Below are 71,859 nucleotides of genomic sequence, written 5' to 3' on the forward strand. Positions count from 1 at the left end.
AACGGGTGCAGTTATATGCATAAACTAGTTTGTGCAGAGACTCTTTCCAATTTGACTTTTGTGTCTCAGTCAGTGTCTTTAACATTTGCAACAAAGTTCTGTTCATACGTTCCACTTGACCATTACCCATCGGGTGATAGGGTGTTGTTCTGGACCCTGCCATGCCACTGAGTTTCTTTAAGTGATGGAACAACTGATTTTCGAACTCTCCCCCTTGGTCATGATGGATGCGGACGGGGAACCCAAACTTCAGGGCAAAGTCATTGAAGATGAGATTTGCAGCAGTTTTTCCTGACTTTGACGTGGTGGAGTAGGCTTGCGTGAAACGTGTAAAATGATCAACAATAACGAGGATGTACTCGTATCCGCCTTTGCATCTGTCAAGATGGAGGAAGTCTATGCATACCAGTTCAAATGGCTGTGTTGTCACAATGTTTGTCAGAGGAGCTCTTATTTCATGGCTTGGCTTTTTCTGTTTGACACAGCTACAAGTTTGAGTCACATAGTGCTCAATGTCAGATTGCATATATGGCCAGAAGAAGCGGTCACGTACTAGTGATACAGTGCGGTCAGTACCTTGGTGTCCCATGTTGTTATGTAACTCTTTCATCACTTTACCTTTGTACTGCTCTGGTAGAACTAACTGCTTGCGGGCTGTAGTGATTCTGTACAGAATGCCATCACTGTCTACTGTCAATTTGTCCCATTCTCGGAATAGGCATTTTGTCTTTGAACTGGATTCTTTTTGCTCCTTAACTGGCGGTTTGGAACCAGACCGTTTGAAATCGAGCACAGGACGGATGACCGGATCAGATTCTTGTGCTCCTCTTATCTCATCTTTTGGAATCGAGCTGATTGATGCAGCGTTTGTCTCACCTTCAACTGATACTGACATAGATGCAGCCAGAAGTGACCAAGTTGCAACAGACTCTTTCTGTACCTCTACTGCTTGTATCGTGGCGGCAATAGTGTCTGGTGGAAGCTCTTCAGAACATTCTCTCATCAGTGACTCTACATCCAGTGGCATCCTTGACAAAGCATCTGCATCACTGTTCTCTCTACCTGGCCTGTACTTTATTGTGAAGTGGAAGTCAGCCAATTCTGCGACCCACCTGGAAGTAGTTGCGTTCAGTTTTGCAGTAGACAGAATGTAGCTGAGCGGGTTATTATCACTGTACACAGTGAATGTCGGAGCATAGTATAAATAATCACGGAACTTATCAGTGATTGCCCATTTTAGAGCTAGGAATTCTAGCTTGCCAGAGTGGTAGTGATAGTTCTTTTCAGCTGCTGTTAAGGTTCGAGAGCCATAAGCAATGACCCTAAGCTTCCCATCTTGCTTTTGATAAAGAACTGCTCCCAAGCCTTGGTGTGATGCATCAGTATGTACAACAAATGGCTGAGTGAAGTCAGGGAAACCTAAGACTGGTGGGTGGAGCAAACAGTCAATCAGCTGTTCAAGTGCCTGTTGGTGCTGGTCAGTCCACAGGATTGGCTTGTTTGAGGGCACCACATGACTTACTTTCTTTGGTTTTGTTTTCCGTGGGTGGTCAGAAACTTTCTCTGAATCTGCTTTCAGGAGGTCATACAGACAGCTGGCCTTCCTAGAAAAGTCTTTGATGTACTGTCTGTAGTAAGTGAGTAAACCAAGCATTTTTCTGAGCTGGCCCACCGTCTCTGGTCTGATTTCTTTCAATGTTCTTACTGCTTCAAAATCAGCTGGGTCAACTTTACTGCCCTCCGCAGACACTATCCTTCCCAAATAACGGACCTGGGGTTTACAGAGGTCACACTTACTTGGCTTGAGTTTGATGCCATACTCTCTGAGGCGCTGTAAAACTTTACGTACATCATTCACATGGCTGTCGAAAGTTTTACTGAAAACTAGTGTGTCGTCAAGATAAGGAATGCAGATATTATCCCGGAGCCCTTCCAGACATTCCTCCATACAACGCTGAAAAGCTGCAGGAGCGTTCATGAGACCGAATGGCATGCGTATCCACTCATAGAGTCCCCACGGGGTCACAAATGCTGTCAGTGGTCTGCTTTCCTCAGAGATAAACCCCTGGTGATATGCTTTTCCCTGATCTAAGAGGGAGAACCAGGAATTACCACCTAAGCTGTCTAGGATGTCTTGGACCCGAGGGATTGGCTGGCGGTCGGGATGCGTCTTTCGGTTCAGCTCTCTGTAATCTATACACAACCGGAGGGTCCCGTCCTTTTTCCTGACGCACACAACCGGCGAAGAGTATGAAGAGTTTGACTTCCTAACCCAGCCTTGAGCTATGAGGTCATGAAGGTAACCTTTCATCTCCTGATACAGTGGCCTGGGCACTGACATGTATGTGCGATTGACTGGTTCCGAGTCCTTTACAGAAATAGTCATTTCCAATCGTTCAATGCAGCCAATGTCATTGTCTGATCTGGAGAAGGAGTGACACTCTTCTCTAAGCATTTGCCTAACTACCTCTCTCTGCTCTTCGGCTAAGTGACTTAACTCTACTGGTGGATCCCACTGTCCACTAAAATTACATGGGGCTTGAACGCTGGTATGATTCACTGTGGCTGAGGTGACAGCTTTTTCAAAGACTTGGGCAGGTAACACAGTCATTATGGTTTGTACTGTACCAATTATTGTGCGTCCAAGCAGGACAATGTCGTGGTCAGTGGCGTTAGAGACATCAAGCATAATGACTGGACAAGCACTTTTCCTGACTCTGACTAATGTGTCAAAAAACTCAAGTCCATCTGGCCACTGAGGGTTCAGGTCTGGCTGAAAAAGCATTGTCGTGTCCTCTTTGAAAGGCTGGGAAGCTACACGGCACTCAATCTGAATACTACTGTGTTTTGGTACAGCAGCCTTCTTTTCCTTTATTTTCACCCCATATTCATCTGTCTGTTCTGCACTAACAGCCTGTATGAAAGCGCTCACTTTGTTTCTTTTGAGGCTTGGAAAAGCTTTTCTCACTGTACTGTACCGTTTTGTCTTTTCGGTCATTGCCAGGATGTGCTCGATAACATTGAAACCTATGATGGGATGAGATAGGTGACAGCCTTTCATCACCAGCACTGGGATGATCAGTTCATTTGTTTGGTCAGTTTCAGAGGCTAGCCGAAAAGTTGTCTCAATCCATCCCAGGTACGGCATTTCAGTCCCATTTGCTGCAGTCAATCTTAGCTCATCAGGTGAGTCCAGGATTTCTGAAACATCCCTCAGCCTTGCGTTTGGGAGGGATTCCTCTTTCCATCGTTCATCAATGACTGAAACCTGAGAGCCTGTGTCCCATAGAGCTTGGAGGTGTTGGTGATTCAGGTGACACTCAACAAGGCACTGTCTACCGACTAGGGAGGTGACCTTATGGGGGTGGCAAACCTGTGCTAGAGATGATAAAGAGTGGGCATTTTCCTCTGTGCAGGAAAGCTTTTCAGCAGTAGAGTCAATTTCCAGGTGAGTGCATGTTTTCTTATGTTTGGTCCAATGTTGGTTTTGACATGTTTTGGAACAATACAGTGTCTCTTTACATGATGAATATTGTTTCAGGTTCTCCATTGAATCTTCTCTGGCACAATTTGCACATTTCTGGGACTTTTCGATAGCTGTGGTTAACACTCGTCCCTCAGCGGTAACCCTTTCCCGTTTAAAGGGGCCTCTCTTGATGGTCTGACTCCCCGGATTTTACATCCAGCTTGAAAATGTTCTCCACTCCCACATCGGAAGCAGTGTGTGCAGCGTTCACCTGTTCTGGCCTGCTGGCAGACAAAACACCTCCTTGTAGCTTGAGCAGAACGGTTTGTATACCAGTTAGGTGCATATTGATGCTGTGCAGGGTCAGATGGTGCTTGGGGCTGATGGTAGTTGCTGTAATACTGCTGCTGGGGCAGGGGTGGCTGGGGTTCCCTATCGGGCCTCCTAACTGGAGGTGGGGCATAAACATAAGGCTGTGACTGAAACATAGGCTGCTGTAATGTCTCCTTAATCTGAGCTATCTCTGCACTGAGACCTTTTAGAGAAGCTACACCCGTCTTAAGTTCAGCTAACTCTGTTAATAGTTCTGCAGGTATCTTCGCTTTGACTTCCTTCACATAACACTTTGCAGATGGCGTATCTTCTGACTGGACTACACTGACAGTTGTTGAAGGCTGTGTGACATTAAACCGCTTTTTGTTTCGTCTTTCTATTTCATTAGCAACAGCAATGTTAAGCTTCTCTAACAAGACCTCATCTGACGTTTCACTATCTAGCAGGAGGGGCTGCATGTCTATCCTGATACTGTCACTCTGGAGACCTGTAAGGACGGTGTGTAAACACATGCGCTGGACCAGCGCCGGGTCATACTTAAGTCCTGATTCTGACTCCTGGGACGCAAACAGTACTTTCTGCCTCAGATCGAAGACGCGCATCAGGAAGCTTTGAGGGGTCTCCTTGCAATGCTGTGATTCAGAAGTTAGCTGTTTGTAAAGCTCTGTTGCGCTTTTCTCTTGAAAGTGGGAACGCAGGATGCATCGAAGTGTGGGAAGAGTTAGCTGGGGTTTACCTTCCAAGTAGCTGCGGAGCTGTGAGCCTGGAGAAATAGCCCTGATTACTGCATCTACAATCTCTACCTCAGGATAACCTCTGTTAAGTCCATTCTCAATCTGATGGGCAAGGCTGGAAAAAATCAGTTTCTCTTTCTGGCCCGGTTCACCTATCTGCCCAGAAATTTTAAACTCTTTGCGCCAGTATTGACTGGGCGTGTGCTGCATGCTCACCTGACGATGGACAGGGGTTTGGGGCTGGTGCAGAGAATCACTGATCATTGCATTGACTGCAGTAATCTGCTCGGTTTTCACTCCTTGTTGTAAGGTTACAGCTCTCGGTTCCTCTGTTCTGTGATGTGTTCCTGTTGTTTCTATATCATGTTCCGTTTGCTCTGTTTTGTTATCCATCCCACTGTTCATCTCCGCCATTTTGTCTTGGAGTAGCAACAATTCCGACATGCCGTCATCTTCTAACTCTGCCAATTCCTCTCTTTCAATGAACATCATAATAAGAGTCATCAATGATATGCGGGATTTGTCTTGGACATTTCTTCTCTGTTCGCCTGATATGCCAAGAAAATCACATATCTCTAGTAAGTTGTCCTTGGTCAGGGTGTGCAATTTCCCTACTAACTCTCCCTGTACCTCTTCCAAGGTGGTTGTCATGGTGACAGGACAGGAGGAACTTTTACCGTGCAGGACTTGGAACTGAACCAGATGGTCTTTACTGTCTCTGATGATCTCTTAATGGCCTCAGTTGACATGTACTTCACCACCAGGATCCAGGACCCTTCGAACAGCAACACTTTCCTCCCTGCCTGGGTTGTTATGGGGGGATTTAGCTGGCTCTGAATTCAGCGACCAGTATGTGGCCACCGGACATCTGAACAGCAATCCCAGCGGGGCCTCCAAAATGTTACACCCCTGAAAAAGGGGAGAAATAATCACGAGAGTGATAGAGTCAGGTTTCCTCACTGAAAACTTTAGTGTTATCATTTCAACAATAATACATTTTACAGATCTACAGAAAATAGTAGCTTTATAGGGCTTATTCAAGTCACAACAGCATACTCTGTAATTCACTGGAACATAAACTCATTTTTCCAATATAACAGCTGTCAATCAAGCACAAAGTAGTTTTAGCTCAATAAACATTACTACATTTACCAAAAATATCGATAAAGTGCTTGAAACACATTATACAAATAACACAGCAAAATAGATATTATATAGGTATCTGTTAATTCACAATTGACATTAAATGGCGGCTGCTCTCATTACGAAGCTATTTTTATCTGTAACCGAGCGAGGGCTCCGCTCACACACGCACATTTTAAACTCGGCAAACTTAACTCTCTCACTTACTCAAATTGTTACTAAAACACACCTTCAACACTCTTAACATGTTAAATCATCATTACATTTACTCAACTCAGTTTTATAATCAACAACGCACCTGAAAAAGGGGAGAAATAATCACGAGAGTGATAGAGTCAGGTTTCCTCACTGAAAACTTTAGTGTTATGAGGAAAAGACCGCGATTTCCCCGGAAACTTGGGTGGAAGACAAAAGCAATTGATCACGCCGCATAGATTAAGATCACTTTGGTGATCACAGATTAACACTTTTTACCCATAAATTAGGCACTGCAAAATTAATTAATCAATCTAACGTTTACATATTCCTCTATTAATTTTTACCCTTTGTACACGTCAGATCTGAACTTTTTAACACAATTACATGAATTGAAATTATATGAATTGTTTCAATCCCTATTACTAGTAGGCTACTGGATGCATTGTCTTTTTAATCTTAGATACTTTAAGATCCTCACATCCTATTAATTGACTAAAACCCTTTTTGCCCATTACATTACAGCAAGTGTTTCTATAAACTGTCACACCATCAGGTGCTACCGAGCTCTTCAAATACCAAATATTGGTCGACCATCTTAAATTAGAGGAAGCCTCCCTTATCGCTGACTCTTACCTGAACTCTACCACTCCATACTCTGACACAATGACAGCCCTAAATGAGAGGTTTGGTCAGCCGCATCAGTTAGCACTCAAAAGAATAGCACAGGTCATGGATGCTCCTGACATCAAGTGAGGGGATCATGAGGCATTTCAAAGGTTCGCCCTGCAGATCAGAGCACGTGTTGGGATGCTGGAAACCCTTGGCGTAGAGGGAGAAGTGGAATTAAAATGTGGCTCCCACGTCGCCAGACTGCTGGGTAAACTACCTCCAGAGTTGTGTGCAGACTTCCGCAGACACCTATATTATCAGTCTGATTCAGTGTATACATTACCTGAATTCTCTAAGTGGCTCCAGTACGAAGCATGGTGTCAGGGCCATACTGAACCACCCAACAAGCGAAATCATGAGAGCTGGGCAAAGTCAGCCCGCTTCACCAGACCAGCCACTATTCTCCATGGTGCCAAAGCTGCCTCGCAGATGAAGGGACCAGAATCAGGACCTAAAGAAATCACCTCAGGCAAGAAAAGAGGTAAAGTGCAACCATATTGTCCATATTGTGAAAGCTCTGAACATTTCTTAAGTCAGTGCGCTACTTTCCAGACTTTCACTCCTGAGCTGATCCGTAAGTGGATTATTGAGAACAAGAGGTGCATAAAATGTGGTCGTTCTCATGCTGTTACAGACTGCACTCTCAAGAAACCCTGCAGCATTTGCCAAAACAAAAATCACTTGGGTTATGTGTCAGAAAATAAAGGAATATTTTATCCCAAAATATGAGGAACTGGAAGGTCGTCTCATGATCATTATTCCGGAGATTTCCGGAGAGCCATAGTCAGAACATTTCTCCTTCCCATCGACAAAGACCCGTGCACCAACAAAGTAGCAGATTTTCCTTCACTACGTGCCTTACTCCCCAACGGCCACATCTTCAGCCTGGCCTCCTTGACAGGTTGAGTGAGATCTTCAACAAGCCGAAGCTTGTTATCACAGCATCTCTGTAGGATCTCTGGGAGAATCTGACGACGATTGCTCTCGGTCGAGAGCTGGCTGGTGTTAGTTTCCCAATGCGATGGGCGATGTCGAACGCTGGTGTCAATTTGTCATCTGGCAGAATACTCCGGCAAAGCTCTGTAACCTTTCCCTTCACGTTTTCTGCAGTGTTTTCGGCATATCACGATTATATTGACCAAAGTTATCACGATTATCAATATTATCACGGTTTTGTTAAAATGATTTGGAGATGTTCAAAAAGAACTGATACACACACTGAAAACATTTTAACAAGTTTTATATTTGAAAATCAACAAACAACAAATACAATTAGCATCTGTTAATCATACAAATTAACATTAACATTAACATGGAGCCCTGCAGTGAGAGGTATACGTTTTCCTAGAAATGGCATCATGTTCTTTGCAATGAAATATGAAATAGCTGCAGTGAGGTCTCGTGCATTTTTTGATGTGGGTGCATAAGCAGTCTTCCTTAAATGCTTGTTCACGTGTCTGTGTCACAAGTGTAGATGAGGAGGGAGTCGAGGGACCAGAAGCATCACTGGGTTTGCCTGCTGCACGCCCACTCTGTAAACAAAGGAATTGCAAATGTTGTATCATTAATAATGATATTCACTACACTAATGCATGTGTGTATGACCTATTATTATTATTAATAATGTCAATAATATTAATAAAAATAAATCACTCTCTCTCTCTCTCTCTCTCTCTCTCTCTCTCTCTCTCTCTCTCTCTCTCTTACACACACACACACACACACACACCATTTAAATGAACAAAATATGTTGGTTGGGTCAGGGTGACTAAACAGCAACGATCAATAGCAACGCAAACACAGCGCACATGTCTCAAGTCACCGCGGGCGCGATCTCTGGTTTCATTCTGTGTATGTCTTGCGTCTCGGTTTTGGATTATTGAAAATTAAATCAGAGTAATTTAGTATTAATACTATAATATTGTTATAGTGATCATATTGTCTTGACGATTGTTTTTTACACTGTAACTTACACAATGAGTTTATAAACCGGTAAGATTTAAAAACATTAATCACAATTAAATATTTCATGTCCCTGAAATTATTTCTGTGGTAAAAATAAATTTAAAAAATCGGTGTAATAAGTTTACTATGAATGAATACAATAGCCTACATTATCCCTTAAATATCACCCGTAATAATCTGAACATGTCCGTTCGTCTCGGCTCAAAGCCATGTAAAACTTTTCTTCTCAGAAGCTTTGCGTTAATTACAAGTTAGATAATGAAATATTTAATCTCTAATCAATATTTTGTGTCCAATTATTTACCCAAGTTAGTTTTGGTATTGAGGTAAAAGTTAACTTGCCTTGCATTCGCTATATAACAGTGGGTGGTTGTCACTCGGATGACTCAGCAGATTGTACGTGTTTCCTTCCCCCTTTTGCAGCGACTTTCCTCTTTTGCGAGTCAGTTCACTAGTGTAATAGCGTACGCTTCTGTGTTGTACGTCACACGCATCACACAATTGACCAGCGTCGGCCAATAGTGAGCCTACGTGTGACGTAACACTACGCTATTACACTAAGTTAACTGACTAGAGGCCCACAGAGAAGGAAAAGAATAGTTGAAATAAAGTTGTTAATTTTGTTTCTTTTTGCGCACAAAAAGTATTCTCGTTGCTTTATAAACTTAAGATTGAGCCACTGTAGTCACTTGGACTATTTTAACGATATCTTTAATAACTTTTCGGGGCTGGCAAGTTCAATCCCTGAAGAATATGGAGGAGTGATCCAGCTCTCAGATTTCATCAAAAATATCTTAATTCGTGTTCCAAAGATGAACGAAGGTCTTACGGGGTTGAACAACATGAGGGAGAGTAATTACTGACAGAATTTTCATTTTTGGGTGAACTATCCCTTTAAGTTTTAGTTTTTTCAATAACAATGCATAAACAATATTCTCTCAAAAATACAAACATGTACATACATGTTGCTCACATATTATGGTAGCCCTGTTTGTGCTTAATAGAGTGTAATTACACCTTTGCCATTAATATGTTTATAAGCAACTGAAAAAAGCACAAATATCAGGGCATGTCAAAACATCTCAAGGACCCCAAAAACACCTCAGACCCCAGAGGGTTAACTGAGGTTAATAAATGCTGTAGTGCAGTTCATTCTTAGCTCATGTTAACTACTGAACCTTATTGTAAAGTGTTACCAGAATATCTTCACAAACCTGGTATTACTTTTATATTGTGAACAGAGAATTTCTCTTTTTGAACACAATAGTTTATGGCTGAATGGAGTTTGTAGGTCTTTTTTTGTCTTTCCAGATCTTGTTCCTCCACCTCAAGCTGTGAATCTTCTGTTATAAAGCACTTAAACTTCTGTGTTTCTCTGGTTCTCTGGCCTCAACCACAGCATGAACCCTTTCAGCTTTCGGGTCAATCCCATTTTCAGAAAGCAACATTCCCATGAACTTTAGCTTGTTCACAGTGTATTATGTTGAGTGTCAATGCACAGTACAAGCCTCCGCTAGACTGCATGTCGTCTCTGATCATGTGTCTCTTGGTTTGGAGCAAGTATAATAATATCATCAGAGATATTCTCCACTCCCTCAATACCTGCGAGTGCTGATGCGACTTCATGTTGATTTTGCTCGCAGGCCGACGACACTCTCTCTTGTATCGATATGTACCGTTATGAACAGCAGATGTTGTGATTCCTCTGGACTGTGCTGTAAGATCCAGTTGTCTCTCGTGGTTTTTGTGTGAGCGTCTCACTATTGTGGTGTTCACTCTGAACAAAGTGAGCATTTAGAACATCATAATCCATAGCTGTTGAATATGAATCAAGATATCAGAGGACACTTTCATACACACAGTTATAGCAGGCGATCTGTTCCTGCTCCATAAAACCATTAGAGAAACTCTGAGATCAGTCTGAGAGGAGAAACAATCCAGACATTTGATAAGAAATGAAGAACAAACGTCCTGAAGAGAGTTACAGGAGAGAGCAGAGACAAACACTCTCAGGATCTCATGACAAGATCAAACTGTTGCTTTAAGATGTTTTAACATGTTATTGGTCAATTTATTTCTGTTGAAAGACTCGCCATTGACGTACAGGAAGTTCAGGCCTGAGCTCAAACTGTCAAATTTCTGTGTGAATTTCTCAGCTAGACAGTCACACCCATTAACACTTAAAGATGTGCAGTTATTTTTCATGATTGTAGAGTTTCACTTCACTTTACTACAGAGCAGCTCCACATCAGCGCGTCTGTCATTTTATCACTGAAACTGTTTTGAAGAGTTTATCTTTTCATATTTGTGGACTGAAACCGCTGAAGATGTTTCTCCCTGTTTTGCTCTGCTTGTGTTTGTGGCGTCTGGATGGTGAGTTTAAATGTGTTTTTATGACTTCAGTTTTTTCTGTTCTGGTAACATGTGGTTAAAAAATATTCACTATTATTCTCATATAGAAGTAATTAATCAGTTTACATTATTTTTTTATTTTTTTATTAAAAGTTTAAATCCAGGTGTGTACTCTTATATTTATATTAGGGATTGATTAAATAAATTAAATAAATGTGAAGCCCAAAGGCATTAGTTTAAATGTGCCAATCTTGTTAATTAGTCTCTCTTTTTTTATTTACTTTAATTCTGTTGAACTATTTCTCCTTTCATTCAGCAGATTTAGGGTTTGTGCTAGCCGCGGCTCGTCTGTATTCATCCAAACATACCTTTATACACAATGAATTAATAATAAATTATAAATGTGTTCAGCATTCTGCCACACATTTTTTTTCTCAGTTTTTCTCGACTATTTAACCTTTCATGCATGAATTAAGATAACCTCAGGCATGATTTTTTTCCTATGTGTTTTTATTGCTCTTATGGCATGAAAAACAAGATTAAATTTTACGCATAATTTACGTCAATTTACCGTATTAGCCGATAATTCTGATTATGTTCAAGATGGACACATTTCTAACATAGCTCTCCTCTTAGAAAACCTATCAGGTGTTTTCAATCTCATCTGAAATGAGCAGTGTTGGGTAACGCATTACAAGTAACATGCATAACACAATCAGATTACTTTTTTGATGTTATGAATTAAGTAATGTGTTACAAGTAACATTCATTATGTAATCAGATTTTTTAATGTTACGAGTAAAGTAATGTATTACAAGTAACATGCATTACATAATCAGATTATTTTTTTGATCTAACGATTGAAGTAATGCATTACAAGCACCATGCATTGTGTAAACACATTACTTTTTGATCTAACAAGTAACGTGCATTACGTAATCAGATTACTTTTTGATGTTAGGAGTAAAGTAATCAATTAAAAGTCACATATATTATGTAATCACAATACTTTTTTGATGTTTAATGTTCAATGTCAAATGACATTCTAATAACACAAATACATTTATTTACAGTAAAAAAACAACAACAGTCACACTAATAGTATGAATTGTTGCTGCAATATAGCCATTGATGCATGCAGTCCACAGATGATTAATATTCTAAAATCAATATTTGGAAAATTTTACTTTGATATGACTCATTAGATATTGCCTGATGCTACAACAACATTTTTAAAAACAATGCCTTGCCACTTGGTGGCAATGTATTGGATGATGCACCAGGGTCCTCTGTGGTTGATGTGCAACTATGCCATCAAAACCCATGCAATTGCAAGACAATGCTTTTTTAATAGCTGTCCACTAGTGAACTCTATGCATGAAAGGGTTAAAGTCGTAAAGTGAGCAGTATATATTAAAATGAAGCGCATGGATTCGACAGGCATGTATTCATGATACTAAGCAGGGCAGCCGGTCTCGGATAGACCAACGCTACTTTTGCATCATCGAAGGGTAACACCCCTTTTTTGGGGGAAAACAAACGGATTCCTCTGAGAACAGAACTCGCTCTAGATCTGCAAAGTTTCTTGATAGCAAAAATGGCACAATATACACACTCTCTTTGCTGGACTATTCAGACATCTACCACTATCTCGTGGAATCAGCAAGTAAGTAGTCTATTTTGCCATTAACACACTCACAGTATGACAAACTAGACGATGAGTCCATGAGGGATGTTCCATTGTGGCGGTTTGTATTTTGGTGAAGAATTAAAAAAAAAATTATCTGACGTATATTTTCTTCATCTTCCGAGAATTAAACACCAGTAATACACTATTATCTCAGACCATGCCTCTGTTCATTCAAGATAGCTTGTGAAATGATTAAAGATGTTAACCAAACCTAAAGTGATGGGAAAAGATGAGATGCCAGGAAAGATTAGGCTATAATAGTTTTTGCGTTTACTTGCATAACTTTTGTGTTGATATACGCTATATATTTCCTCCCAGCTCTTTATTTCATTCTCCAGAGTTTCTCTGGGGAAATTTTTCGTAGAAACTTTATGACCGAATAAAACTTTCTCGGGCGATTCAAAAGTTTTGCAAGTGAATGCAGAATAAAGATATAATTTGTTAGGATCATATAGACCAACGCTACATATTTTGCCGTACACTGTAAACCTTTTTACAACATTCAAAGTCCTAGCACTTTCTAGACACAAGCAGAAACCAGCCAAGTCCACTTTAATCCAGTTAATAGCCAAGGTAGCGTGCCTAGTGAGAGCAGCTTCGTCTTTCTAACTAGTATAGCTAACTTTGTCGACAACAAAACTATGTCAATAGTTTAAATCAAGTTAAATATGATCCAAGTGACATGGCCTCATCGTCTAATAGTTTGTCGTACTGTGAGTGTGTTAATGACAAAAAAATAGGCTACTTAGTTGGTGAGTCCACGAGATAGTGGTAGATGTCTGAATAGTCCATATTTGGTCACTGCGTGGGGTCACCATTTCAAAGGGACACCTATGTAACCCCGTATCCAGTAGCTTCTTTAAATACCGCTCACGGTCCTCGGCCGGCAAAGAGAGTGTGAATGTTGTGCCATTTTTGCTATCAAGAAACTTTGGAGATCTAGAGCGAGTTCTGTTCTCAGAGGAATCCGAATGTTTTCCCCCAAAAAGGGGCGTTACCCTTCGATGACGCAAAAGTAGCTTTGCTCTATAATCCTCAGCTCAACAGCGCCACTCAGTTTTCCAATGTAAATATGTGGTGGAAAATGGAACTGCAACGCGCTCTAATTGAGAGCCATTAGTGCAGATTTCAGACGGACCTGCTTTTCGTGTTACCTTACGTAAACCTCGCTCCAGAACATGACTTCAGTCCGCTTCAGCTATGCGTTTATTAGTCTGTGTATACAGTATTAGTCTGTATCAGGTCAGTAACTATTTGGGGTGTCTGTTCTTCCTATGTGGAGTGTATGAAATTAATGAAAACATAAACCCTTTAATTTAAACATGCTTATGTGAACAGCCTTTATTTACAGCAGTTCTTGTTCTGAGAATATACATGGCTTTGTTTTCCTCACTGGAATTAGGCTACACAACCTGCAAATTTCTAAAACAACATTCGGACGCAATAAATTCTTTATTATGGCATTTCTATACGTTTATCGTTTGTGAAGTCTGTCAATCATCATTAGAGCGCCACCCTCAGGTTGAATAACACAAGGACATTAGAATTCTGCCAAAAGTGTGTTTCTGATGTGTTTATCAATTAGGATATAAAGCTTACAAAATGTTTATCATAAACTATAGCGCTAAAAGAACCAGAATCTGCGCTACATAAATTTACAGCCAGGAGCCGCTACTGCTTTGTGCTGCTGCAAAATATTATTAATTTCACAGTTAAATGATTAAAAGTATTTTAGTGAAGCTTCATTAAACCAACATCAAGAGATTTAAAGCTTTAATCTGTGAAAAACTCTGTTTTTCAGGAGTGTTTGGAGTTAATGGTGTTTGGCCAGTGTCAGTGATGGAGGGAGATTCAGTCTCTCTGAACTCTGATACTGAAATGATGGATGATGATTTGATTCTGTGGAAGTTTGGATATAGCATCACTTTAATAGCTAAAATCGATAAAAAGTCAGACAGATTCACTGTATATGATGATGTTCTTGATGGGAGATTCAGAGACAGACTGAAGCTGGACAATCAAACTGGATCTCTGACCATCACAAACACCACAATGAAACATGCTGGATATTATAAAATACTGACCAACAGTATAAGAAAGAGTTTCGATCTCACTGTCTCTGGTGAGTTCAATATTTATTTCGCCTGTTTTATGTTTTAATCAGCACAGAAATACAAATATTAATCCAAACTCCATTTTGCTTTGTTGTTTGTTGATATTCATTTTCAATTTAAACTTAAAACTATTTATTTTAGTAAACCATCAAATGACAAAAAAACTGTTTTGTTGTTTGTTCTGTGTGTGTTTTGTGAGACAGTAGTGAAGGAGATATCAGTAAAGAATGGAGATATTGTCATTCTACACAATGATCTTACTGAAATGAAGAATGACGATCGGATTCAGTGGAGTTTTGAATATGGACCTGTAATAGCAGAAATCAATAAACGTGCCGACAGAATCACTGTATATGATGATGTTCTTGATGGGAGATTCAGAGACAGACTGAAGCTGGACAATCAAACTGGATCTCTGACCGTCACAAACACCAGAACCACAGACTCTGGAGTTTATGAACTTGACATCAACTATATGAAGATGATTTTCACCCTTACTGTCTACGGTGAGTTAAATATAGGCTATGTTCCCTTTCAATTCGGTTCACATCTGCATTGCGTTTGCTAACGCTTATGGAAAACCCCTTCCTCCAAATCAGTGGCGGTTCTAGACCATTTCAACTGGGGGGGCCAAGCTGGGGCCAGTTGTACTGTTAGAGGGGCCAGTTACATTTAGACCTTATTGTTGTCATATCATTTTCTGCACTGCACTGCAGGCATTAACAGGCAAAATACCATGTTTATAATCATTCAACAATGTATTTGCATTTCCATTATATTTTTACATTTGCATTACATATTCAGTATTAGTCACAGTAACTGTAATTGACATGATGTCCTTCTTTCTCTTTATTTTGGTGAGAACTAGAGCAAAAGCAATGGGGACCAAGAAGCTTATTATTTAATTTACTGAAAACAACTGACTTGCTAGGTAACTGTCTAACCGTTTACAGGTTACTGCACACTTTTTAAAGTCAAATTGAAGGCTTTTGAAGACATGAAGAAATCATAATTCATACCGTACATTAGGGGTGTGGAATATTGACAAAAATATATCTCAATATTTACAATGTTTTGTTGATAATTAGATGATATTTTACTGATTGTGTTTTTGTGCTGGTGCCATGGCCGGTTTAGGCCTGTTGTTGACAGCAGACTCACAAAGATATTCATATTTTTTAATATTCTATGCAGTGGTCAGTTAACAGCAGGGACCGAAATTAATTTTTAAATTAATTTTTAATTAATTTAATTTGCCAGCTTAAATCGATTTCCAGGGGCATTTTCACCTATATATGGACATTCTTTCTAAACTTATTTAGAGTTATGAATCACCTTTTATGTCAAATACTAACATTCAAATTATACAGTAATTATACTTATTTATACAATAATACTTGATTATACAATAATTATACAGTACCACTGTTACCATTCAAATTAATTAATTTAATCAAAATCCATGTTTGCAGTGCAGTCTAGAGGTGACACAGAAGCAGCATTAATATATTTACACTCCATTTACAATTGCATAAATAAAGCTATGAGATTTTTTTTTAAATCAATATTTAAACATGAAATGATTTCTAATTTTAACGTTTTAATTAAAGGGTACTTTAAATATGAAACTAAAACCGCCAGTAGGCGGCGGAAAGTCACAGAAGTGAGTTGAGGGATTCATTCATTCAACCGATTTGTTCAAACGGCTGATTCATTCGGGAAAGCAGCAAGTGATCAAAACGCGGATTTCAGTCAATAAATCATCGCTGTCTGTTGCATTGAGACTCTGCTACGGTTTCATTTTGAAATTCTAGTCGGCGAAATAAAGGGAAAACAAAAAATATTGACAATATTGTGTCTAAAAAGTAACTCATGTTAACTTATTGTTGATTTAACTGTTGTATAACATCAATATCACAGTTGCAATTGTGCACGGGAAAACGGCACTCTTGCTGATTTGATATTCTAATATAAGAACATAATATGATATAAATATAAGACATAGGCCTACCTAACCGCACACAGCAGTGAAGAACCATAGACAAATGCGATGTCAGCTCACAGTGCCTCGTACATAGTTAAAACAATGATTACAATATTTTAATAGACAATACACATCGCACACCCGATACGCACATACAGAATGAACTTGCAACTGAACTGATATTTACCAGCTTTCTCCTTCTCTCCTCTCTCGCGTGCAGGAGACAGACGTTATTCTGCCGCGATTCCCGCGAATGTGATGCGAATTGTCACGTGAACAAGCAAATCCACAAAGATAGAATAATAAAAAAAATAATATGCATACAACGATAACAAAGATAGCAAAAAACAGTTTTGTAAAAATTATTTCACACTCCACATTTAGGGGGGCCACAAGGGGGGCCAAGCTTGTTGTCACAGGGGCACGGGCCCCCCTGGCCCCCCCTCTAGAACCGCCAATGCTCCAAATACAACTGAAGCCTTAAGGGCCTTTCACACAGGACGCGTAATGCGCTGGCCGCTGGGTTTAGCGTTGCCCTTCAGATACAACGCGATTTGCGCTGCGCTATGCAACATTTTTTTTAAAAAAAACCTTTTAAGCGGGAGTTCTATGTCAGTATAATAAGGTTAGTTATTTTGATTGTTCCTCCTTTCGGTCAGCAGTTAATTGTGTATCTGTCCATCGCTTTTTACACTCATCCTCTAAATAAGTTGGGAAATGTTTTATCTTTTTTAATAACACATCTGAAAACTATACCTCTCCCCCACGTGAGAAAATTGAACAGGTGTAACGTTAGGTGTCATGGGGACGTGCATACGTTCTATGTATAACAGTTGTATTAGACAGGTATACTAAACAGATACGTAAACTAATAAACAGAGAATGCGAACACTAGTATGTGCTCAGGCTGTCTGGCGTTCTCAGCGCGTCAAAAATTAAAGGTCCCCCTATATATATTGCCTATATATATATATACAGTATATATATATATATATATATATATACACACACATACATAACATCGATATCAACACACGAATCATGAGCTCAGTTCTTTTTTAGAATAAAACATTTATTCAAACATTAAAGCTGACACAAAGGAACAAATTATATATATATATTAAAACACACCTGACATGCCAACTTGAATGGAGATATGTCTCCATGACACAGCTTTTCTGCCGATGTTCCTATACGACCTCAAACTTGTATCATTCATAGAGCTCAGGAAATTCCGACTATGGGTGCTTCTCATTTCTTATTTGTGCATCCTCGTTTCCTTTCCTCGCTTCCTTTCCTAGCGCCTCAGCTCCTCCCCCTGTAGGTTGTGAGGGAAGGACGCAAGGAAAGAAAATGAGGACGGAGGAATCGAATGAAAGCTTTTTTTATACATTGGAATACTTGCTCACTCGAGCGTCACTTCACAGCGTCATCAGCAGCGCTCAAAGGATCTGCCCTTATGTTGTTGAAATTTGTTTATTTAAGAAATTCATAATGAATAATAATAATGCAAGATACCCTGTTGAAATATGAGATGTGTGGTTTATATAAACAGCAAGGGTAAAGTACAAATTCAAATTATTGTGACCGATGTGAAGGGGGAGGAGAATTTATACGTGCGTCACATTTAGTCAATACAACACTTCCGCATAGGATACACCTATCCTCGCTCATAACTCCTCTGAAAGCCTCCTCACTCCTCGATCCTCGACTCGTCGCGGTGCAATTAGAGAATTGAGATGTCCTTCAAGTAGTGCTGCCACTAACGACTAATTTTCTAACGACTAATCTTTCGACTAATTTTTCGATTAGTCGACTAATCTAAACGACTAATTTTAAAAAAAAATCAAGTGTTTGTTATTTCATTGTGTCCATTTAATTTTGAACTGAACTGAAGGGCCAAAACATAAAATGTCACCTGTTCAAAAACATTATGTATTAACAATCAAAGCATTAACTATCTGCATTTCCATTATGCTATACCATATTAGTCAGAGTCCTAATCTAATCCTCTATTAACAAACATGTATGTATTAATTAAATTAGCTCTTTGTTCATCTATGCTGTTAAATAATTTTTAATTAGCTTACTGTAAATTTTTTATGTACATTTCTGAAATGCATAACTGATAACATCACTCTGAATTGTAAAGTAGATGCAATACATGCATTTTCTGATATTGTGAACAGCGCTACACAAATAAATTGGAATTGAAAGAGTCTAGCCCACTACGCATAGCTCTGCCTAATAATGAGTCGCGCTGAAAGCAGGCAGGCAGATATGCAGCTCGCGTTTACACTTGCGTGCATGGCGGGCCCGTGCCGCGGTTTGCGTGAATGTGAAAATAACACGGACTCAGGTGCGCACTTGTTCAGGAAGTAAAGTAACCTGCGATTGCGTTTTAGCTTATTATGATGTATTTAGTTAAAAAAACATATGTAAGGGATGATAGTGTTGATGATTTACCTTGGATACGAGCGAGAGTGAGCCTGCAGTGTATTCGTGCTTTGCGCGTGGAATCAGGGCAAGACATTTGGAAATCCATTGTCTCCTCAAAAGAGTCCGTTTGAAAAACACAATACTGACCCGCGTTCTGTTTTCTATCATGCGCCGTGCACGTTTGCGGTGGCATAATATGCACGCAAACGCACCAGTGTTCGATAGAATTAAGTTGAGTGTGAAACAGACCAACGCTGCGGGGGGCGCCGGGAACAATCGCGCTCGGACCGCAGCAAACGAGCCCACTTTGAAAGCACCGTCACCTGCCTCCGCAATTTTTCATATCAAAGCAGTGAAGGCGGCGCGGGAACGTGAAGGAAGAGGATAGCAGATTAACCAGCAGGCCGCGCACGGCGCACAGACTGCTGTGTGGAGGTGAATTAAAGTCAGCCGTTTGAGACGGGAGACCAAAAATAAATAGGCGGTCAATAGTAAAACGACACGTCGACTAAAAAAATTGCCGTCGACTAATTTGCATGGTCGATTACGTCGACTAAGTCGACTAATCGCGGCAGCACTACCTTCAAGATGGCTGAGCTTGATTGGTTTCCGGGTCATAGGATGGAGGACAGAGGAGCGAGGAGACGAGGAGGGATATTGAGAAGCACCCATTGCCGTTCATCCATTTTGATTTCCGTGATTGTTTGGATGTCCCGTTTCTATTGGCCGCGCTGGTAATCGTCACAGAGCGCAGCGGCAAAAGTTAAAATATTTTGAACTTTGACCGCGGCGTGCGCGTGAGCAAGTCAATGGTGCGCACCGCTGCGCTTGCGCTTTGCTCGACGCAGCAACAAAACGTCTTCGCGCGGCGCAAGCCATTGAAATGAATGGGTTTCATAGCGCAGCGCAGCGCATTCCGCGTCCTGTGTGAAAGGCCCTTTACACTGTAAAACCCTGATAAGTTCAGAGAACTCAAATTTTTAACGTGCGGGCAGCTTTAACATATCATTAATATGCAGTGAAGCAGGGGAGTCTCAAGACGTTAACATTATTGCCCTGCTTTGATGTTAAAATTACACTATAAGCAGTGACTCTAAAATAGCATCAAAATGTGCATTTAAAAGCAATGGCGTTTCCCAATGATTAAACCATTTCTTCATCATGATATTCTTACAACATTCAAAAAGCAAACCATGTTTTGATTTAACATTATTTTCAAGTTGTTCCATTAAGTTTGCTCCAATCGCTTTCCGACGGATTTACCCGAACCAGAAACCATGGATTAATGGCGATGTTCGTGCAGCACTCAATGCGCGGACCTCCGCTTTTAACTCCGGGAGTGCGGAGGAGCAAAAACAAGCAAGTTATGCCCTCCGAAAAACTATCAGAGCAGCAAAACGCCAATTCAGGGACAAGATTGAAGGACAGTTCAACACCACCGACTCTAGAAGCATGTGGAAGGGAATTAATAGCATTACGGACTATAAAGGAAACATAAACTCCACAGTGAACAACACTGCCTCTCTCCCAGATGAGCTGAACACTTTTTATGCTCGATTTGAGGGAACTAACATCCCCCTCGCGGAGAGAGTTCTCGCGGCTGAAGCTACAGAGGTTAGTACACTCTCCGTCTCTGTAGCGGATGTAACCCGATCTTTCCGTCGGGTGAACATCCGTAAAGCCGCGGGTCCAGACGGTATTCCGGGCCGCGTCATCAGAAAGTGCGCGAACCAACTAGCTGGTGTTTTTACGGACATTTTCAATTGGTCCCTCTCCTTGTCTGTAGTCCCCACATGCTTCAAAACGTCCATCATCGTACCTGTACCGAAGCAAACCAACATCACCTGCTTAAATGACTGGCGCCCTGTTGCTCTGACCCCCATCATCAGTAAATGCTTTGAGAGACTAGTCAGAGATTACATCTGCTCTGTTCTACCTTCCTCACTGGACCCACTGCAGTTTGCATACCGCAATAACCGCTCCACTGATGATGCTATTGCATCTACAATACACACTGCTCTCTCCCACCTGGAAAAGAGGAACACATATGTGAGAATGCTATTTGTAGACTACAGCTCAGCATTCAATACCATAGTGCCCTCCTTGCTTGATGTGAAACTCCGGGCTCTGGGCTTAAACAGCTTGCTGTGCAGCTGGATCCTGGACTTCCTGTCAAACAGACGCCAGGTGGTTAGAATAGGCAGCAACATCTCCTCATCACTGACCCTCAACACTGGAGCCCCACAGGGCTGTGTTCTCAGCCCACTCTTGTACTCCTTGTACACATATGACTGCGTGGCAACTCACAGCTCTAATTCCATCATCAAGTTTGCTGATGATACTACGGTCGTAGGTCTGATCACCGACAACGATGAAACGGCCTACAGAGAGGAGGTGCTCACTCTGACGCACTGGTGGAGAGGAACAACCTCTCCCTCAACATCAGCAAAACCAAGGAGCTAGTGGTCGACTTCAGGAAGAACGACAGAGAACACAGCCCCATCACCATCAATGGAGCACCGGTGGAGAGAGTCAGCAGCTTCAAGTTCCTCGGTGTCCACATCACAGAGGAACTCACATGGTCCGTCCACACTGAGGCCGTCGTGAAGAAGGCTCATCAGCGCCTCTTCTTCCTGAGACGGCTGAGGAAGTTTGGAATGAACCGCCACATCCTCACACAGTTCTACACCAGCACCGTCGAGAGCATCCTGACTGGCTGCATCACTGCCTGGTATGGCAATACTACCAGCCGTAACCGCAAAGCCTTGCGAAGGGTGGTGCGCACTGCCAGCCGTATCATCGGAGGTGAGCTTCCCTCCCTCCAGGATATTTATGCCAGGCGGTGTGTGAAGAAAGCTCGGAGGATCATCAGAGACTCTAGCCACCCGAGCCATGGGCTGCTCTCACTGCTACCCTCAGGCCGGCGGTACCGCAGCATCAGGACACACACCAGCCGACTCCATGACAGCTTCTTCCCACAAGTAATTAGATTTCTAAACTCTTGATCCCTCATGATCAATAACCATAAACATTCTAACTGTCAACACAGCACAACATAACCTACTGCATTTACATAATATATATATATATATATATATATATATATATTTGCACCTTACGAGTATCTATTCTATGTATAATTACCTCTTTTTGTATTTTTGTATACTGTTGTATATTGTAAATTGTTGTATATTGTATATTGTTGTATATTGTAAACTGTTGTATATTGTACATTGTATATTATTTATTGTTCTGTTAGTGTATATGGTACTGTGAGTAATTGTGCGCACATTAGATGTGTAATCTATGTAATCTGATGTTTGCTGTAATTGTTTTCGTCACATCGTGTCATACTGCTATGTTGCTCGGAACTGCACCTAAGAATTTCACCCACTGTTGCACTTGTGTATATGGTTGTGTGACAATAAAAGGATTTGATTTGATTGATTTGATTTGACATGCGCACACTGCATGAATATACAGTTTTTCCCGATGTTTGCGCATAATAACAATTTGCCTACATTAGTTCTTTATTTGTTTTAAACAACAGACTTAATATTGATCCATTTCTGGTCATAATTTGGAGACTAAAAGCATTTGAATCGTTGTGCCGCTGCTTATATTTATCACGCAGTACAAATGCCCTGAACCAGTCGTCTGTGGATGAGAGTCTGAAACAAGTACTGGTGGGCCGTTGTCCTGCTCCACTTCACTGACGCTGAGTGAGTAAAAGGAGAATTATAGAATTACCGGACACTCATTTATATGACACTTTATTCAACAGGAACAACAGCTCGTTCCACACGTCATACATCATTACGCTATTTCGCCATTACACATGGGCAGTCCTTTCAGTTTTGGTTTTCAATCCAATCACATTATTATGTTATAGTTCATCACGTTTATTATGATCACGATCATATGTCATACACTAATCATTTGAACACTGGCTCAGTCATTGCCTCATTCATGATTTCGCTTGAAATTAGCGAAATTTCAAACTGATGTGTGATGGTGCCAGTGAGGGTGCCATGTTTCACCAGTGTCAAGTTTGCCCCATCCCCGGTGTGATACGCCATCATTTTAGTTACCGCTCCCTGAACCTCTACATGATTTCAACCGGGTCCTGTAGACTGGGCTATGTGCTTATAGAGTGCCAATATCATTGCCACCCTCATTGTGACTCTGTGAAACTTGACATATTTAGTCAAGCCAGGACTCTTTGTAACACGGCGTGGTTTTAGACGCTCCCCATAAGCATTAGCAAACACAAAAAAATGTCAAAAGTGAACCGAATTGAAAGGGGAGCTTTCCAGTTACTCACATAACTTCCCTGAGATTAGGGAATGTTGAATAGCGTATACTGCGGTGTCACCTAGTTCGGGATCTTACAATATCAGGTGGCTTCAGCCAAAATTTTTAATGAATGAAGTTCAAGTGTATAGTGGTGGAACCCCATATTTTGTGCTATTGAACCCCATTGGCCAGTGTTACTGGCGTGATTAATTAAGGAAGGGTTTCCCCATAAGCATTAGCAAACGCAATATCTCGTTCCCTCATCTCAGGGAACTGAGGTTACATGAGTAACCAGAGACATTTCATTTATTTTAGTTATTAAAGCTTTAAAGTAGATCAAGAAATATATTATCTTGACTAATTACTTAAAATTACTAATTTGCATTTTTTTTTTACATCAATGGCATCTAGGTTTATGTTTAATGTTCTATATCAGGTTGTTTAAATACTCTACTTTTGATATTAAAGTTTATTGACTGATCTGATCTCAGTTTGATGTGTTTATTCCTCAGACTCTGTCCACTGTTGTGGTCCTACTGAAGCTGTGATCCGATTGGTCCTCTCTGCTCTGGTGGGCGTGGCTACTGTCATCATTCTGGTTTATGAATTCAGATCCAGAAGAGCTAAACAAGATCAAGCACAAATTCAAACATCAGGTACATGATTGATGTAATTTCTCACAAACTGATTGTTCATGTATATTTGTGAGATTTAATAATTTATGCCTTTATATGTTCATCTTTTTCAGAGAGTATTGAAATCTAAAGCAGAACACTGAACTTCAAGTGTGTTCTTGTTCTTCGGGGTTTTTTGTCATAAATACTAATGATTATTTGAGTTTGCGCTCTCTCTTTCAGTGTCAGATTTTTAAAAATCAAATTTAAAAGGCTTTATTGTTTATATTTTCTATAAGACATTATTGTTTATATTTCTCTATAAGACACAGATATCAATTTACTACTGCTGTATATTTGCTGTATGTATTTGCTTGCCTTTATCAATAAAGTTTTCTCACTATAAGGTTCAAGAGTATATTTTATTACAGTTATTATATCAAGCGCCCCCTGGAGGAAAACTAACTTTATTTAAGCAATTAGTGTGCTGTGCTGTGAATAAGTATAGTTCACTTGTACTGCGTTGCTAGACGCATTGAGAACCCAGTCCAATCTAGGGGTCGACCGATATGTGATTTTCAGGGCCGATAACGATTACTACACATCAAGTAGACCGATAACCGATATTTTGAACCGATATATAGCCTATGTCTGGGGTAAAACTTAATATCAAAATTAAGAATAACAAAGGGTTTTGACAAATACTTTCTTTAAATGATTTTAAACCAATCTTTGAATCTGAGAACTGTTATTAATAATAATATTAATAATAACCTAAAACGTGCAGGGAGCACCCAGCAGCATTCTGTAAATATTTTGTAAAACTCTATTTTAATGTTTAAATTAAATTTTAGTAATCAAAAAGCATTTCTAATTAATTTAAATCATCAAACTTATTCCATTTATTTACAGTTTAACAAAAATTACATTTTTAGGGCCAGGAAAAACGAACTTTTATTTTGACGAGTTGCCGTGGAGATCTTTGAGTTTCTGTGTGTTTATGATATGACGATAGCTCATAGAGCATATTCTCAGTTGAAGCATTAAAAAGCTCATGAAGTGACTTAGCGGTTCTGGAGATGATGTTTATGCAATTATGTCCTCATATAATGATGCGGCTGAAAACAGTGCAAGCGTCACGCGTGCTCCTGTGTGTGCGTGTGTGTGTGTGTGTGTGTGTGTGTGTGTGTGTGGTAAATGAAATCACGCATCTGCGCCATTCATTTTGAGACACGCAGGATTCACATTTAAAGTCTTGCGGTTTGAAATTCGATTTGATTTGTACTGACCTGCTTTTTATTAATTCATCAAAAAGTTTAAAAATTCCGTGACATTCCGCAGTAAATTCTGTTTTTATGACTGGATTCCGCGATTCCGTTCATGTTTTCTGATCACAGGGCCATCTTATATTGAAGTGCTTTGCAACTTCCGTGTAGTGATTTATTGCTACTTCGAAAAGTCTGCTGCTGCCTTAACTTTGAGAGACAACTGATGCGTGATCAGTGAAGCAGCTCCAGTCAGCAAGTGCTTTCGGTGTGAAAGTGCAACACTTTCAGTGCCTTCAGCTTTCCGCGTTGATTGGTTGGTGAGTTTTAAATGTGTTTTCATGGCTTTAGTAGTTGCTGTTCTTGTACCATGCAATAAATGACTGGTTAAATTAGTCAGAGAAGATCAACATTCAAGTTCAAGAGTTCAAGATCTTTATTGTCATGTGCACTATTGGTGCAATGAAATTCTTATTTTGTTTTTCTCCTCCCAAAGAGACTGGGTAAAAAGAAGACATACAATAATTAAAGACAAAACAGCAATAATATTACAATAAATAATCCATTATAAATGTATATATACACTACATGAAAAAGATTTTTAAAAATCCTTTACAGTATCACCAATGCAAGTAGTGCTAAAATGACAGCAGTTATGAAGTACCAAGTGCCATGTGAAAAGTGTGGTATTTAAAATGTTCAAGCTTATCAGTCCAATGCCGAATGCGGTAAATGTATAAAAGTCTGATGGGTAAAGTGCCGAGCATGAAGCTAAATCTTATCGTAATGGTCCTGGTGGGATTGGCAGTGGGCGATGACTATTTATCAGACTAATGGCCTTGGGAGACTGTCCCGTAGCCTGGATGTCCTGGTCCGCTTGCCTGACTTCATGAGGGTGATAAGATAGTGGGATGTGTAGGGTCATTGATAATGTGACTAGTGTAAACTCGTGCTCGATCGACCCAAAGTCCGGCATCCGACCAGCACGGAAGGTGTCTGCGAGTTACTGTCTTTTCTCGTGGCAAAGTATTTTAGATTAAATTCAATACATTTTCTCCTATGTATTAACTCGTTATTTGATCTTACTCCATAAATGAAAAAGGTTTTAATGATATCCGTGCATCATCAAATGTGAGCGAATGTTTGACTATTCCTTTTAACTCTAATGAAAATAATGTCAAAGTCAGTTAGAATAATCAAATGTAACAATTTATGATGTCAGGTAAAATGTATTATTACAATTTCATAATCAGTTCATAGATAATCAATACAAAACATCCAATGCTCTGGAATAAAGAGGAGAAATGTTTAACCTGACATTAGGAAATACATGACGGGCTGATCTGAGGTACAGAAAAGGCCCCGAACCCCTTGCTACATTTCATTATATACCAGAAACTTCTTTCACATGGTAACATCTGCTAAACAATGGATATTTGCATTCAGAGGTTACACCTTTTTGTGGTACGAGACCATTCCTTTGTGTGTCAGTTAGCTCTAAACTCTTAAAAAACCTTATTACCTTTTGTTTTACTTATTTGGGAATGAGACATTTGTACCAGTCGGACTGAAACATTTAAAATGATACAAAACCTGTATAAAATTGTATGATAATTGTTCACATTAAACCCATATAGATTCTTGTGTGAGTTTGGGAGATCTCACCACGAGAGTGAGAGAGTGGGGGATGAGGGAAAGAGATGTACATTAGAATGATACTGGCGTGAGACTTGTGTCTCGAATGGTGCATGAAAGTGAGTTCAAATGGTAATTTTCTTTTGTTTTCTCAGAGAGTAGCCCTCCCTTACAGTTTTCCCAGTCTTACACTAGCTAAATTTCAATGTTTGCTTGGCCAGCTTTATCACCCTTCTGTCCTTTGCTGTGATATTGCCAAACCACGCAGCAATTCAGCAAGTTATCACACTCTCCACAGTGTATCTGTAGAAGTTGCAGCGTATGTGTGATGACATACCAAACTTCCTCAGTCTCTGACGGAAGTACATTTTCTGGTTGGCCTTCTCTACCAGTTACGTTATATTCTCCATCCACTTGAGGTCCTCACAGATTTGTACACCAAGGAATTTATACTTGACCAGTCTCTCCACCTCAGCATCTCTGATCAGTAGTGGCTGACCAAATTATGACAGTACTGGAGGTGTGTTTTCCGATGCGAACATGCTGTGGTCTACTAGTGATGAGGCTCAGTATCCAGTTACACAGTCCTTGGTTATGAGCCTTGAGGGGACGATAGTGTTAAATGATGAACTGTAATCAATAAAGAGTAGTCTGGCATAACTATCTTTATTTTCCATGATGACTTACGATTTTGTGATTGGCAAACGGAATGGCATCCTCTGTGGTTCTATTTGTCCTATGTTCAAACTGTAGTGGGTCCAGGTTTGCTGGTGTGAGAGTTAGAATGTTTCTTGACGAGACTCTCCAAACACTTGATGAGTTCACCGGTGTGAGAGCCACTGGTTTGTACACTATAGACCAGGGGTGCCCGATCCTGCTCCTGCCGATAGACTGTCCTGCACACCCAATCCCAATTCGACCCCTTTCCCCTTCGTCTACCCCTACCCCTAACCCTAACCCTTCGGCTTCCCCTTGACCCTTGAAACAGAGTGGCAAGGCATAGGGGTGAAAATATTCCCCTAAGAAATGGGACACCACTACTACACCGTTACACATCATTATACGTTGTAGCGCCTACGACACAGGAGATGCGCCGATGTTTATCACAAACTTCCAAGATGCCGTCGACAGCTGCAGTCATCTCAGTTACGTGTGTTACAGCTATATTTTTTTTTTTTGCATTTGTCTTGTGAAGTTCGCAGAAAACAACAGAGACGACGATATCTTCGACGCCTAAGTTTGCTGGTGGATCAGTTTATGGTAACGTTATATGTGACCCGTCACAGAAACCAGGGACACAAGTCGGCAGCACAACTTTCGGGCAAAATGAGAAAGAAGAGTTTTTTTTTCAAAATTGGTGAATTTCAATTTTTTGCAGAATCTGTTAACTGAAATCACGAAGAAGCCTCTCCATGTTTGAGATAGCAGTATTGGTATATTTAAAAGCTTACATTTTGAGGTTGAAATCGGCTTGTTTTCGGAGATTCTAGCATGCAGTAGGGGCGTGGCGTGTCATTGTCTGTGTGTATTTCCATACTGAATAACCCGGCGCTTTTGCCCCCGCCCTCCAAGTGAACCGCATGGCTACTTATTATGCTGTGCTCTGGCCGGCTCTATCTGATATCAAAATTCAATGAAGATGGATGCCGCAAAGATTGTCGCAGACGAGCTGAACCGTCTGGCAGTTACACCGAAAATGTTTTCGCCGCACTTCGTGGGCTCGGGAAACTGAACCGTATGGGCGCGGCGCGCGCCCTCAGTGCTTGAATACGGCGGCTCGGCTCGCTGACAGCGGTGGCTGGCTGTTTCATATGTGACGTCCCGATTGCTTTGAATGGGGAACGTTTTGTGAACAGGGAACAGAGTTAATGGACTGGCAACAATCTCCATAGAACATGAACTGGCACAGAGAATCGAAATAGAGGATGCAGTTAAGACCTTTGCTGCGATGAAGGCCTGCCGTGCGTGTTTCTGAAATGCAAGCTAAGCTTCATTTGCTCTTTAGTCGTTATTTTAGATGCTGAACCTGCTGATGATATAATGTGCTTGCGGACGTTTCATTTGTGTGTGTATACGCACATAAGAAAGTGGTGTAAAGAGATTTGCAACAGTAATTTGAGGAGGTGAAATGTGATTATTTGGAAAATTCCTGTCATTACTGCTTAAAGAAAAATGCCAGCAGGCATTTGCCTCCTGCATAAACTTTAACATTGTTGACATTTTGGGCACACAAACATTCATTGCACTATTTTCGTTATATGTAGGCCTATGACTTATTGGTCTTTGTGTGTTGTTTAACTTGATTAACTAACTGTATTTTTCTATATACATTTCCGAAATGCAATTTCTGTAAAGCTGCTTTGAGACAATGTGTATTGTGAAAAGCGCTATACAAATACATTTGAATTGAATTGAATTGAATTGTTGTTGCTGGTTTTGCGTTATATGTATATGGCATATTGGTCTTTGTGTGTTGTTGCTGGTTTTGCGTTATATGTATATGGCATATTGGTCTTTGTGTGTTGTTGCTGGTTTTGCGTTATATGCAGGCTATATGGCATATTGGTCTTTGTGTGTTTTTGCTGGTACGTTGCAAATAGAGGGGCAGCACAATTGTTTTTCGCCTAGTGCCAGAGATGGGGGCTCGAGTTTGAGACTCGGACTCGAGTGCGACTTAAGTCGCACACACAGTGACTTCAGACCCGACTTGAGACTCATCCTCGAAAGACTTCAGACTCGACTCGGACTCGAGCAGCGGGACTCGTGAACAATGTTTATTTTTAGGAAACGTCTGACGAGCTCGCTGTTATTCCCCTCCCTCCATTACCTATAACTTGCCCACGTAACACATGACGTACTACGTATCTGCTGCGCGCGCGCGACCACACCACACATGAGAGGAGGACAACGAACATGTCGACTGCTGTGCCATTCATCGCAAGCTTTGGATACAAAAATTTTAAACAAGAAGGCCCAAATAAAAGAAGCGCTATATGCAAAATATGCGGTATCAATATCAAAGATTCTGGCTCCACCACATCGAATTTTATCAGGCATCTGAAAACGCATCCTGATAGGTCAGTAAACATGTTTAGCTCAGCATTGACCATCTAACGTTACCGTTAGCTTGCTTCTTGCTTTAGCTACGGTTATGGGAGGTTAACTCCGACTGTCTTGTCTTCCTTATGAAATACAAATGAGCGTTTATAGCGTCAACCCTTGTATGGTGTTCGGGTCTATACGACCCGTTTTCAAAAAGTGAGAAAAAAAAAAAAAACCTTTTTAAAAGTGTGGAAATGTTAGGTCCTTTACTCTGTACCTTTACTCTGTCCTCCTCCTGTCAGGGCCAAGTTACTGTTAGTGTGTGTGTGTGTGTTCTTGTATATGGTTTATGAGGACACAAATGTGTATAATGACATGGGTATTACAACGTAAACATGGTTTATAAGGACATCTGTGTCCTCATAAACCAAACTGCTTAAAAACATACTAAATGGTGTTTTTTGAAATTCAAAAAAAGCCAAAAGTTTTCTGTGATTGGTAGGTTTAGGGGTAGGGTTAGTGTAGGTTGATAGATTATACAGTTTGTACATTAGTAAAACCATTACGCCTATGGAGAGTCCCCGTAAACAGTGAGTGTGTGTGTGTGACTGTGTGTGTGTGTGACTGTGTGTGTGTGTGTGTGTGTGTGTGTGTGTGTGTGTGTGTGTGTGTGTGTGTGTGTGAGTGTGTGTGTGTGCGTGACGTGTGAGAGAGAGATTGTGTGTGCAAAAGTGAGTTTTGTTTCTACCCCTGACGTTCATAAACCATATACAAGAACACACACACACACATATACAACAGTAGGCCATGACAGGAGGACAGAGTAAAGGTACACAGGACCTAGGCTACCATTTCCACACTTTTATTAGACCCGCACATCCTGTGTGTAATAGAAATGTGTAGGGGTGTGTACAGTGTGTGGTCATTGAAAATGTGTTGAGATATATATTCTTAACAGAAATGATTGTTGATCATGTAACATTACAGTTTCATTCTTTTCACTCTGTAAGTGAAAAAAAAAGTTAGTTATTGCTTATAAATTTAGCAATATTTTCTTGATACCCTGAGACCATTTTTTCAGTTCAGGACCTTGTGGTTTCAGATGGGCTTTGTTGCACATAAAATTGTTTGCTATAAGATAAGCATCTTACTTGTTGTCTTTTCATATTGATTGATCGACATCTGCAGGTTTAATGAGTTCAACAAAGCAAAGAAAGGGGCCAGTACACAGGGACAGAGCAGCATTGATTCATTCTTAAGCCAGACAAGAGGTGTGCAGCTATACAGCCAGGGGCATCCCAGACAGAAGGCCATTACTGAATCCATAATACAAGACCTCATCATTTCATGCAACCTCCCTCTGTCTTTGATTGACAAGCCTAGCTTCAGGAATTTTATGTCAGTGGTAGAGGAGAGATACTGCCCAGTAAGTCGAAGCACCGTAACCAGACGTCTGAGTGAGCTAGTAGCAGAAAAAGAGTCCACGATAAAATGTAAACTACAAAAGATTAACAATGTGTCTGTGACAGTGGACATCTGGACTGACAGGGGCATGCGTGGCTTCTTAGGGCTAACAGCCCACTTCATGGAAATTGAGGAGAAAGACTGCCCAAGAAGACTGCAGACAGTTCTCCTAAGTTGTGAACGATTCACTGGGTCACACACTGGAGAGAGAATAAGTGAGAAATTTGAGGAGATATGTGACAACTTTAATATAAAACATAAATTGGATTACATCATCTGCGATAATGCCTCAAATATGAAGAAAGCCTTCACAGTTTGTTTCCCTTCTGCTAAAACTGACAATGAAGATGATGATGAAGATGAGCTGGGAAACAGCTGCATGTGGGAGGATGTATACCAGGATGATGTGGAATCCATCCAGAGCAGCTGTCGGCAGCAGCGGCTGCAGTGCTTTGCACATTCATTGCAGCTTGTTGTAAGAGATGGACTAAAGGAGACAAGAACGCTGAACAGTGCAATGGCAAAAGTGACAAAATTATGCAGTTTACTCCATTCTACTTGTAGACTGAAGGAAGCATTTGAGGCGGAGTATGGAGCAAACCGAAGCATCCCCTCAGCTGTGTCCACACGATGGAACTCTACTCTTCGCCTTGTGGAGGCAGTCACTGACCTGGATCCCCAAAGCCTAAACTCTCTCCTGGAAGCCCAAGGACATAAAGGCCTGTGCTTATCAGCCAGAGAATGGAGTCAGCTCAAAGAGCTTGTGGACATTTTAGCCCCATTTCTGCAAGCAACAGACCTTACACAAGGAGAGAAGGTGGTGACTGTCAGTGCGGCTCTCCCTTGTGTACTCTCACTCAACAGCCACCTTATCCATATGCTGAATGCATCTCGTCATCTGGTTGGCTTAGTGAAAGCACTGCAGAAGTCACTCCAACGCCGTTTCCAGGGGATGTTTGCAAATGTCCGAATGGATGAAACAGCACAACCCCCTGTAGAGCTTCCATTTGGAGATATGGTCTACATGTTGTCTGCACTTCTAGACCCATCATTCTGCCTCTTTTGGCTAGAACAAGATGTCCTCGCACCAGATGAAGTCAAGAGTGAGGTCGAAGGAGATGATGATAGGTAGGTGAATAATACACATTAACATATTTAAAAGATTATCATCACATTATGCATCTAACATTCAAATCTTGTCTTACTTTTTATTGATTCATTACTTAATCATCACCACTGTGCATTTAGTGTATTAACGTCATAATATTGTAACTAACCATCATTTTTGTGGAATATTTTCAGACCTTCTCTTGGTTGAGGCTCAGAAAGTCACCATACCTAAGGGCAGCAGTGGAGAAGATGAGGAGGAGCCACCAGTACCCGCTAAAACTCCACGGCTTTTCTCTGGCTACCGCAAGAAGAGTACCAAGAAAAAAGCAGACCATCACACATCCTGTAAAGATGAGGTCATTTGCTACATCCAGGTGTGGTCTGAAGAAGAAGTTGACTGTACGGATTTCTGGCAAAAGCATGCAAAGATCTTCCCCAGGCTTTATCTTGTGTCTATGAAACTGCTTGCCGTTCCTGCCACCAGTGCACCAGTGGAAAGGGTATTTAGTCATGGAGGCCTTATAATGCGCCCTCACCGAGCCAGACTTAGTGCAAAGACACTGTCAAGCTTGATCTTTTTGAAATGTAACCATTCTGTTGCTTAAGACTTTTCTAGTTCTTAGGCCACTGAAGGACACCTAGAAGCCAAACATGTTTTGTGGCCCATACCTAGTGTAGTAAAGGATTAGTTCACTTTAAAAAAAACTTTTGCTGATAATTAACTCACCCCCATGTCATCCAAGATATCCATGTCTTTCTTTCTTCAGTCGAAAAGAAATTAAGGTTCCCTTTCGTTGTCACTCCGAGTTACGTCGGATGACGACGAATGGGGTTTCGCTTAGAAAGCCTATCAACTTCGAGTATTACAAAACGAGCCAATGGCAAAGAAATGCCATGGGTCTGCGGAATTTGCATGGCGTAACTCCGCCCCACCTCGTGGGTATAAAAGGAGGAAGCCGGCAGCAAGCAGATATGTTTTCGCTTCGGAGCCAAGTGTATTCTTCTCTCCACAAGCCATCTCTGAATTGTCAGCCTCACAAACACACGAGTACCTCGAGTGTTTGTGTGATGGCGATCTACGGCGAGAGCGTGCTTCCTGCTGATCTGTTGCAGTGGTCTGCCAGTCGGCGCGTTTCTCCCCGGGTGCTTCAACACTTGAGTTTTCTCTCACTAAAAGAGCTTACACGTGGCACGTCTTTTTAAAGACGGCTCGCCCGTGCATTTCTGGTTGCAGCGGACTGGTATCGGACTCTGATGGGCACGAGCGCTGTCTAGTGTGTTTGGGCTTTGATCATGCTTGAACAGCGCTCGTGGGTGACTCATGTTCTCGCTGGGAACGTGATCATCGCGTCATATATAGGTCGAGACTCGGTGAACTCGCAAGAGTGAGAGTCCCCTCATCCACCCCCCGATCTTCGGCTGGTGGCCAGGGTGACTTGAGGGTTACGGTCTGGATCAAGGCGCCGACTATGTGTCCGTGACCCCAGCCCCCCTCTTCAATGACGGTGCCCGCTAGTGAACTGCTGATTCCCGCGAGTCTACCCTCTGGTGGCCCGCGTGTTTCAGTTGAAGCTACAGAGGAAGATGCCATGTCTGTTGCAGCATCACTAGGTGGGTTTGAGTCTTCTGGAAGTGAGGGCTCGTCACAGCTGCCACCTTCCGGTGTGCATACGGCTGTGCCTGAGTCTGATCCGGAGATGACGACCATGCTTTCCTGGGACGATGGGTTTTGGGTATGGCCGCCGACCCTCGTCGACGGCAAACCCCAATACCTCTCTTCCCGGACGTGCATGATGAGATCTCGAAGTCCAAGAAGACCCCTTGTCTTCTCGGGACCGCTCGCTGATCTCATCCGCCTTTCCTCCCCTCGATGGGGCCGCTGCCCATGGGTACACTGGGGTTCCCCCGGCTGAACGCTCTGTTGCGATGCTATGTGTCCTCAGAGTGCTTCTTCTCGGCGCAATCCTAAGCACCCGCCCGTGGCCTGTAGTTTTTCGTCTACGCTTGTGGCGAGATCCTATAGCGCCACGGGACTGGCAGCCGCCTCACTGCATGCCATGGTCATTCTGCTGGTCCACCTGACCCAGATGCTCATGGACCTGCACGAGGGCGGGACTGACCCAGGGCTCTTCACTGAGCTGCGCGCCCCCACTGACCTTGCTCTCTGAGCGACGAAAGTGGCCGTACGCTCCCTGGGTCAGGTGATGCTCACCAGTCTGTGGCTGAACCTGTCTGATGTGCTGGATGTCGCGCGGACCCGTCTGTCCGACATTCCCATATCCCAGGTCGGCCTCTTCGGCGGTGCGGTTGAGGGCTTGCCCAACAGCTCTCAGCCGCCCATGAGCAGAGTGAGGTTGATTCTGTCCCGACGGCCCCGCCGTCCGCTCAGATCCCTCGTCTGCCCACCGCCGAAGGCGCCCTCCCGCGGCTCCCACCCCGCCCGTTCACGGGCCGGCTCTGGGGGCCGCGGGCGGACGCCACAGCCCTCTCCAGCCCCGCCCCCCGCTACACGCCGGGTTAAGCGGCGCTCGTGAGACGGGCACCTCGGCGATGGAGCAGACTGAGGTTGATTCTGTCCCGACGGCCCCGCCGTCCGCTCAGATCCCTCGGTCTGCCCACTGCCGAGGGCGCCCCCCCGCGGCTCCCAACCCGCCCGTTCACCCGGGTCGACTCTGGAGGCCGCGGTCGGACGCCACAGTCCTGTCCAGCCCCGCACCCCGCTACACGCCGGGTTAAGCGGCGCTCTTGAGTTGGGCTCCTCAGAGATGGGACTCAGTTCTTTCCAGGAGTTGGTAGCAGGACCACTCCTTTCCCCGGGGAGGGCCGGGGAAGAATCCTTATTCTCCAAAGAGCTGATTCTCCCGTCTCTGAGCACAGAGTTCTCGGACGTCACAGAGCGCCGCCCACAAGCCGTGCTCTCCTCGTCCCCCTCTGTCCCTGAGGTGGTTGACATGGCGTGCCGTCCACGGACCGCTTCGCCCCAGTCCCCCTCTGTTGCCAGACCCCTGGCAGAGCAGGCCCCCGCGGGTTGACCAGCCTGGTCCTCCCCTGGCCCCTCTGCCAGGGCGCGGTTGCTAACTGTGCCCCCACATCGGGCCGCTATGCCGTCCACGTCTGGGCCAGTTACTCCGCTTCGCTGCCCCTCCGGGGGGACGCCTGTGGCTCGCATGATCCCGTTGGTTCAGTTCCTGGGAGCCTGGCTAGAGCTTCCCCGTCTGTCCCACTGGATCGCGCGTACCGTCAGGCTCGGCTATGCGATTCAGTTCGCACGGTCTCCTCCCCGCTTCAGGGGAGTCCGCTCCACTTTGGTCGGTGGCAATGCCCCTATCATGAGAGCAGAGATTGCCACCCTGCTGGCGAAGGGTGCAATCCGGACTGTCCCTCCAGCCGAGATGAGGTCCGGCTTCTACAGCCCCTACTTCTTTGTCCCCAAGAAAACCGTGGGTTACGGCCAATCCTGGACTTGCGCGTGCTGAACCGCTCCCTTCACAGGATGCCGTTCAAGATGCTCACCGCCAAACGCGTTTTCGAATGCATACGGCCCCAGGATTGGTTTGCAGCGATCGACCTGAAGGACGCCTACTTTCATGTCTCCATTCTTCCTCGACACAGACCGTTCCTCCGGTTTGCTTTCGAGGGGCAGGCATACCAGTACGCGGTTCTCCCTTTCGGGCTAGCCCTGTCTCCTCGCATCTTCACGAAGGTCGTCGAGGCGGCCCTTGTTCCCCTTCGAGAACAAGGGGTTCGCATCCTGAGTTATATCGACGACTGGCTGATCCTAGCTCACTCTCGAGATCAGGTTTGCGAACACAGGGACCTAGTGCTTCGGCACCTAGCCCGTCTGGGCCTTCGGGTCAACTGGGAGAAGAGCAAACTTTGCCCCGTGCAGAGGATCTCTTTTCTCGGTATGGACATCGACTCGGTCGCCATGTCCGCGCAGCTTACGAGCGCGCGCGCGCAGTCACTGCTGACTTGCCTGAGACAATTCGAGGGCCAGAGTGCGGTTCCACTGAAACTTTTTCAGAGGCTCCTGGGGCATATGGCATCTGCAGCCGCGGTCAGGCCGCTCGGATTGCTTCATATGAGACCGCTTCAGCTTTGGCTTCGCGACCGAGTCCCGAGGTGGGTATGGCAACATGGCACGTTCCGAGTACCAGTTACTCCGACCTGCCGTCAGTTCTTCACCCCGTGGGCGAACCTCGGTTTTCTCAGGGCCGGTGTCCCCCTGGCACGAGCTTCCCGGCATGTTGTTGTCTCAACAGATGCCTCCACCACGGGCTGGGGCGCCATGTGCAATGGACATGCTGCTGCGGGCTCCTGGACAGGACCCCAGCGGCTTTGGCATGTCAATTGCCTCGAGTTGTTGGCAGTACGCCTTGCCCTGCACCGCTTCCGGGCGTTGCTCAGGGGTCAACACGTACTAGTCCGTTCAGACAATACCGCCACTGTAGCGTACATCTACCATCAAGGTGGTCTACGCTCCCGCCGTATGTCACAACTCGCTCGCCACCTCCTCCTAAGGAGTCAGAAGCATCTGAGGTCGCTTCGAGCCATCTTCATTCCCGGAGCGCTGAACTGTGCAGCCGACGAGCTCTCACGGCTTCAGCCCCTCCCTGGAGAATGGCGACTCCATCCCCAGTCGGTTCAGCTGACTTGGGACCAGTTCGGGGACGCGCAGATAGATCTGTTTGCCTCTCACGACTCGACCCATTGCGCCCAGTTCTATTCCCTGTCCGAGGGCACGCTCGGCACGGATGCTCTGGCGCACAGCTGGCCACAGGGCTGCAAGTATGCGTTTCCCCCAGTGAGCCTTCTTGCGCACACTTTGCGCAAGGTCAGGGAGGACGAGGAGCAGGTCATTCTGGTTGCCCCTTACTGGCAACCGGACCTGGTTCCCCGAACTAGTACTCCTCGCGACAGCACCTCCCTGGCCGATCCCTCTGAGGAAGTACCTTCTTTCTCAGGGACGGGGCACCCTATGGCACCCTCGTCCCGATCTTTGGAACCTCCACGTGTGGCTCCTGGATGGGACGAGGCAGGTTTGAGTACCCTACCACCAGCGGTGGTGGCTACCATCACTTCCGCTAGAGCGTCGTCCAGGAGACACGTCTATGCGTTGAAGTGGAAGCTCTTCGTCAACTGGTGCTCTTCTCACCGAGAAGACCCCCGGAGATGCTCGATCAGTGTTGTGCTTTCCTTCCTTCAACAGGGGCTGGAGCGAAGGCTGTCTCCCTCCACCCTGAAGGTCTATGTTGCCGCCATTGCCGCACATCATGACCTCATCGAAGGTAAGTCGGTGGGGAAGCACGACCTGGTCATCAGGTTCCTGAGAGGAGCGAGGAGACTAAATCCTCCTCGTCCTCCTCTCGTTCCCTCTTGGGACCTCTCAGTGGTTCTAACTGCCCTGAAGAGTGCTCTCTTTGAGCCCCTGCAATCAGTCGAGCTTAAGTTCCTGTCTATGAAGACAGCGCTCCTGGTTGCACTGGCCTCCATCAAGAGGGTTGGGGACCTGCACGCATTCTCCGTTGACGAAGCGTGCCTGGAATTTGGGCCGGCTTCCTCTCACGTGATCCTGAGACCCCGGCCTGGATACGTGCCCAAGGTTCCTACCACTCCCTTTCGGGACCAGGTGGTGAACCTGCAAGCGCTGCCCTCGGAGGAGGCAGACCCAGCACTGCTCTTTCCAGTACGCGCTCTCCGCGCCTATGTAGACAGAACGCAGTGTTTCAGGACCTCAGTCCAGCTCTTTGTCTGTTATGGTGGGAAGCTGAAGGGAAAGGCTCTCTCCAAGCAAAGGTTGTCTCACTGGATAGTGGACACCATTGCTTTGGCTTACCAGCAGCAAGGTCGACCGTGCCCCCTTGGTGTGACTGCCCACTCCACCCGGAGTGTGGCGTCCTCTTGGGCTCTAGCGCATGGCGCCTCGCTAACAGACATCTGCAGAGCTGCAGGCTGGGCGACACCTAACACATTCGCCAGATTCTATAATCTCCGAGTGGAGCCTGTGTCCTCTCGTGTACTCGCTTCAACCAGCTAGTACCGGACCCGCTCAGGTGTCTTCGCTTGCTCGCCATTCCACTCCACGGACTGGATACGTGCGATATTTTCCTCAGGTGAGCTTTTCCGAAAGTCCTGAGCTCCTCCAGCACTCCTGACGTCGGCGCCAGTGTCTATTGCCTGCGCGTCGGCTAGGTGCCTCCCGTGTGCATGGTCCCTCCTCTGAGCGACCCCCACATGTGTATTTCCACTGTAAGCCTCTCTGAGCGTGTGTCTTTCCCTTGGCAAGCCACCTTGCCACCCCTGGGGTTGAAATATTCCACCTGCGGCTGGACACCCCAGTGTTTTCCATATGCTTCCTTCGGGTCATATGTGTATTCTCTAAGTCCCCCCCCCCCCCCCCCCCCCTCCGGGCTGGCATTAATTGCATACTTCCCCTAAGCTTGGGATATGCTTCCCAGTGTACCTTGGTATTCCTGTGATAAATGGAGTCCTTTGTCCAGGCTGACAGGGATCTCGATTTACGCAGGGCACTGGAAGACAGCTGAGAAGGTGGAGTGATTAGACTGGTAAGCCCATTCGTCGTCATCCGACGTAACTCGGAGTGACAACGAAAGGGAACGTCTACGGTTACGTATGTAACCCTCGTTCCCTGAGTAGGGAACGGAGACGTTACGTCTGCCTGCCACTTTCCGCTGTACCGCGGGGAGCGCCTGAGCTCAGTCTTGGCTCCTCAGGGAAGAAACATATCTGCTTGCTGCCGGCTTCCTCCTTTTATACCCACGAGGTGGGGCGGAGTTCTTTGCCATTGGCTCGTTTTGTAATACTCGAAGTTGATAGGCTTTCTAAGCGAAACCCCATTCGTCGTCATCCGACGTAACGTCTCCGTTCCCTACTCAGGGAACGAGGGTTACATACGTAACCGTAGACGTTTTTGATAAACATTCCAGGATTTTTCTCCATATAATGGACTTCAAGGTCCAAATGACAGTTTCAGTGCAGTTTCTAAGGGCTTTAAACGACACCAGACGATGAATAAGGGTCTTATCTAGCAAAACGATCGGTCATTTCAAAAATAAATAAAAAAGTTTAAGTTTTATAAGCACAAATGCTCGCCTTGCTCGGTTCTGTGATGCGCGTTCACGATGTCACGTAATACGCAATTACATTGAAAAGGTTATAAAACTTTAACTTTTTTATTTATTTTTGAAATGACCGATCGTTTCGCTAGATAAGACCCTTATTCATCGTCTGGTATCGTTTAAAGCCCTTTGAAGCTGCACTGAAACTGTCATTTGGACCTTGGACCGTTTGGGTCCCATTGAAGTCCATTATATGGAGAAAAATCCTGGAATGTTTTCAAAAACCTTAATTTCTTTTTGACTGAAGAAAGAATGACATGGACATCTTGGATGACATGGGGGTAAATTATCAGCAAAAGTTTTTTTAAAAGTGAACTAATCCTTTAAGTGATGAGAAGGTTAACCAGTCTGAGATCTCATCCTTTGGAATTTTATTTTATTTTATTATTTCCAAACATTTTGTTCTAAACAAGTTACATGCCATAAGTTGGTCAGTTGCTACATTCACTCTAAAAATGTTGAGCGTTTGAATGTTGTGCTATCCAGCCACTAAGTAAATAACAAATAATTCTCTATAAGGATTCTCTATCATAAGGAAGTGTAGTGTGTTAATTTTTGTGGATAGTATATTTCACATCGTTTGGTTCGTTGCAATGGTGTTGTCTGTACTGTACTGTACTGTGTGTTCATGCACCAAGGCAAAATACAGATATTAACTTAAAAGTAAAGCATTCTTGGTGTTTTTGTCATGTTGCAATAGCCTGTTTACATACATTTGATTTTAATATACCAAAATCAAAGCTAATACTGTATGCTAATAGATAAAGTAGTCAAAATAACATATTACATGCTTTGAATTCCTTATATATAGCTATACAGTGTTCTAAGCAGCCTGGATGGGTCGCTGTATGTGATGCAACACTTATTATAACCAGAGACTAATTATAATAAAGAGACTTGAGACTTGACTTGGACTCTAGCGCAGAGACTTGAGACTTGACTTGGACTCTAGCGCAGAGACTTGAGACTTGACTTGGACTCTAGCTCAGAGACTTGAGACTTGACTTGGACTCTAGCTCAGAGACTTGAGACTTGACTTGGACTCTAGCGCAGAGACTTGAGACTTGACTTGGACTCTAGCTCAGAGACTTGAGACTTGACTTGGACTCTAGCTCAGAGACTTGAGACTTGACTTGGACTCTAGCTCAGAGACTTGTGAGCATCTCTGCCTAGTGCGGCAGAAGTGCACTCATTCGAAGTGCAAAAAAAGCTGTAAAGAACAGGGTGTATGGCTTATCTAAATGAGATGTAAATGAGCCCTATTGTCACTCCCAGCAGCAGAGACAGGTGAGAACTGCACAATCTTTAGAGGTTGTTTTCTCATCTTTGAGCTTTTTTAAGTGCCTACTTTAAAATGGCCACAACTTCTCCAAATATTATCAGATTTCCACATGTTACACATCGTTGGAAAGCTTGGAGATTACACTTTCAGAATCTATGAATAACTCAAAAATGCCCCAGAACCGACTTGTGTCCCTAGTTTCCGTGACTGGTCACATATATGATGGCTGCAAAATGGACTTATTTGGACTTAAGGAAATGTTGCCCGCTGTCAGACTGGGTTGATCTGATCATGTTGCAAAAAGCACGAAACTGTAAGCACTGTTTGTTTATATTGTGTTCACATATAACCACAAGAAAACAATGCGTTCATAGCAGATGTACAGTAAAATATAAGCCAATTCCCTTCCGCATTACATTCACCAGTTATCAGACATGAAAATATGTTGTGGGACTATCGTTAGCAAACTATAGCAATTTTAGCGATCTTTTTACAAATGTTTCTTTGAAGAAACTGACCATAAATATGAACACAAGATTGAATGTAGCAAAGCAAATCATTATTTGTTGTTAAAGTACTTATTAAAGTCAAAAATTCATACATTTATGGGTCTTGTTTTTTGCTTGGGCAGCCATTTTGCGTCTGTAGCCGATGTATGCAGTGACACTTCTCATACCCCCCTTTTGAAGTCTGGTCCCGAAAAATCTTTGTTTGAAGGGCTATCTGGCCCTCCAACCAAAAGAGAATCGGGAAAGCCCTACCCCTTCACGTGCATGTGCAAAACAGAGGGGAAGGGGAAAGTGAAGGGGTAGAATTGGGATTGACCCTTCATCTCCAACCCTAAACACACCTGACGCAACCAATTAAGGTCTTCGGGATCACTTGAAAATTAAAGGCAGTTGTGTTTAATTAGGATTGGAGATAAACTGTGCAGGACAGTCGATCGGCAGGAGCAGGGTTGGGCACACCTGCTGTAGAGAATCCTTAGGTGAGTTTGACTGTGATTAATATATGGTTTGCCTTCATGCTGGTTGGGTAGATATGTTGATTACTGATTGTAGACAGCTGGTGGTGCTTGAGTGGCTTATTTTGACGTGTTCCTCCCGAACTACGTTAATAAAACATAATTTAATGAAAGTATAATTCCCAAAACCTTACCATGGAGTATGACTCAAGGTTTGATTACTTTACTCCCTAAGCCACGCAAAGATTTGCTTTATATTGATAATTGGCGTCCAATTGGCCTCTTGGACAATGATTACAAAATTGTGGCCTTGATATTTGCTAGAAGAATAAAAAAAGTATTAGAATCTATAATTGATGAAACACAATCAGGCTTTAAGAGGGATATCTCCAACAACATTAGACTAGTCTTAGATTTAGTTGACTATTCATGTTTAATGACCGCTACATATTTTTCTTAGACTTTTTCAAGGCTTTTGACACTGTCGAACATAATTGTCTGTATCATTCTCTCAAGAAGTTTGTGTTTGGGGATTTCTTTTGTGATGCGATCAAAACTCTGTATAGTAATGCAAATGGTTCAGTTAAGCTTAAAAATGGGTCCTCACACAGAATTTAAATCAGACGTGGAATTCGACAGGGATGCCTTATCTTTTTTTACTTACAGCCCAACTTTTATGTGATCATATTAAAAATAGTAATTTGCAGGGCATTTCCATTGCTGCAAAAACAGTTGTTATTAGTCAGCTGGCAGATTACACAACACTGTTTTTAAAAGACAGCTCCAGGTTCCTCTTGCTATTGACATGACAGAAGTCTTCAGTAAAGCCTGTGGTCTCCGTTTAAACCTTAAAAAATGTGAATAATCGGCTCTTAAAGATTGTGATGTTGAGTTAATTGCTAATATTCCTGTGAAAAGCTCTATTACTTACTTAGGTATTGTGATTGACAAAAATGAACCCCAAAGAAGCAAGAATAACCTCACTCCCACTGTTGAAAAAAATGAAGAAGAAATTGAACATCTGGCTATTATACGTGACTTATCTTTGAAAGGCAGGATTTTACTCTCGAAGGCAGAAGGAATATCAAGGGTAACATGCTCGAAAAATCGTAATCATTATCTGAAAAAGTCTGTTTTAATGAATGAGCACAGTAAAGGTGGCCTTAGTTTTCTCGACTTTACTACTTTAAATTACACTTTCAAGATAAATTGGATTAAGCGGTATTTAAAGTGGCAAACAATTCTGTGGAAGTTTATTCCCTTATGTCTTTTCTTCAGACTCCAGTTCTTGTTGGTTTCCACTTATAATATTGGAGAAATTCCTCTTAAACTTTATTTGTTTCATAAACAAAGGCTAATGGCTTGGTCACTAATTTACAAGCACAACTTCACTCCCCATAGGTTTTATATTTGGTACAACAGATATATTTTGTACAAAAACAAATCTATTTTCTTTCATTAGTCAGGGCAAGTCATTCTCATTTATATAGACTCACGTTGCCCTTCCGAGGGGAAAAAAATAAATGAATCGTGCAATGGATGCAGAATTTCACGTAGGCCTAGATAATAATAAAAAATCACAATGTTTTTATCGCTTTTTTATTAGAAGCGAGTTTTTCCCCATCTGTCAATTCAATCCAGATTATTTCTTCAGGTCGGAGCAACTGCCCCTCAAAATTCCTGCGCACGTCCCTGATCACTATGGTATCCCTATTTCACCAAAGGACTTCTCTATCGTACCTTCAGCTGTCATCTCACTTTTCAAAGGTGTTAATGGACTTGTTGATCCCCCTGGTGGATGTGAAGGAAACAACTGTTGGAAATATCTGTTTTTCGCTGCATCCTACAAGAATAAGGCAGTTCGTCAACTTTTTCAACAGGATATTAGGAGTACACCCGCCGCTGTATCATATTGGTCCTCATTTGTTGGAGAGATTTGATGGGAAAAAGTTTGGCTTTTGCCAGACAAGTTTTTCTTAACCAACAAAGTCAAAGAGATCTCATTCAAAATGCTTCACAGGTTTTACCCCAGTAACTATTACCTGCAGAAACTGAAAAAAGACCTAGATGTCAGCTGTACTTTCTGTGAAGAGCTGAAGGAAACACTGGTGCATTTATTTTCCTCTTGCCTGCAGACCAAGAAACTTTGGAGCAAAGTGTCTCAATTTATTGTTGTGCATATTTACCTTCAATTTGCTTTGTGGTGGGAAAATGTATTATTTGGATTCACTCAACATGACATAAATGTATGCTCAGAGTAGCCTATTATATGGTTAATTATTATTTTAACCAAATTTTATTCGCACAAGTCAAAATTCTTAAAAAAAGAAACCAAGCTTTTTGGAGCTTGCTGCTAACATTAAGCACTAAGTTATCTCAATATCTGAGTGTACAAACAAAAAAGCTGTTAAATCTTCTTTTGCCTATGTTTACATTATACTTTGTTTTTGATAACCCCTTGACCTCTCTGGCTTATTTGTGATTTGTCCATAGACTTTATTGATGTACAGAAGATGTTGTTTTCAGGCTGTATGTACTAATTTTAAATACAGTTAAAAACATTTTTTTTTTAAGTCTATATGTTTCATCGCATCTAAAGTCCTGGCAGCGGAATACGCCGTGTTTAGTCGTTTCGCGGGTCGGTGTGAATGGGGATCGTTCCCTCATTCTCTCATTTTTATTGCAGATAGAACAATTTCAGAGAAGATATGAAGCAATCAAATTCTAATTTAAACATCTTAAATATTGGGGATGAATTTAAATATTTTTGCTTATGGATATAAAATTTTGCCAACAGCATAAATAAATTAACAATCTATTCAGTACTTTTGTTAACATTGTTTTCATAATACACAATAATATCCTTTAAAGTAAAACAGTATTTAATTTTTACTAAATTAAAGATAAATTCTGCCAATTCCTTCCAAAAATGTTGGATAATTTTGCATTAAAAAACAAATGCGTCAACACCTCTTTCCCACTTTTACAAAAGGAACATAACTCGTCAATATCAGAGTATCTTGCAATTAATGATTTAACAGGATAAATGGTATGCAAAATTTTAAAATGTATTTCTTTGGTTTTATTATTAATGCAATATTTAAAGGGGATTAACCAAGCAGTCTTCCAATTAATATTATCAATAATATAGTTCCAAAAAAAATCCTCTAGGTACTACTTTATTTGAAATATTGTACAAATATGTTTATTATTGCATTTTTTATCAATCAATTCAATGCCGTTTAAAATGAATTTTGGATTATCATTTAATCCTCTCATTCTCAGAAATGCTCTGAGAAATGCTCGAGTACTCTCCGGCCGTGATTAAAGCATTTGAAGGACTTTTGCTGAAGTCTGTTTGTCGATTATTCCTGCGCAGGAAGCAAGTTAGCCAGGGAGCAAGTTATTTAGCGAAACAATATGACTGTACCAGCAAGTGAAAGTGTTCGATAGGGGACGAGACGTCGTTCGACTCTTTGTGATTTTCTTAGGCGGGGTTAGATTGCTGTCAACCTGCGCGTTCAGAGGCAACTGAACTGAGTAGCCTATAATATTATTTAGCGAAACACTAGAGACCTTACTAGTGTTCGAGAGGTTCAGGTTTCAAGGACACAAGGTTCAACCTAAGTCAGGTTTAGGGAAAAATCTACCACACTATTTTATTAAAATAAAAATAAACACCAAAAAGCATGTTCTACAGTGGAGATAAAGTACAAGGACCCACTTTATTTATTATGCACTACTAACATTTAAATTAATAATTTGATACAATGCTCTCTTTGTGCATAACAATTAATCTTTTTTTTTATTTCAGTACTTAGTAGTTAAAGACACCTAATATAAAGTCAGCCCGAATAATATACTTAATTAATACAGAAACAAATTATAAAATCTATTTTCCTATTCTAACAAAAGGAACAAGGATCATTTTCCTCATATCTCAACTGGTATTAGTAGATGGTTCGTTATAACACGCATTTACATCGAGGCAAAATCTTTTTTTTTCTAATGTTTATAAAAACAGTCGCGGCGAGGAAATGGAACCAAAAGATTTTCAGACGTTTCCGGTGACGTCAGAACGCTCGCGACGTTGTCATGGTGAACAAGCTCGAGCGTCGCGTTCTCGTCGAGGAAAGATTACGTTGTAAACATGCTAGTACACAACATTTCGGCGTAACGTTACTGCATACTTCAGAGCGATTTATAATGCCTTTACGAGATCTCCGTTTACTTGGTCTTAAGGGCAGACGAGTCTTTATGGTAGAATTTTAGGTGGTTTACCGTTTACTAACTAGTCTAGATGGGGAGTCGAGGAGGGCTGAGGAGTTCAGCTCTGGATCGGGCTAAAGCTCATCTTTCTGGACAGAGAATCTCAAACACTGCGATATCAGCGGATAAACGAGATGTGGTTAGTGTTTATTACACACAGCTGCTCTAGGGAAATTAAACTAACTTTATTTGACTTCGTTTTGTGTTGGTTTAGGGATGGGCATTTAAAAAAAATATTGTATTCGAATATTTGGGATCATAAAAATCAAATATTCGTTTATTTAAATGACGTTTAACGAGAAAGCCGTTACTTTTTTTTAGTTTAAGTTCTTTTTAAGTTTTTGTCACCATCTCTGAACTAGCTTACATTTAGGCAATATACTCATCAAGCTTACTATATATCTTAAGGTTTTCGTTTAGTTGAAAACATTAAACAATATGTGTAAACAAAAAATATAAAGAGCAAAAGCATTATCCACATGCTCGAGTGAGAAATCGAATATTCGTGCACATCCAAAGGGAAAAAAACTTTTACTTGGTAAACTTTCTCAAAGAATAATAACTTTCTACGCCTCTAAAACAACTTTAATTTTCAGCTGACGTCACCGAGGCCGTGCAGTATTAAAAACGTTAACTATTATACGGTTAGATAATAAGTCATTGTTTTACCATAAATGTTGTAGGTAATGATGCTCTCCTTAAGTTTTGCTAATAATGCAGATATATATTGATGTTTAATATTGTCCTAATAAAGGTTAGGGCAATAATGGTGCATAACAATGATAGATTTGAAAAGAAACGCTATCAGTAAAATAAGTGAAGATCCTCTCAAGGGTGGAATTGATTTGAACCTCAACATAAATGACCTGTTTTTGACATTGTTTCTGGTGTGTTAATGTTACAATACGTCTCAGCATGTAATGTTCTTGTTTATTCAGGAAAACTCTTCAAAATTGATGTCTCTGACCAGACAGACCCATGACCTCAGTGACATCCCACCATCACCGAGGGAAAACCAGGACCTTGCGAAGAGTTTCAATATAGGTGGCGGGAGTCGATTTCTGAAGAAGACCTCTAAAAATGCCACAGAAGACAGACAGGCATCCGCTCCTAGTGGAACTCCTGCAGAAACGGATGAATTTAAGTTCATACCTCAACGTAGTTCACAAAGCACGGCTTTGAGTAGACTAGCGCTCATCGAGAACCGCATCAGAAACCAGAAAAGCAAAGGTGACGGGCCCAGTGACCATACACACCTCTCAGAACCACAGGAGACACGTCTATCTGTCCAGTCCAGCAGCGATCTGAGCATGACAGGGACTCGCTTTCTGAAGAAAACACTGTCCGCACCTCAAGAGGAAAAGGTTCCTGAGAGAACGTCTGGTCTAAATGAATATAAAGTAAGGAGAGTCAGTTTAGACAGCGACGAACAGGACATGCGAAGACTTCTAGGAGATTCTTTTAGCCTATCAGAGAGCTCCTTGCCAAATGCAGCGAGGAAGACGAGTCCTCAACCAGTTAAAAAGGTATTGACCCAGTTAAAGGGTCAGGGGCCTCATTTATAACCGTTGCGTACTCACTAAACAGTGCAAATAATGATCAATAAGGCCTATCTGTTTCCATTAAAAATATAAAGCAATTAAAAATACTATTTGACCTGTGTAAAAGATTGAAAAAAACTTTCTCTGAAATGTTTTTTATACTATTTTATTTATTTATTCAAAAACACTCATATTTTCATAATGTCTTGTACCGTTAAACGTGGTATCACGCGGATGAATATGCATATGCAAATGATATGCATAGTAAAACTAGGCGTTGTAAGCTTATTTCGGGGATGAGGCGCATGTGCGCACAAACTTCCACTGACTGGGATTTATGACTGGGAATTTTGCTCAGGTTCTGGCGTACCCACGGTTTTATAAGTATGAATATTTTTTGGCGTACGCCATTTTTAGATTTCAGGCACACGTACACTTTTAGTAAGGATCGTACACATGCAGTTTTATAAATGAGACCCCCAGATGTGCACAAATTTCCCTCACCCTCATGTCCTTCTAAACACGTATGACTATCTTTCTGCTTTTCTCTTTCTCCAGTTATTCAAGAAGAGCAGTGAATCTTCGCCAACCCCTGAAAGACACAAAGTTCTCCACCATAGAAGTGTTTCTCCTTCCCCCAGCAGGCCTGAGTCGCGCATGATCCGGTTCACTGAACGGGCAGTGTCCTCTGAATCTGATCGCAGTGAGATCCGCTCTTTGGATGACCTCTTTCCTGTAGACTCTGATGACACTCTGAGCGAGAGGAGTGCAGTATTGGACGGTAAAACACCCGTCATTTTAACATCTAGCTCATCTTTACTGTTCATTAATAGAATTGTAAGGGCAAAACTTTCTTTTTACCCAGATTTCAAACTCAACGTAATGACACTGGATGATCTTGCCCCTATACCTTTTGCAGCAACTGAAATATCACAAGAAAAGGTTTGTTGAATGTCTAACACGCATATTTCTTAAATCTCCCTGTAGTCAATTATTTTATCCCTTAAAACTCATCTTTGATCACCAAAATTATTTTTTTTTCATGCCTTAAATAGCTTGAATGTAACTCTACACTCTGGCCTCATTTAGTATATGCGGTTTAATTAATATGCAAATGAGCCCCCGCCTCCACTCACTCACAGCACCTCAGAGATCCACTCGTTACACTCAGGTTACTCAACTCAACTTTGTTTATAAAGCACTTTCAACACCAGAAGTGGAACCAAAGTTTTGTACAGAAATATATCAAATAAAAACCAAAACATAAAAACAATGTAAACATATGACATACACTGCTTAAAATAGCATTTTCAAATGCTAAAGCAAACAAATATGTTTTAAGCGCACTCTGAAATACACCCAATATATCAGAAGATTTATCAGACAGAGGAAGGTCATTCCAAAGCCTAGGAGCTGCAACAGAGGACGCCCGATCACCTTTACATTTACCTCTGTTTACAAGGTAGTTTGTGACGTCAGAAACGCCAGAGAGTTCAAACCGTGTTTTTGATTTACTGCAGTTTTGATTTATAAATTTGCACATGGTTTGTCTTCAAGCATATTAAAAACACCACATAGATATATAAACTACATTAAAAGCTTGATTTTCACCACAAGGGGACAATTTATTTAAAAAAAAAAAAAAATCAATTTTTTTTAAATCACAGACAAAAACACAAGCCAGAAAGGAAGACAGGAACAAGAAGTCATCCAACGACATCTTAAAGCTCGCTTCACCACCCACACCGGAAGAAGCCTCGGCAGCCTACGAAAGTGATTTTGAGAGCGAGATCCCCTCAGAGACGCCATCAAGTGCCAGTGATATCTCAGAACGTCTTACAGATGAAGCCAAAGATGCCTCATTGCTCAGCGCGCTCCAGTACAGCTCGTACAAATCCCAGGTCCACGACAATGATGATGATCGTACTTTATCACAATCATCACTGTCATCCAGTCGCCACTCAGACTCTTCCTCGAGGTCTAGCTCGTCCAATGCGACTGTAACCCACGGCCCCAGTCCTGACCGTCGCGTAAAGGAGGTTGCGGTACAGACACAGATGGATGGATTTGCCTACACGTGGTCTTCTGGTAGGTTTCTGTAATCGGTCATTTGAGCACTGCCACACAGTTTCTTTGGGGCATCCCTCAGGGTTATAGTTGAGGGCCACTTTTATTCTTGTTTTAAGGACACGTATGTGGGCGAAAAAACCCTCAAAAACACATCCAAGTCATATTTCAAACTTAAGGCAAGACATCCCAGGTGAATAGGATAAAAAAAATTAACTAATATGTATCAACATTCATCTCGTTAATTGATTACTTTAATAATCTCAACAACAAAAAAAAGACAAGTTTTCTGAAATGTTATGTTTAAATATGCAAATTGGGGATTATCTATTTAAATATGCACTAATGTGCATAAAAGTTTAGAACAAAATCTGAACATTGGATAAAGTCAGGTTCAAAATTCGTTTCATTTTTTTGCTTTGTCAAAGATTTTTACAGAGGGGATTCAGGATATCTCTATTTATCACTCCAGAAAACACAGTCTAAAGTAAATTTTCACCTTTTTTTAGGAATAAAATGTTGTATAAAATCAGGAAAATTATATATGAACAAACCCCTCTGTAAAAGCCTTCAAAATATAGCCTAGATAATAAAACTGTAAAGTTTGGTGTATGTGCAAGGGCTACTGAAGTGGAGATTTCTGACTCAACTTATTTTGAGAAAACGGCCTTTAAAGATATATACTGTAATTGAAACCTACAAACATAGATTAAGTTCTCTAAAAGATACAGTTAAAAGTGTATTTTGGATCTTTTCTTTCCACCAGACTGAAAAAACACTTTAGCTAAAAAGCCCAAAATCTCAAAATTGACAGATGCATGAAAAAACACTGTTTTTTGCCTGTAGTCTCGCCTTAAAGGGTTTGTTCACCCCAAAATGAAAATCTGAGAGCTCCATAGACAGCTTTGCAACTGAAACTTTGACACTTTAAAAAGTTCATGAGGAGATCATAAATCGAATCCATATAAATAGAGCGGTTTAGTCAAAAACATTTGAAGAGACACAATCGCTTTATATGGTGAGCAGATTCATTTTGGGGCATCCCTCAGGATTATAGCCTTGGACCACTTTTGTTCTTGTTCTGAGAGATATTTATGTGGGTGAATCCCACAAAACCAGTCAAGAACATGTTTAGGCCATATTTCATTTCAAATCAAAAGAAAATAAACTCACACCATTGCTGCTCAGGCCCTAAAAAAGAATAGTTTTTGCATTGTGACTATTTTCATGGCATTTTAATCACCTGTTCATCCCAAAGTCCCATTATCAAAGTGTTTTTGTGAGATCGATCTTTATGTTGACCATTTTCCAGGCATGGCTGCCTCTGGTCCGTCACTGGGCATGACGTACGTGGACCCGACTCCAATAGCCAGTCACGCAGTCAGCGCTGAAGCCATAGAGAGTGAGTATACAATATGAATATATCGACCCTTATAAACATGAACCTAAAAAAAACATGAACATTTCAAGTGGTTATTATAAAGAATGAGAACATTTCAGGTACTGAGTGAGTATACATTTTTCTTGTTCAGGAGATGATATAGCTCATTATTTCCTATGCTAACAGGTTTGACAACATATAATCCTGCCATTATTGCACTCAACGACATGTTGCGACAGCAGTTGGCGCTCACAAGATCGTTCATCGACTCCACCAGACGCCATTACAAATCAGTGCACGAGTCCCTGGGGCCTGCTGACTACAAATACACCACACTACAAGATACTAAAGAGGTGAGAACGCATTTTACTGCAATGACAAATTTAATTTGACAAGGAATGAAAATAAGACTGTGATGGATAGAAGTATCATTTAGCCTATATAACACTGATTAATTTTTAATACAGATGTATATTATCTAATTAAATATGCCTGACATCTACCCTGACAATCACTTAAGCAGGGTGCACACTGTTAGAAGACATTTAGGAGTATATTTACCGTATATACACACACACACACACACATATATATATATATACATATATATAAAAAGATGCACGGATATGAAAATTTTGGCCGATACCGATAATCGGTATAAGATTCTTTATGTTTGAAAGCCGATAACCGACATATTGGCCAATAAGTCTAAATTGTTATATAATTTTTGAGAGCCTGATTACAAAAACAAGTCTCACACAAGACATGCCCCAAACACACAATAATAATGTTCTCATTATAATTTTATGTAGCCTATATGACAGACTTGTGCTGCACGTGTTGCACTGAACTGTATTTTCCTTTTTTGAAGTGATTCCAATTATATTTCAATAAATTTAAAACCATCATGGTGAACAGTGTACATCTGAAGAGTCTCAGCTGAAGTAAAACTGAAATAAAACATTATTAACTGAAATAAAACATTATTAATCAGCTTTAATACATCAGACAAATTTTCTTATCGGGCCGATAATAACATTAAAAATTAACACACATTGGCTAATACCGATATGGTGGCCGATATATCTTGCATTCCTAATGATATATATATATAGACAGACATGGGCAGTATTTCAATTAAATGTATTTTAAATACGTATTTAATTACTTTAAATATACAGTCTACACTCACACATATTGCACACTGAACGGCATTAAAGAGAAAATAACTGTGCCTTATGAGATCAATGCACTGTGTTGTCATTCATAAAAGGACATCATAGGCCCTACCTATTATGAAACAGCGCGTCTGTCGTAACTCCACTGAAATCTCCATGCTAAGCAAGCGTTCACAATATAACATCCATCTGCAGTTTTTACACGTTTGTAAACGTATTACATATGAGAAATATTGATTTTGTATAAAATAATCATCAATCCTATTGTTTTTCAGTAATTGCGCACGCAGTGCGATTCTACTATGGAAAAGGCATACGCGGTCAGGGCAGTTAGAGTCTCGTGTGTAAAACAAACCCACACATATAATGATTAATATGATTAATCATATATATTATGATTAAAATGGAATTTTGATTTTGTGACAAATTCTCGGTCTGTTATTTTTACACAAAAATCGCTGCAAAAGATGCTTTCCAACAGGTTTTATCATAGTTTTTGTCCAACTCCATTGACTTGTATTGGGTGTTCTGTGAGGTACGGTATTACTCCGCCGATGGAGACGGAAATGGGGTTGTTTGTATTCTTTCTGTAGTCTTCCAGTAGCGATATCATAGGCTGCGGTATCGTAGGCTCATAGCGTAGGCTACGCTATCCAAACATTGGCAAAGGTGCATTATCGCCACCAACTGGGCTGGAGTGTCTATTATTCAAGCTCTCAACGGAAGAATGTCCGGTTGTGAGGCGTTTGGAAAAATAGGTCCACAGTTTTACAACGAATGGTAAAACACCTGTTGGAAAGCATCTTTTGCAGCGATGTTTGTGTGAGCATATCAGTGAACATCAGAAACCGAAAATTCTCGGGACAGCAGCATGTGTCCAAATTTCAATCTTAACCGTTCTATTTCATCAGAAACGATCTTAAAACAGGGCTTTAAGTGTAAAATACCGAACTTGTTCTTTAAGGCACGAGACTGATCTCATGAAATGGCGTATGTATGACACGCCAATTCATATTTCCATTTTTGGCGTGCTATCAACACGCATAATCGCTTTTCAGTGTGTTTATCAACGCCTTTGACTTAATGTTATATTACTGTATTATGTATATATAGATATATGACCTACCCCAACCCCGTCCCTAAACCTACCCGTCACTGGGGTTAATACCATTTATGAGTGTTCTCCTACCATCCTAGGAAAAAAAAATATCGCTCCACAGATGTAGATATAGATTTTGCTTCGTTTCGCTCAGACATTTAACGGCGTAAACATACACGCGGAATCACTCGGACATTTAATGGCGTAGACATACACGCAAAAGATTTTGGTGTGGAAATACACGCGGATAACTCAAAATGCGTATAGATAACACGCCACTTGACTTGAAAGTGGCGTGTATGTTTACGCAATGTCATGTTGCACGAGTAGAGTAACGGTGATATGGCTACGTATAGCCTACATCAAACACGTTTTGCTATTAAGGGCAGCCTACCACACCATTGATGTGAACTTAGCTATACATGACATTTATGTCAGAGGGAGCTATTTCAGGCCCTTTAGAGATTTAGTGAAATGCCCATACTTTTTTATTTTGCTACTTTGCCATTTTGAATTTACACATTTCTCATATTTGTTTTATTGCTACTATTTGTGTTATTGACCTTTCAGTAATAAAAAAAAAAGACAAGATTATTGTGGGAGTATTTTTGTATTTTCAAAATACTAATTACTTGTATTTTATTTAAATACATTTTTCACATCCGTATTTAGTATTTTATTTTGTTACATTTCATGAGCCAGTATTTGTATTTTGTAACAAAATAGTGTTTGATGTATTTGTGCCCACCTCTGTATATAGAGAGAGATTCTTAATGTTTCTATTGTAATATCTTTCAAGTTTGCTAACAGGAATTTATTTATTTTTCCTGTAGTTCATCCGCGCTCACAGGCCGCCCAAACTAAGTATTGAAGACGCTCTAGAAGAAGTTCTACAGGAAATGCAGGACTATCATTACATGTAAATAAACAGATCAATGTTTTGGATGCATTGTCCATATATCGTAAACAGCCAAAACTTTTCAATCATTGTTAATGCAATACCATGTGCCTAAATAAAACAGCTTTTTTTACTACCTGCTCATCGTGCTTCACATTTTATCAAGACATAAGAATTCATACATAACTTATATGCTTACATAAACACGTGACTTTTTTAAAATGTCTTTATTTTGCTTGTACACAGTCTCAGATTAATCAAACGAAAGGGTTGCGATGATGCAGACATTTCCATGAGTTACAATATGAAGCTTTGATCCATTTCACTACAAAAATGAACTGAAGGCGAGATAAAATCCAAACAAATGTGAAAAACAGCTTTATGACATCTACAGTAAAAAAACAGACCACGTGTGACGGTGATCACTCTGTGCTGGAGGGCTCCTGTGGGTCTCTGCTTACTGAGGACGAAAAAAGACAAACACATTCATATTTGGTCATAATTATAAAATATATAAGTGTGCAAAGTTTAATACTTAGGGGTTTAATCAAACCATTAAGCCCAAGTATGAGCATCAATAATAGTAGTGCTTGACTTGGCAAGCAGGCATTTGCTATTGTAATATGGGACCTATTATGATCTTTTTCCAAAGTCTTGATTTTGTATTTCTTTACTACAATAGGTTTTCCTGATTATTTTCCTCATATTCTCCATTGTTGCGGCTCCTCTCTTCCCAGTCTGTCAGTAACGCTCTGACTAGTTCCTGTCTCGATGAAGCCCCTCCTTCTGAAAAGCCCACTGTGCTCTGATTGGTCGGCTGTATCAGTGTGTTATGATTGGTCAAGGGCTTCGAGTGTGTTTGGGAAATGTCCCGTCCCTTACCATAACCGCCAGTTTAACACACTACTAACTAACTCACCCAGGCTCCGCCCCTTTATTCTGCGTATTCATGATTTAAATGAGGAATATTGTGACGTGTTTGTTCCCGGAAGAAAACTCAAGACTCAAGAAAGATGGAAAACATCATAATAGGACCCCTATTAAACACTCTCTCCCTACCTTTAAAACACATACCTTTTTCTCTTGCTTTCATCCTTGCGACAAAATTGTAGCTTTTGTTTCTCCTGTAGTTCACGTACGGGTCGTCCAGCGCGACTCCCACTCCTTTATACTGGTCCCACTTGTCCCGGATGTCTCCTCCTTTAATGGGATCTTGAATGCCCTGTTCTTTAACTCCAAGACCCCCTGATCCGCTCCAGCCTGGAGGACGAACGGGACAATATTCAGCGCTGCGTCAGCGGAGGCATCGGTTCATACGCAGTCTTCTGGATCACTTACCCATCTTCATGAGCATCTGATGGCCCTTGTTTTCTTCGCCCAGCCTGAGGTCCACGGGGATCGCGGCGGGAGCTGAACCCAACCCAGATGTGGAGCTGCGGAGAGACAGGGGTTCATGTCAACGGCTGATGCTGAACATTCCATTAAAGTTGTGAAATTTGTATCAAAGTCCCTTTAAGACAAGTAATTTCAATCGGCGGCCATCTTTGAAACGCAAGTGCAGCTCCTATCTCTTTGAATGGCGAAACATCAAATTCTTCAAAACTGTTCGCCAAGCTAACGATTAAATTTCATATTTGAAATCACCAATGAAATCTGACAACAATTGTGTTTCTAAACGCTCGGATCATGACAGAAAATGACATTTTTCAGGCTGGATCAAGTTAATGTGTTGTGGAAGCGCGTCTGACTGTTTCTATAGCAACCGGAGCTTCTAACGGCAGCTTCCGTGACACGATGACTTTACCAATCAGTGATTGGCTCTTATTTAGAAGGCGGGACTTATTCCGCTATATTGAGTGTTGTGCTCTTCCCCATTCAAAACCAAACGAGTGACACGTCTTGTGTAATTCTAGTCTTTTTTTGTATCAATTTATGGATTTATTTAAATTTAAATACATTTTCTTTTTTTATAATAGATGGGATGATAGCAATAATCATTCAATCACCACCAATTATTATTTTTTCCACCATGCAGCATAATAAGAAATTTAGCTATAGTTATGATATTTGACTTTGATGTTCAAAATAAATGTGAAGCAGCATTATGACGAACAATCATATATTTTACAATCTGGATGGGATTAGATATATTTAGGAAACCCTAGTTAGCATGTAATCTGCTCTGTAATTTTCCTTAATATTTTAAGTCAAAGCTTTAAATTTGCAAATAGGCTTTTTGAATTAAGTAAAAACATAATTACAGACAATAATGAATTAAATCCTCACAGTAATAACGATACCAAATTAACTGTGGAAAAAAAATCATGCATGTCAAATTCAAATTCAATAACCAACTCAAATGCGAACTGGATTTGGGTAACAAAAGTAGATCCTCTTACGGTGGAGTCGGACTGCGGGATTTTTCGGGCTGGCGACGCTTGTCTGGAGATCGTGACCTGGAGCGAGATCTGGAGCGGGAGCGACTTCGGGACCTGGATCTGGAGCGACTCCTGCTCCTACAGGAGAACGTTTTAAAAACAGTCAACAATTTTCTATAATTGTAAAAAAAAAAAAAAAAAAAGGTTTATATGTAAAAGCAGATGTTTTCACAATACCCGGAGCGAGATCTGGAGTAGGAGCGAGAACGGGAGCGGGATCTGGATCGGGATCTGGAGCGAGAGGATTTGGAAGACCTGGAGCTGGAGGTGGATCGTCCTCGGCTGTGTGACCGACTGCGGGACGAGGGACTCCCTCGGGTGCTGCCACAAAAAAAAACCAAATCATCATATGAAAGGAAACCAGTGAGGAAACAATGAGAATCACTTTTGTTTAGGTCATATATGAATTACAGTGTTATTGTAGAATTAGTTAAATACTATTACAGTATTTATTAATATTTTGATTTTATATTTAATATTTAGGTTTTATTTTATATTTTTATTTTTCATTTCAATTTAATATTAGTTTTACTAATATTGTTGTTTTGTGATTTTTATCAGGTTTGATTATATTTTTCCTCAAGTTACTTCATGTTCCTCAAGCTTTATATCAGTTTTAGTCATTTTAATGTACCATTATAGTCTAAATATTTTGATTTAAGTTTTATTTATATATTTTCAGTTTTAATTTTAATTGAATATTATTGTGTTGTAATTTTTATAAGGTTTTTTAATATTTATGTTTAGTTTAGTTTTATTTCAGTTTTAGTAATTCTTGTATACTATTATAGCATTTAACATTTTTAATCAGATTTTTTATACTTTCAGCATTTTAATTTTAGTTTTACTAATTTTGTTTTGTTGCTTTAATTTATTTATTATTATTTTTCCATTTATATTTAGTTTTTCATGTTTATTGCAGGTTCAGTTTGAGTCATTTTATTCACATATTGTATTTATTCACATTTTAAAGTATTTTATATTTTTTAAATTTAGATTAGGTTTTACAAATTTTTTAGATTATATTTATTTTATTTTTTATATATTAATTTTTTTAGTATACTATTACAGTGGTTTGAATTAATTTTTATTTTTATATTTCCAGCTTTCATTTGAATTTTAGTAACATTGTGTGTTCTTGTAATTATTTATTCGTTTTTTATATTTATATTTAGCTTTTGAGTTTTAGTCTTAGTAATTTTAATACTTCATCTCAAACTTATTTTATTTCAGTTCTAATTTTAATCAAATTTTTCTTTAGTTAAAGTTTTTCCATCAAATATTCATATTTCAGTTTTATTTCAATGAACTAATTTTTGTTAACAGTTTTTGTCAGCGATAACACTGGTATATGCACATACTATATAGATTTCCCACCTGTTGCGTTTGTCTTGATCCTTTTTCCGCCTAGCTCTCATTTTGGCCCGGAAGAACTCGTACAGACCATTCTGTTCCCAACCCTCACTGGAAAAATATAAATTTTCATGTCAATTTAACTGAAGTAACAAATGAAAACAACCAAAACACAGCGTTTGTGTTTGCGTCACCTGTTCCTTGGCCTGTCGTGGGACGGCGGGCTGTAAAACGCCTCCACTGCGGCCAGCAGACGGTCACTAGGGGGCATCGGAGGCGGCAGACGGATGTCTTTGGGGTCCAGAGGCTTATAATCGTGATCTTCAAGCTAATATTAAAGAGAAAGAATCGTACATTGCTAGATAGAGGGCACCACTGCTAAACTCAATGGGGACAAAGACAGAACTATTCAAAGTTGGTCAATAACCACAGAGATATTATTAGAAAAACTAAAACTTTGACTTCCTAATTATGTGTAATTGTTTTAAATAATTTACTTTGGTCTGGTTAATTTCATGGCATCTGTTTTGTAAATAGTTAATTTAACCTGTTATAGAGGCCTATGTTTCTGACACAACAATAAAATGTTGATAAAAAAAAAATTAATAAAGAGAAAGAATCGTGTTTAGGACAAGAACTAACTGCAACTTTCCCATCTGGTGTTAAATGTGAAATAACCTTAACAAGCGGCGCCATGAGTCCCGCCGGCAGGTCGAAGTAGGGCACGTTGGGGACCAGACTGGGGTCGTCCTGACTGACGTGAGCCGGGGTCTGCCGTCGCATGTGTGGCGCCTGGCCGTTAAAGCCGTGAGGAGGCGGTCCGAATTCAGGATGCTGGTTTCCCCCCCACGGAGGAGGATCCGACATTCCCGGAGGGGGAATCCTCTGGTTCGGGTGGTGATGCGGAGGCGGCCCGATCTCTGATATGAGAAAAACATTACAATGTGTAACAAAGCAGAGACTCGAAATGAAAAGTTGAGGCCTACTTAAAGTGCCCCCCTGTGCTGAAAATCCAGCTTTTAATGTTTATATGTCTGTGTGGTGTTTGTTTTTAATGTGTTATAAGACAAACCAGTCAATACCATTTGCTGAGTATTTTCTCCTTAAAACTGCAGTGAACCAAAGACAGTCTCAAAAACACGGTTTGAAATCGCTGGTGGATTTTATATTGGTGTGGAAATTATATTTTAATTAAGAACAATTGTTTCAAAACGTAATGCACTTTAAAAAGCGAATGTCATTTAATTTCAATAAAGATGCAATGCTTGATTTGGTTTATATTTGCTTATTGTGCTCGCTTGCGCCCTCTAGTGTGCATAACAGATAATTCACTACTTTTTTCCTCTTAACATTAAAGGATTAGTTCACCTCAAAATGAAAATTTCCTAATAATTTACTCACCCCAATGTCATCCAAGATATCAATGTCTTTCTTTCCTCAGTGGAAGAGAAATTACATTTTTTGAGGAAAACATTTCTGGATTTTTCTACGAATAATGGACTTCAATGACAACCAGCATTTTGAAGTCCAAATCAATGCAGTTTCAAAGGTCTTTGAAGTGCTTGAAAATGCTGTGCACGATCGCAGCTGAGGAGGGGGGGTCTTGTCTAGCGAAACGATAGGTCATTATATATATATATATATTTTATTTATTTTTTTAAATACAATTGTGCGGATTGAGCTGATCTTCAATGTGCCGGGAACTACATCATCACGTTGAAAGGTCAGGCTCGATTTCGCTGGTGGCAGCGGAAGTACCGCCCCACTCGACCGTGCAAAGGAAGATAGTCCAAATTGTATTGGTCGCTTTGTAAACAGCAGGCCGGAACTTCCGGCTTTTTTTTTTTTTAAATGACCTATCGTTTCGCTAGACAAGACCCTCCTCCTCAGCTGCGATCGTGCACAGCATTTTCAAGCACTTCAAAGACCTTTGAAACTGCATTGATTTGGACTTCAAAACAGTGGTTGTAATTGAAGTCCATTATTCGAAGAAAAATCCAGAAATGTTTTCCTCAAAAAACTTATTTTCTCTTCCACTGAGGAAAGAAAGACATGGATATCTTGGATGACATTGGGGTGAGTAAATTATTAGGACATTTTCATTTTGAGGTGAACTAATCCTTTAAAGGTGCTCTAAGCGATGTCGGGTGACGTCACTTCTTGTTGACGTTCGAAGTATTGTCAAACAAAACGGAGGCTAGCAAGACCCCCCTGCTCCTCATCCGCGCACTAACCCATTTTGGCAGCCCTAGTACGTACTGAACCGTGACTACCGTTACACCCCTGTAATCGAGTATAAACAGAGTTGAGTCTCACCTCCTGGGAAGTCCGCCTGCGGGTAGTCGAACCGGTGTGGCGGATACGGCGGGCGCTCGAAGTGATGTCGGGGGGGAAACTCCTCCTGCATGAAGCGCGGCGGGAAGCGACCGAAGTTGTGCGGCGGTGGCGGCGGCTGGTTGAACGGCGGCGGCTGCTGGTGGGGGGGGAACGGCCCGCGGTAATGTGGTGGACGCTGCATGCGGAAGGGCGGCTCTCTCTGACCCCACGGCGGCGGTTGGTCCGGCTGGTTGCTCCACGGCGGCTGCTCGAACTGGCCGCTCCAGGAGGGCGGGGGCTCGTTCTGGCCACTCCAGGGGCCTCCGGGGCCCCCGTCCCGAGGGCCGCTCCAGTTGGGGTCCCGCTGCTCGTTCCACATGCCCTCGTGGCTGTTCCAGGGCGGACAGGGGGGCGGGACTTGAGTGGGGTCGAATGGAGGCTGGAGGCGGAGATAGATTGTTTTATTTAATGCCATGTCAGCATCTAAGGTTATTTTCATGGCAAAAATACAATAAAACCAAGCAAACAAACAAAAGTCGTCATATTATATATTTTTTTTATTAACATATGATAGAAAAACCTTCTCAGGCATAATCTTACTAAATAAGTCCTTAAGTGAAATACCTTCATAAAAGAGCATTCTACTTGTATTGAACCCTTGACAGTCCAATTGTCAAGAACACACCCTATTTAGGTCACACCAGATCTAGTTTTAAGAGTGATTAAAAGTCTGTTTGAAATTTCCGGATGAATTTCATATCTGGAGGCAGAGACAGTCAAATATTGCATATACAGTCAAACCAAAAATTATTCAGACACCAGCTGGGGCCGGTTGCATAAACTGCTACGACTAGTCTTACAAATTAGTCACCCAGTATTTTTCTTAAAGACTGTTCATACATTTGTTAAGTAATATAAAAACTTAGAATAGACTACTTTGGTAATGAGATGTAAGACTGTGAAGCCCTAACGAACTGCTAGTTGGTCATACTAGTTTTTAAGACAAAGGCTTAACTTAAAGGGGTGGTTCAGGATTTACATTTACATTTATTCATTTAGCTCACGCTTTTACCCAAAGCGACTTACAATTGCTATATTTCAGAGGTTGCACGCCTCTGGAGCAATTAGGGGTTAAGTGTCTTGCTCAGGGACACATTGGTGTCTCACAGTGGATTCGAACCCAGGTCTCTCACACCAAAGGCATGTGTCTTATCCACTGCACCATCACCACCCCTTTTGGGTGATTTTGGACATCTAACCTCATTTCCAAGTTAGCCTGGGTGTTATTTATCAGTGGAGACAGTTTTCAAAAATTTTCATCCAGTCCTTCCAGTTGCATAGTTCGCCGGTGCTAGGCTAGCGTGAGTCAACGGTATCTGCTAGCCTGCCATTAAAAACAGTTTTACCCACTCCACAGTACACCAAAAGCAAATAAATTATAACGCCAGACTATCTATGTAAATGTCTGTTGAGATAATAACATTAGAAATCAAACTACCCTTTCATCGATTTGCAATAGTTATACTTTGTTCCCTGTATTTATTAGCACAGTCTACAGCAGCGGCGGAGTGATATTAAGTTACCTAGGCAACCGAGCGTGCCGGTGCACATGACGATCACGCAAGTCTATTTCTCTGCTGCTGACACTCATCACTACAGAAGCAGAGTATATCACCATGTGCCAATTCCTTCATTTACAAACGAATGTTTCAATATCGTTGGTCAAGGCTACTTCTAGCTAGCTGGACGTCCCGACTGTAGTGCGCTTCTGTTCTGCGTTTACTTTTCGGCGTAGTTCTGCTAACCGGAGAAACTAGTTCCTGTAAATGTAATGCGATCATTGAGATGCAAGACTACTTTGATTTAGGGCTGCAGGAGTAATCGAATTTTAATCACAATCACGATTTTGGCCACCTACGATCAAATTCGCGTGATCGAGCAATATTTAAAATCCGTCATTCCGTTCACAGAACGCTCCGTATCAAAGTTTTTTTTTTCCAAAGCCAATTTAGCGCTCCCTAAACCACTGTCTGATCATGAGCCTCCATGAGCCACAGTGCGCGAGAGAGACCGAGTGTGTCTGGGTCTGCGCGCGAGCGACAGTGCACGGGAGAGACCGGGTGTCCAAGAGCACGCTCGACAGTGCGCGAGTGTGTCTGCGTGCGAGCGAGACCGAGTGTGTCTGCGCGCGAGAGAGACCGAGTGTGTCTGCGCGCGAGAGAGACCGAGTGTGTCTGCGCGCGAGAGAGACCGAGTGTGTCTGCGCGCGAGAGAGACCGAGTGTGTCTGCGCGCGAGAGAGACCGAGTGTGTCTGCGCGCGAGCGAGACCGAGTGTGTCTGCGCGCGAGCGAGACCGAGTGTGTCTGCGCGCGAGCGAGACCGTGTGTGTCTGCGCGCGAGCAAGACCGAGTGTGTCTGCGCGCGAGCGAGACCGAGTGTGTCTGCGCGCGAGCGAGACCGAGTGTGTCTGCGCGAGACCGAGTGTGTCTGCGCGCGAGCGAGACCGAGTGTGTCTGCGCGCGAGCGAGACCGAGTGTGTCTGCGCGCGAGCGAGACCGAGTGTGTCTGCGCGCGAGCGAGACCGAGTGTGTCTGCGCGCGAGCGAGACCGAGTGTGTCTGCGCGCGAGCGAGACCGAGTGTGTCTGCGCGCGAGCGAGACCGAGTGTGTCTGCGCGCGAGCGAGACCGAGTGTGTCTGCGCGCGAGCGAGACCGAGTGTGTCAGCGCGCGAGAGAGAACGAGTGTGTCTGCGCGCGAGAGAGAACGAGTGTGTCTGCGCGCGAGAGAGACCGAGTGTGTCTGCGCGCGAGAGAGACCGAGTGTGTCTGCGCGCGAGAGAGACCGAGTGTGTCTGCGCGCGAGAGAGACCGAGTGTGTCTGCGCGCGAGAGAGACCGAGTGTGTCTGCGCGCGAGAGAGACCGAGTGTGTCTGCGCGCGAGAGAGACCGAGTGTGTCTGCGCGCGAGAGAGACCGAGTGTGTCTGCGCGCGAGAGAGACCGAGTGTGTCTGCGCGCGAGAGAGACCGAGTGTGTCTGCGCGCGAGAGAGACCGAGTGTGTCTGCGCGCGAGAGAGACCGAGTGTGTCTGCGCGCGAGAGAGACCGAGTGTGTCTGCGCGCGAGAGAGACCGAGTGTGTCTGCGCGCGAGAGAGACCGAGTGTGTCTGCGCGCGAGAGAGACCGAGTGTGTCTGCGCGCGAGAGAGACCGAGTGTGTCTGCGCGCGAGAGAGACCGAGTGTGTCTGCGCGCGAGAGAGACCGAGTGTGTCTGCGCGCGAGAGAGACCGAGTGTGTCTGCGCGGGAGAGAGACCGAGTGTGTCTGCGCGCGAGCGATACCGAGTGTGTCTGCGCGGGAGAGAGACCGAGTGTCCAAGAGCACGCTCGACAGTGCGCGAGTGTGTCTGCGTGCGAGCGAGACCGAGTGTGTCTTCGTGCGAGCGATACCGAGTGTGTCTGCGCGGGAGCGATACCGAGTGTGTCTGCGCGCGAGCGATACCGAGTGTGTCTGCGCGCGAGCGACACCGAGTGTGTCTGCGCGCGAGCGAGACCGAGTGTGTCTGCGCGCGAGCGAGACCGAGTGTGTCTGCGCGCGAGCGAGACCGAGTGTGTCTGCGCGCGAGCGAGACCGAGTGTGTCGAGACCGAGTGTCTGCGCGCGAGCGAGACCGAGTGTGTCTGCGCGCGAGCGAGACCGAGTGTGTCTGCGCGCGAGCGATACCGAGTGTGTCTGCGCGCGAGCGAGACCGAGTGTGTCTGCGCGCGAGCGATACCGAGTGTGTCTGCGCGCGAGCGATACCGAGTGTGTCTGCGCGCGAGAGAGACAGAGTGTGTCTGCGCGCGAGAGAGACCGAGTGTGTCTGCGCGCGAGAGAGACCGAGTGTGTCTGCGCGCGAGAGAGACCGAGTGTGTCTGCGCGCGAGAGAGACCGAGTGTGTCTGCGCGCGAGAGAGACCGAGTGTGTCTGCGCGCGAGAGAGACCGAGTGTGTCTGCGCGGGAGAGAGACCGAGTGTGTCTGCGCGCGAGCGATACCGAGTGTGTCTGCGCGGGAGAGAGACCGAGTGTCCAAGAGCACGCTCGACAGTGCGCGAGTGTGTCTGCGTGCGAGCGAGACCGAGTGTGTCTGCGTGCGAGCGACACCGAGTGTGTCTGCGCGCGAGCGATACCGAGTGTGTCTGCGCGCGAGCGACACCGAGTGTGTCTGCGCGCGAGCGACACCGAGTGTGTCTGCGCGCGAGCGACACCGAGTGTGTCTGCGCGCGAGCGACACCGAGTGTGTCTGCGCGCGAGCGACACCGAGTGTGTCTGCGCGCGAGCGACACCGAGTGTGTCTGCGCGCGAGCGACACCGAGTGTGTCTGCGCGCGAGCGACACCGAGTGTGTCTGCGCGCGAGCGACACCGAGTGTGTCTGCGCGCGAGCGACACCGAGTGTGTCTGCGCGCGAGCGAGACCGAGTGTGTCTGCGCGCGAGCGAGACCGAGTGTGTCTGCGCGCGAGCGAGACCGAGTGTCTGCGCGCGAGCGAGACCGAGTGTGTCGAGACCGAGTGTGTCTGCGCGCGAGCGAGACCGAGTGTGTCTGCGCGCGAGCGATACCGAGTGTGTCTGCGCGCGAGCGATACCGAGTGTGTCTGCGCGCGAGAGAGACCGAGTGTGTCTGCGCGCGAGAGAGACCGAGTGTGTCTGCGCGCGAGAGAGACCGAGTGTGTCTGCGCGCGAGAGAGACCGAGTGTGTCTGCGCGCGAGAGAGACCGAGTGTGTCTGCGCGCGAGAGAGGCCGAGTGTGTCTGCGCGCGAGAGAGGCCGAGTGTGTCTGCGCGCGAGAGAGGCCGAGTGTGTCTGCGCGCGAGAGAGGCCGAGTGTGTCTGCGCGCGAGAGAGGCCGAGTGTGTCTGCGCGCGAGAGAGACCGAGTGTGTCTGCGCGCGAGAGAGACCGAGTGTGTCTGCGCGCGAGAGAGACCGAGTGTGTCTGCGCGCGAGAGAGACCGAGTGTGTCTGCGCGCGAGAGAGACCGAGTGTGTCTGCGCGCGAGAGAGGCCGAGTGTGTCTGCGCGCGAGAGAGGCCGAGTGTGTCTGCGCGCGAGAGAGGCCGAGTGTGTCTGCGCGCGAGAGAGGCCGAGTGTGTCTGCGCGCGAGAGAGGCCGAGTGTGTCTGCGCGCGAGAGAGACCGAGTGTGTCTGCGCGCGAGAGAGACCGAGTGTGTCTGCGCGCGAGAGAGACCGAGTGTGTCTGCGCGCGAGAGAGACCGAGTGTGTCTGCGCGCGAGAGAGACCGAGTGTGTCTGCGCGCGAGAGAGACCGAGTGTGTCTGCGCGCGAGAGAGACCGAGTGTGTCTGCGCGCGAGAGAGACCGAGTGTGTCTGCGCGCGAGAGAGACCGAGTGTGTCTGCGCGCGAGAGAGACCGAGTGTGTCTGCGCGCGAGAGAGACCGAGTGTGTCTGCGCGCGAGAGAGACCGAGTGTGTCTGCGCGCGAGAGAGACCGAGTGTGTCTGCGCGCGAGAGAGACCGAGTGTGTCTGCGCGCGAGAGAGACCGAGTGTGTCTGCGCGCGAGCGATACCGAGTGTGTCTGCGCGGGAGAGAGACCGAGTGTGTCTGCGCGCGAGCGATACCGAGTGTGTCTGCGCGGGAGAGAGACCGAGTGTCCAAGAGCACGCTCGACAGTGCGCGAGTGTGTCTGCGTGCGAGCGAGACCGAGTGTGTCTGCGTGCGAGCGATACCGAGTGTGTCTGCGCGCGAGCGATACCGAGTGTGTCTGCGCGCGAGCGATACCGAGTGTGTCTGCGCGCGAGCGATACCGAGTGTGTCTGCGCGCGAGCGATACCGAGTGTGTCTGCGCGCGAGCGATACCGAGTGTGTCTGCGCGCGAGCGATACCGAGTGTGTCTGCGCGCGAGCGATACCGAGTGTGTCTGCGCGCGAGCGATACCGAGTGTGTCTGCGCGCGAGCGATACCGAGTGTGTCTGCGCGCGAGCGATACCGAGTGTGTCTGCGCGCGAGCGATACCGAGTGTGTCTGCGCGCGAGCGATACCGAGTGTGTCTGCGCGCGAGCGATACCGAGTGTGTCTGCGCGCGAGCGATACCGAGTGTGTCTGCGCGCGAGCGATACCGAGTGTGTCTGCGCGCGAGCGATACCGAGTGTGTCTGCGCGCGAGCGATACCGAGTGTGACTGCGCGCGAGCGATACCGAGTGTGTCTGCGCGCGAGCGAGACCGAGTGTGTCTGCGCGCGAGCGATACCGAGTGTGTCTGCGCGCGAGCGATACCGAGTGTGTCTGCGCGCGAGCGATACCGAGTGTGTCTGCGCGCGAGCGATACCGAGTGTGTCTGCGTGGGAGAGAGACCGAGTGTGAGCATTAGTAAATTGGTACATCCTACACAGTAATATATAATTACTATATAAGAGGCATGGTAGTTTGATTAATGGACTCCAATAATTAGTACTACAAACGTCTTGTTTTGAACTATTGTTCAATAAATAGAAATAATTAGAGCACATAAACTTTCATATGGAGGATTAAATAAGATTCAATTTATGCAGTAAGATTTCACAACTAATAACTGACACTGTACCACAACCAGGTTTTACATTTCTTAAGCGTCAAATAACAATCATTCTGAATTGTATCCATTAATCGAACATCCATAGTTCTGCCTTGAAATGTTCTCATTTGGTTACATTCTGTTATGGAATATTTGTTTTTTATTGATTGTATATTTTGAGTTTTATTCACATCCATTATGCAGGTACAATGCAAGTTTATATTTTGCTTCCTAAAATATATTTACACAATGTAAAATGTAAAATAGTGCCCTATTGAAGTTTTGCTACATTTTCTCTATAGTTTTCTTTATTTTTATTTATTCTTTAAGGAGATGAATTTTGATGAATAAAAGGACCTGTTTTATTTTGATGCACATATTTGTACATTAGCAGGAATGTAGCACAATATGGATATGAAAGCATTTATAATTAGCCTATGTGACAATAAAATTTGTTTTGGTTAAAATCAACAAATAATCGTGATAATTAATCGTGATCTCAATATTGATAAAAAATAATCGTGATTATCAATTTGCCCATAATCGTGCAGCCCTAGTTTGATTTCTAACATTATTCTCTCAACAGACATTTACATCGATAGTCTGGCGTTATAATTTATTTGCTTTTGGTGTACTGTGGGTAAAACTGTTTTTAATGGCAGGCTAGCAGATACCGTTGACTCGCGCTAGCCTAGCACCGGCGAACTGTGCAACTGGAAGGACTGGATGAACATTTTTGAAAACTGTCTCCACTGATAAATAACACCCAGGCTAACTTGGAAATGAGGTCCGATGTCCAAAATCCTGAACCACCCCTTTAAGCCTGGCTCACACTACAAGAGTTTTAGGCCGATTTATGCCCGATTTCCCCCTCCCGAGAATCTGAGAAAAAAATCTTGTCGAGGACCTCGATCGGTTCCGATGTTTGGCGCAGATTATCTGGTAATGTGAGGCGTTCACAGATCGAATCTTGCACCTCCCGATCTGCTCGCAGACACATCGGGGCCGTCCCGATCATATCAAACATGTTTGATATTCAGGATTTTAAATCGGGATGAGCAAGATTGTGATTACGTCAGTACTGTCACAATAGCCAATAAGAAACAAGTAGGGCTGTCGCGGTGAAGGCATTTCCATTGAGGTAATTTTGAGTGAATCAACAGCGTGATATGTGGTATTATCTTTATTTATTTATTTATTTGCTAAATAAATAAGTGTTACACTGTTGTTAGCAGGCACGAAGACTAGTACATAATTCATGTGTGAGACAGTCTAACAGAAGGATGAACAAAACCTGTGAAATATCAACTGAGTTCATAACTCTGAGTTCTTGTCATGTTTTATTACCATTTTCTACAGCGAATAAACTGATAATGTGAGAAATGTTGAAGGTGTCTGAATACATTTTGGTTTTACTATTAATTCTTATAGATTTGAAGCATGACGATAATATAAAGCGTCTATTGTTGGAGATTTTGCTATATAGTTTATATTGTAAGAGTTCTTCTATAGAGTTTGTGTCACTCACAGGCTGTTGCGGGTTCCAAGATGGCATGTTGTGCTGAGATTCAAACCAGCCTGATTTAGAGGCAGCCATGTCAGGTGACGCCGAGGGGTTCGAGTCCGAGGGTCGGTTCTGAGCGCCTTCGTAATCAGTGGGTGGAGGACCGGCCAACGCAGGCTTCAGTTCTCCTGATGACGTTGAGAGAAAGAATGACATGACAAATATTCAAAATCACATCACAGCAAGAACGACATCACAGCAAGTCAAGAATAGACAATTCACAATTCATCACAGTGATTAAGGAATGATATCAAGGCAAAAAGACAAGATTTATGTCCAGCATTATAGGTAAACAATGACATCATAAAAAGAATGACGCCATGCATGACAAGTCAAGTCCGGAATGATGTCAGAGGCTGGGAATGACATCATATTCTATTCGGAATGGCAAATGAACGCAAGTATGACATTACAAATGGCTTTGAATATAACAAGTCAGGATGTCTGACCCAATACCACCTTGTCTTATATATATATATATATATATATTATTTGTTCTTTTGCAATTTGTGTACCTATTTATTCTCTATTTTTCTCTCTCTTTTCTTTTTCATCTTCTCTCAACAATCTCACCATTTCTCTCATAATTTACTTTTCTTCCCTTTCTTCCCCTTACGATCTTTGATCATTACTATGTTCTGTTTTAATAAATTTAAAAAAATAATAATAATAAAGGAATGTCATCAGGGAAAAGGAAAGGAAAATCCCCCACCCCCCCAAAAAAAGCATCAGCATCATTAGTTCACCATTTTAAATGTCTTTACTGTCACTTTTGATTGATTTAACGCATCCTTGCAGAGTAAAGTATTCATTTCTTCAGTGTTTCATAAGCGACCGGATCCGTATGTGATGACGTGAAGTATCCATTTACCAGGCTGAGAGCTCATGGGCGCTTGGCTCTTGACTTCAGGGTCCACAGGAGTCAGCTGACCCACCGCAGCCGCTGCTGCCGCCACCGCCACCGTCTGCTGCTGCTTGAGATTGCTCACGAACTCCTCGTGCTGGGTCTTCAGTGCCTGGATCTGCTGCTGGAAGGCCACCTGGATGGGCTGCACCACCTGAGCGTACTCCGTGATGAGCGACGCCTGAGGAGACGACACAGACACATCCTCAACACGCCATCAGCTGGAGCAGGGTTATTATATAGCGGACTGAAACTACATTTACATTACCTTACATTTAGTCATTTAGCAGACGCTTTTATCCAAAGCGACTTACATTTGAGGATTAAACCAAAAATGAACTATCAGAAAAACTTCTTCATAGCTTGAAATTAAAACTTATATGAAGTTATAACCTATTTGATTTCAGCTATTTTTTTCCTATTTGACCTAAAACTGAAATTAAATTGTATTAATTTAGATTAAAATAAATAAATAAAATAAAACGATTCAAAATATCAATAAAAACTAGATTTTTTTAACTAATTCAAAATGAAAGAAAAAGAAAAAACACAACAAAATTACTAAAACTTTTACTAAAATTAAAATAAAAACAAACAATATAAATAAAAACGAATTAAAAATATTAACAAAAAACTTTATAGACATTTACAAAACAAAAATTTTAAATGACAAAAACATAAATACCGAAACTAACTAAAATCATTATGAATATCGAAAATATAAAAATAACAGATTCAAAATATCAAAACCATATTGACATTTTAAAATGCAACATTAAAAATGACAAAAAAACAGAATTAAATTACTTAAAAATAATATAATTAAAAGAAAAAGAAAATATATAAAAATAACTGATTCAAAATATCAATAAAATCTATATTTAAAAAAAACTATAAACATACCAAAATTAATAAAGACGAAACTAAATTGAAAATAGAAAAATAAAACCTGCTTGAAATTAGCAAAGCAACCTCTACCAGTCTGATGTCAGTGTGTGTGTGTGTGTGTGTGTGTGTGTGTGTGTGTGTGTGTGTGTGTGTGTGTACCTGATACTGTCCGAGGCCCAAAGCAGGACTCTGGAGCTGCTGAATGGTGACGTCATCAAAGTAGCCGTTCTTCTCCCAGAGCTGCAGCAGCTAAAAGCAGAAGCTTTTCGTCAGAAGTCACACACACACCATGACATCCAAGTCAATGCACAACTGACACTCACAGCCAATAAATAAATACATCACATGACTTTCTGCTGACATCTGAGAACAAACACGTGGGTCTAAAGCCGAGGCGATCGTACCCGTGTGATTTTCTGCTGCTTGTCTTCCTCCACAGCCAGGAAACTGGTGCAGTAAATGGGAACCACCACCTTCTGTAGAGCCGCCAAAAGATCCTTCTGATTTTTCCTCTGACTGTGGAGAAATCAAAGAGTTTTCCACAATAAAACACACACTTGGACTTGGCAAGTACAGCTAGCTACACTCCATTTTTATGCTTTCCTAATTCGAGAACTGAATATAACAACACTCAGAGAGAGAGAGAGAGAGGGAGAGAGAGAGAGAGAGAGAGAGAGAGAGAGAGAGAGAGAGAGAGAGAGCTCAAACACCGAATTGATTCCTCTCCCTTGAACGGACACATAAACACAGAATTATGTCAAAATACCCGTCTCAGCAAGTATTCTCTTGTTTATGTCATAAGTGAACAAAAAAGAAACAAAATTGAGAAGGAAATGGATGTCAGTTTTTTCGGTCTGTGCATTCAGTCTTAAAGTGACAGCACACACCCAATATTCCCAGTGTTGTCTATCATTGATATTAATAAAACAACAAAATACAGCTTTTTTTTTTGCTGATCCGAAAAATGAGCCGATTCATGGCTCAAAAACCGTAAATGATCCGAACCGTGAATTTTGTGATCCGTTCCCCCACTATATGCGCCAATTTCCCAGGAAGTGATGATTCGGTTATCTTGAACACATGGGATGGAAAGCTTTCTGATAAATACGGAAGCACAGATATGAAAATTTTGGCCGATACGATAAATCTTTACATTTGAAAGCCGATAACCGATATATTCGCCGATAAATCTAAATCCAAATTTTTATAAAAATTTTTGAGAGCCTGATTAAAATCAACAAAAGTCTCACCATTAAAATCCACGTCCCAAGCACAACGTTCTCATTATAATTTTATATAGCCTATATTTTCCATTTCTGAAGTGATTTCAACCATATTCCAAGCAAATTAAAACCATCATGGTGAACAGTGTGCATCTGAAGTGTCTCAGCTGAAGGAAATAATACATTATTTATCGGATTTAATAAATCGACCAAATTTTTCTAATCAGGCTGATAAAGATGACATTAAAAATGAATATCGATGTGGTGGCCGATATATTGTGCATTCCTAATGATAACATTACGA

General features: G+C 42.5%; 3 protein-coding genes across 6 annotated transcripts in view; 2 read left to right on the top strand and 1 right to left on the bottom strand.

Moving 5' to 3' along the window:
- The first annotated feature begins 10,666 nt into the window (after positions 1–10,666).
- Positions 10,667–24,412, top strand: LOC143735769 (uncharacterized). The gene is made up of 5 exons (XM_077226012.1): positions 10,667–10,881; positions 14,352–14,672; positions 14,868–15,170; positions 23,896–24,039; positions 24,132–24,412. The coding sequence occupies exons 1-5, from the start codon at positions 10,836–10,838 to the stop codon at positions 24,146–24,148; spliced, it is 831 nt and encodes a 276-aa protein (XP_077082127.1). The 5' UTR covers positions 10,667–10,835; the 3' UTR covers positions 24,149–24,412.
- A 21,561-nt stretch (positions 24,413–45,973) lies between these two features.
- On the top strand, positions 45,974–54,467 carry cunh19orf44 (chromosome unknown C19orf44 homolog). The gene is made up of 8 exons (XM_077225979.1): positions 45,974–46,306; positions 47,106–47,693; positions 48,267–48,489; positions 48,574–48,650; positions 49,376–49,796; positions 51,088–51,177; positions 51,343–51,509; positions 54,267–54,467. The coding sequence occupies exons 1-8, from the start codon at positions 46,199–46,201 to the stop codon at positions 54,354–54,356; spliced, it is 1,764 nt and encodes a 587-aa protein (XP_077082094.1). The 5' UTR covers positions 45,974–46,198; the 3' UTR covers positions 54,357–54,467.
- The window catches only part of cherp (calcium homeostasis endoplasmic reticulum protein), a 22,831-nt gene continuing 4,999 nt past the window's right edge, over positions 54,028–71,859 (bottom strand). For all 4 annotated transcript variants that reach the window (XM_077225976.1, XM_077225975.1, XM_077225977.1 and 1 more), the window contains 13 exons: positions 70,737–70,848; positions 70,492–70,581; positions 69,412–69,625; positions 68,505–68,668; positions 60,439–60,877; positions 58,801–59,042; positions 58,317–58,450; positions 58,147–58,233; positions 56,947–57,090; positions 56,731–56,847; positions 55,670–55,764; positions 55,406–55,591; positions 54,028–54,791 (listed from right to left, as the gene is read on the bottom strand). In XM_077225976.1, coding sequence (XP_077082091.1) covers positions 54,754–54,791; positions 55,406–55,591; positions 55,670–55,764; positions 56,731–56,847; positions 56,947–57,090; positions 58,147–58,233; positions 58,317–58,450; positions 58,801–59,042; positions 60,439–60,877; positions 68,505–68,668; positions 69,412–69,625; positions 70,492–70,581; positions 70,737–70,848 — 2,062 coding nt within the window. In that variant the 3' untranslated portion in view covers positions 54,028–54,753. The remainder of the gene's footprint in view (positions 54,792–55,405; positions 55,592–55,669; positions 55,765–56,730; positions 56,848–56,946; positions 57,091–58,146; positions 58,234–58,316; positions 58,451–58,800; positions 59,043–60,438; positions 60,878–68,504; positions 68,669–69,411; positions 69,626–70,491; positions 70,582–70,736; positions 70,849–71,859) is intronic.

Source organism: Siphateles boraxobius, unplaced genomic scaffold (genome assembly GCF_051911475.1).
Source record: "Siphateles boraxobius isolate OS27281-9 unplaced genomic scaffold, OSU_SipBor_1 13, whole genome shotgun sequence".
NCBI classification, from domain to species: Eukaryota; Metazoa; Chordata; class Actinopteri; order Cypriniformes; family Leuciscidae; genus Siphateles; species Siphateles boraxobius.

Excerpts from the sequence above, each read along its gene's own strand:
- LOC143735769 (XM_077226012.1), top strand. The coding sequence starts at position 10,836 with ATGTTTCTCCCTGTTTTGCTCTGCTTGTGTTTGTGGCGTCTGGATG. Across the intron at positions 10,882-14,351 it reads GTGTTTGTGGCGTCTGGATG|GAGTGTTTGGAGTTAATGGT; the intron begins GTGAGTTTAAAT and ends TCTGTTTTTCAG. Across the intron at positions 15,171-23,895 it reads TTTCACCCTTACTGTCTACG|ACTCTGTCCACTGTTGTGGT; the intron begins GTGAGTTAAATA and ends TTTATTCCTCAG.
- cunh19orf44 (XM_077225979.1), top strand. The coding sequence starts at position 46,199 with ATGGGGAGTCGAGGAGGGCTGAGGAGTTCAGCTCTGGATCGGGCTAAA. Across the intron at positions 46,307-47,105 it reads CAGCGGATAAACGAGATGTG|GAAAACTCTTCAAAATTGAT; the intron begins GTTAGTGTTTAT and ends TTGTTTATTCAG. Across the intron at positions 48,651-49,375 it reads CTGAAATATCACAAGAAAAG|ACAAAAACACAAGCCAGAAA; the intron begins GTTTGTTGAATG and ends TTTAAATCACAG.